This window comes from Crinia signifera, unplaced genomic scaffold (assembly GCF_055691185.1).
Source record: "Crinia signifera unplaced genomic scaffold, ASM5569118v1 HAP2_SCAFFOLD_89, whole genome shotgun sequence".
NCBI classification, from domain to species: domain Eukaryota; kingdom Metazoa; phylum Chordata; class Amphibia; order Anura; family Myobatrachidae; genus Crinia; species Crinia signifera.
The window spans coordinates 7,116-79,204 of record NW_028142806.1 but is presented as its reverse complement, the minus strand read 5'-3'; the positions used below and the strand labels follow the sequence as shown (position 1 = coordinate 79,204).

The window sequence follows — 72,089 nt, the reverse complement described above, 5'->3', positions numbered from 1 at the left end:
GGCGTTATATAAGGTGACAGCCGTTAGATGCAGCAGATGGCCACCATCCACCTCTATATACAGAGCGTGTGGTGGCGTTATATAAGGTGACAGCCGTTAGATGCAGCATATGGCCACCATCCACCTCTATATACAGAGAGCATGGTGGCGTTATATAAGGCGACAACCGTTAGATGCAGCAGATGGCCACCATCCACCTCTATATACAGAGCGTGTGGTGGTGTTATATAAGGTGACAACCGTTAGATGCAGCAGATGGCCACCATCCACCTCTATATACAGAGCGTGTGGTGGCGTTATATAAGGTGACAGCCGTTAGATGCAGCAGATGGCCACCATCCACCTCTATATACAGAGCATGTGCTGGCGTTATATAAGGTGACAGCCGTTAGATGCAGCAGATGGCCACCATCCACCTCTATATACAGAGCGTGTGGTGGTGTTATATAAGGTGACAGCCGTTAGATGCAGCAGATGGCCACCATCCACCTCTATATACAGAGCGCGTGGTGGCATTATATATAAGGTGACAGCAGTTAGATGCAGCAGATGGCCACCATCCACCTCTATATACAGAGCGTGTGGTGGCGTTATATAAGGTGACAGACGTTAGATGCAGCAGATGGCCACCATCCACCTCTATATACAGAGCGTGTGGTGGTGTTATATAAGGTGACAGCCGTTAGATGCAGCATATGGCCACCATCCACCTCTATATACAGAGCGTGTGGGGGCGTTATATAAGGTGACAGCCGTTAGATGCAGCAGATGGCCACCATCCACCTCTATATACAGAGAGTGTGGTGGCGTTATATAAGGTGACAGCCGTTAGATGCAGCAGATGGCCACCATCCACCTCTATATACAGAGAGTGTGGTGGCGTTATATAAGGTGACAGCCGTTAGATGCAGCAGATGGCCACCATCCACCTCTATATACAGAGCGTGTGGTGGCGTTATATAAGGTGACAGCCGTTAGATGCAGCAGATGGCCACCATCCACCTCTATATACAGAGCGTGTGGTGATGTTATATAAGGTGACAGCCGTTAGATGCAGCAGATGGCCACCATCCACCTCTATATACAGAGCGTGTGGTGGCGTTATATAAGGTGACAGCCGTTAGATGCAGCATATGGCCACCATCCACCTCTATATACAGAGCGTGTGGTGGCGTTATATAAGGTGACAGCCGTTAGATGCCGCAGATGGCCACCATCCACCTCTATATACAGAGAGTGTGGTGGCGTTATATGAGGTGACAGCCGTTAGATGCCACAGATGGCCACCGTCCACCTCTATATACAGAGCATGTGGTGGCGTTATATGAGGTAATAGCCGTTAGATGCAGCAGATGGCCACCATCCACCTCTATATACAGAGCGTGTGGTGGCGTTATATAAGGTGACAGCCGTTAGATGCAGCAGATGGCCACCATCCACCTCTATATACAGAGCATGTGGGCGTGTTATATAAGGTGACAGCCGTTAGATGCAGCAGATGGCCACCATCCACCTCTATATACAGAGCGTGTGGTGGCGTTATATAAGGTGACAGCCGTTAGATGCAGCAGATGGCCACCATCCACCTCTACATACAGAGCGTGTGGTGGTGTTATATAAGGTGATAGCCGTTAGATGCAGCATATGGCCACCATCCACCTCTATATATACAGAGCGCGTGGTGGTGTTATATAAGGTGACAGCCGTTAGATGCAGCAGATGGCCACCGTCTACCTCTATATACAGAGCGCGTGGTTGCGTTATATAAGGTGACAGCCGTTAGATGCAGCAGGTGGCCACCATCCACCTCTATATACAGAGCGCGTGGTGGTGTTATATAAGGTGACAGCCGTTAGATGCAGCAGATGGCCACCGTCTACCTCTATATACAGAGCGCGTGGTGGCGTTATATAAGGTGACAGCCGTTAGATGCAGCAGATGGCCACCATCCACCTCTATATACAGAGCACGTGGTGGCGTTATATAAGGTGACAGCCGTTAGATGCAGCAGATGGCCACCATCCACCTCTATATACAGAGCGTGTGGTGGCGTTATATAAGGTGACAGCAGCCGTTAGATGCAGCAGATGGCCACCATCCACCTCTATATACAGAGCGTGCGGTGGCGTTATATAAGGTGGCAGCCGTTAGATGCAGCAGATGGCCACCATCCACCTCTATATACAGAGAGTGTGGTGGCGTTATATAAGGTGACAGCCGTTAGATACAGCAGATGGCCACAATCCACCTCTATATACAGAGCATGTGGGGGTGTTATATAAGGTGACAGCCGTTAGATGCAGCAGATGGCCACCATCCACCTCTATATACAGAGCGTGTGGTGGCGTTATATAAGGTGACAGCCGTTAGATGGAGCAGATGGCCACCATCCACCTCTATATACAGAGCGTGTGGTGGTGTTATATAAGGTGACAGCCGTTAGATGCAGCAGATGGCCACCATCCACCTCTATATACAGAGCGTGTGGTGGTGTTATATAAGGTGACAGCCGTTAGATGCAGCAGATGGCCACCATCCACCTCTATATACAGAGCGTGTGGTGGCGTTATATAAGGTGACAGCCGTTAGATGCAGCAGATGGCCACCATCCACCTCTATATACAGAGCATGTGGTGGCGTTATATAAGGTGACAGCCGTTAGATGCAGCAGATGGCCACCGTCCACCTCTATATACAGAGCGTGTGGTGGCGTTATATAAGGTGACAGCCGTTAGATGCAGCAGATGGCCACCGTCCACCTCTATATACAGAGCGCGTGGTGGTGTTATATAAGGTGATAGCCGTTAGATGCAGCAGATGGCCACCGTCCACCTCTATATACAGAGCGCGTGGTGGCGTTATATAAGGTGACAGCCGTTAGATGCAGCAGATGGCCACCATCCACCTCTATATACAGAGCACGTGGTGGCGTTATATAAGGTGACAGCCGTTAGATGCAGCAGATGGCCACCATCCACCTCTATATACAGAGCGTGTGGTGGCGTTATATAAGGTGACAGCAGCCGTTAGATGCAGCAGATGGCCACCATCCACCTCTATATACAGAGCGTGCGGTGGCGTTATATAAGGTGACAGCCGTTAGATGCAGCAGATGGCCACCATCCACCTCTATATACAGAGCGTGTGGTGGTGTTATATAAGGTGACAGCCGTTAGATGCAGCAGATGGCCACCATCCACCTCTATATACAGAGCGTGTGGTGGTGTTATATAAGGTGACAGCCGTTAGATGCAGCAGATGGCCACCATCCACCTCTATATACAGAGCGTGTGGTGGCGTTATATAAGGTGACAGCCGTTAGATGCAGCAGATGGCCACCATCCACCTCTATATACAGAGCATGTGGTGGCGTTATATAAGGTGACAGCCGTTAGATGCAGCAGATGGCCACCGTCCACCTCTATATACAGAGCGTGTGGTGGCGTTATATAAGGTGACAGCCGTTAGATGCAGCAGATGGCCACCGTCCACCTCTATATACAGAGCGCGTGGTGGTGTTATATAAGGTGACAGCCGTTAGATGCAGCAGATGGCCACCGTCCACCTCTATATACAGAGCGCGTGGTGGCGTTATATAAGGTGACAGCCGTTAGATGCAGCAGATGGCCACCATCCACCTCTATATACAGAGCATGTGGTGGCGTTATATAAGGTGACAGCAGTTAGATGCAGCAGATGGCCACCATCCACCTCTATATACAGAGCGCGTGGTGGCGTTATATAAGGTGACAGCCGTTAGATGCAGCAGATGGCCACCATCCACCTCTATATACAGAGCGCGTGGTGGCGTTATATAAGGTGACAGCCGTTAGATGCAGCAGATGGACACCATCCACCTCTATATACAGAGCGCGTGGTGGCGTTATATAAGGTGACAGCCGTTAGATGCAGCAGATGGCCACCATCCACCTCTATATACAGAGCGTGTGGTGGTGTTATATAAGGTGACAGCCGTTAGATGCCGCAGATGGCCACCATCCACCTCTATATACAGAGCGAGTGGTGGCATTATATAAGGTGACAGCCGTTAGATGCAGCAGATGGCCACCATCCACCTCTATATACAGAGCGTGTGGTGGCGTTATATAAGGTGACAGCCGTTAGATGCAGCAGATGGCCACCATCCACCTCTATATACAGAGCGTGTGGTGGCGTTATATGAGGTGACAGCCGTTAGATGCAGCAGATGGCCACCATCCACCTCTATATACAGAGCGTGTGGTGGTGTTATATAAGGTGACAGCCGTTAGATGCAGCAGATGGCCACCATCCACCTCTATATACAGAGCGTGTGGTGGCGTTATATAAGGTGACAGCCGTTAGATGCAGCAGATGGCCACCGTCCACCTCTATATACAGAGCGCGTGGTGGCGTTATATAAGGTGACAGCCGTTAGATGCAGCAGATGGCCACCATCCACCTCTATATACAGAGCATGTGGTGGCGTTATATAAGGTGACAGCAGTTAGATGCAGCAGATGGCCACCATCCACCTCTATATACAGAGCGCGTGGTGGCGTTATATAAGGTGACAGCCGTTAGATGCAGCAGATGGCCACCATCCACCTCTATATACAGAGCACGTGGTGGCGTTATATAAGGTGACAGCCGTTAGATGCAGCAGATGGCCACCATCCACCTCTATATACAGAGCGCGTGGTGGCGTTATATAAGGTGACAGCCGTTAGATGCAGCAGATGGACACCATCCACCTCTATATACAGAGCGTGTGGTGGCGTTATATAAGGTGACAGCCGTTAGATGCAGCAGATGGCCACCATCCACCTCTATATACAGAGCGTGTGGTGGTGTTATATAAGGTGACAGCCGTTAGATGCCGCAGATGGCCACCATCCACCTCTATATACAGAGCGAGTGGTGGCATTATATAAGGTGACAGCCGTTAGATGCAGCAGATGGCCACCATCCACCTCTATATACAGAGCGTGTGGTGGCGTTATATAAGGTGACAGCCGTTAGATGCAGCAGATGGCCACCATCCACCTCTATATACAGAGCGTGTGGTGGCGTTATATGAGGTGACAGCCGTTAGATGCAGCAGATGGCCACCATCCACCTCTATATACAGAGCGTGTGGTGGTGTTATATAAGGTGACAGCCGTTAGATGCAGCAGATGGCCACCATCCACCTCTATATACAGAGCGTGTGGTGGCGTTATATAAGGTGACAGCCGTTAGATGCAGCAGATGGCCACCATCCACCTCTATATACAGAGAGTGTGGTGGCGTTATATAAGGTGACAGCCGTTAGATGCAGCAGATGGCCACCATCCACCTCTATATACAGAGCGTGTGGTGGCGTTATATAAGGTGACAGCCGTTAGATGCAGCAGATGGCCACCATCCACCTCTATATACAGAGCGTGTGGTGGCGTTATATAAGGTGACAGCCGTTAGATGCAGCAGATGGCCACCATCCACCTCTATATACAGAGCGTGTGGTGGCGTTATATAAGGTGACAGCCGTTAGATGCAGCAGATGGCCACCATCCACCTCTATATACAGAGCGTGTGGTGGCGTTATATAAGGTGACAGCCGTTAGATGCAGCAGATGGCCACCATCCACCTCTATATACAGAGAGTGTGGTGGCGTTATATAAGGTGACAGCCGTTAGATGCAGCAGATGGCCACCATCCACCTCCATATACAGAGCGTGTGGTGGCGTTATATAAGGTGACAGCCGTTAGATGCAGCAGATGGCCACCATCCACCTCTATATATAGAGCGTGTGGTGGCGTAATATAAGGTGACAGCCGTTAGATGCAGCAGATGGCCACCATCCACCTCTATATACAGAGCGTGTGGTGGCGTTATATAAGGTGACAGCCGTTAGATGCAGCAGATGGCCACCATCCACCTCTATATACAGAGCGCGTGGTGGCGTTATATAAGGTGACAGCCGTTAGATGCAGCATATGGCCACCATCCTCCTCTATATACAGAGAGTGTGGTGGCGTTATATAAGGTGACAGCCGTTAGATGCAGCATATGGCCACCATCCACCTCTATATACAGAGCGTGTGGTTGCGTTATATAAGGTGACAGCCGTTAGATGCAGCAGATGGCCACCATTTACCTCTATATACAGAGTGCGTGGTGGCGTTATATAAGGTGACAGCCGTTAGATGCAGCAGATGGCCACCATCCACCTCTATATACAGAGCGTGTGGTGGCGATATATAAGGTGACAGCCGTTAGATGCAGCAGATGGCCACCATCCACCTCTATATACAGAGCGTGTGGTGGTGTTATATAAGGTGACAGCCGTTAGATGCAGCAGATGGCCACCATCCACCTCTATATACAGAGCGTGTGGTGGCGTTATATAAGGTGACAGCCGTTAGATGGAGCAGATGGCCACCATCCACCTCTATATACAGAGCGTGTGGTGGCGTTATATAAGGTGACAGCCGTTAGACGCAGCAGATGGCCACCATCCACCTCTATATACAGAGCGTGTGGTGGCGATATATAAGGTGACAGCCGTTAGATGCAGCAGATGGCCACCATCCACCTCTATATACAGAGAGTGTGGTGGTGTTATATAAGGTGACAGCCGTTAGATGCAGCAGATGGCCACCATCCACCTCTATATACAGAGCGTGTGGTGGCGTTATATAAGGTGACAGCCGTTAGATGCAGCAGATGGCCACCATCCACCTCTATATACAGAGCGTGTGGTGGCGTTATATAAGGTGACAGCCGTTAGATGCAGCAGATGGCCACCATCCACCTCTATATACAGAGAGTGTGGTGGTGTTATATAAGGTGACAGCCGTTAGATGCAGCAGATGGCCACCATCCACCTCTATATACAGAGCGCGTGGTGGCGTTATATAAGGTGACAGCCGTTAGATGCAGCAGATGGCCACCATCCACCTCTATATACAGAGCGCGTGGTGGCGTTATATAAGGTGACAGCCGTTAGATGCAGCAGATGGCCACCATCCTCCTCTATATACAGAGAGTGTGGTGGCGTTATATAAGGTGACAGCCGTTAGATGCAGCATATGGCCACCATCCACCTCTATATACAGAGCGTGTGGTGGGGTTATATAAGGTGACAGCCGTTAGATGCCGCAGATGGCCACCATCCACCTCTATATACAGAGCGTGTGGTGGTGTTATATAAGGTGACAGCCGTTAGATGCCGCAGATGGCCACCATCCACCTCTATATACAGAGTGCGTGGTGGCGTTATATAAGGTGACAGCCGTTAGATGCAGCAGATGGCCACCATCCTCCTCTATATACAGAGAGTGTGGTGGCGTTATATAAGGTGACAGCCGTTAGATGCAGCATATGGCCACCATCCACCTCTATATACAGAGCGTGTGGTGGTGTTATATAAGGTGACAGCCGTTAGATGCCGCAGATGGCCACCATCCACCTCTATATACAGAGCGTGTGGTTGCGTTATATAAGGTGACAGCCGTTAGATGCAGCAGATGGCCACCATCCACCTCTATATACAGAGCGTGTGGTGGTGTTATATAAGGTGACAGCCGTTAGATGCAGCAGATGGCCACCATCCACCTCTATATACAGAGAGTGTGGTGGTGTTATATAAGGTGACAGCCGTTAGATGCAGCAGATGGCCACCATCCACCTCTATATACAGAGCGTGTGGTGGTGTTATATAAGGTGACAGCCGTTAGATGCAGCAGATGGCCACCATCCACCTCTATATACAGAGCGTGTGGTGGCGTTATATAAGGTGACAGCCGTTAGATGGAGCAGATGGCCACCATCCACCTCTATATACAGAGCGTGTGGTGGCGTTATATAAGGTGACAGCCGTTAGACGCAGCAGATGGCCACCATCCACCTCTATATACAGAGCGTGTGGTGGCGATATATAAGGTGACAGCCGTTAGATGCAGCAGATGGCCACCATCCACCTCTATATACAGAGAGTGTGGTGGTGTTATATAAGGTGACAGCCGTTAGATGCAGCAGATGGCCACCATCCACCTCTATATACAGAGCGTGTGGTGGCGTTATATAAGGTGACAGCCGTTAGATGCAGCAGATGGCCACCATCCACCTCTATATACAGAGCGTGTGGTGGCGTTATATAAGGTGACAGCCGTTAGATGCAGCAGATGGCCACCATCCACCTCTATATACAGAGAGTGTGGTGGTGTTATATAAGGTGACAGCCGTTAGATGCAGCAGATGGCCACCATCCACCTCTATATACAGAGCGCGTGGTGGCGTTATATAAGGTGACAGCCGTTAGATGCAGCAGATGGCCACCATCCACCTCTATATACAGAGCGCGTGGTGGCGTTATATAAGGTGACAGCCGTTAGATGCAGCAGATGGCCACCATCCTCCTCTATATACAGAGAGTGTGGTGGCGTTATATAAGGTGACAGCCGTTAGATGCAGCATATGGCCACCATCCACCTCTATATACAGAGCGTGTGGTGGGGTTATATAAGGTGACAGCCGTTAGATGCCGCAGATGGCCACCATCCACCTCTATATACAGAGCGTGTGGTGGTGTTATATAAGGTGACAGCCGTTAGATGCCGCAGATGGCCACCATCCACCTCTATATACAGAGTGCGTGGTGGCGTTATATAAGGTGACAGCCGTTAGATGCAGCAGATGGCCACCATCCTCCTCTATATACAGAGAGTGTGGTGGCGTTATATAAGGTGACAGCCGTTAGATGCAGCATATGGCCACCATCCACCTCTATATACAGAGCGTGTGGTGGTGTTATATAAGGTGACAGCCGTTAGATGCCGCAAATGGCCACCATCCACCTCTATATACAGAGCGTGTGGTGGCGTTATATAAGGTGACAGCCGTTAGATGCAGCAGATGGCCACCATCCACCTCTATATACAGAGCGTGTGGTGGTGTTATATAAGGTGACAGCCGTTAGATGCAGCAGATGGCCACCATCCACCTCTATATACAGAGAGTGTGGTGGTGTTATATAAGGTGACAGCCGTTAGATGCAGAAGATGGCCACCATCCACCTCTATATACAGAGAGTGTGGTGGGGTTATATAAGGTGACAGCCGTTAGATGCAGCAGATGGCCACCATCCACCTCTATATACAGAGCGTGTGGTGGCGTTATATGAGGTGACAGCCGTTAGATGCAGCAGATGGCCACCATCCACCTCTATATACAGAGCGTGTGGTGGCGTTATATAAGGTGACAGCCGTTAGATGCAGCAGATGGCCACCATCCACCTCTATATACAGAGCGTGTGGTGGCGTTATATAAGGTGACAGCCGTTAGATGCAGCAGATGGCCACCATCCACCTCTATATACAGAGCGTGTGGTGGCGTTATATAAGGTGACAGCCGTTAGATGCAGCAGATGGCCACCATCCACCTCTATATACAGAGCGTGTGGTGGCGTTATATAAGGTGACAGCCGTTAGATGCCGCAGATGGCCACCATCCACCTCTATATACAGAGCGTGTGGTGGTGTTATATAAGGTGACAGCCGTTAGATGCAGCAGATGGCCACCATCCACCTCTATATACAGAGAGTGTGGTGGTGTTATATAAGGTGACAGCCGTTAGATGCAGCAGATGGCCACCATCCACCTCTATATACAGAGCGTGTGGTGGCGTTATATAAGGTGACAGCCGTTAGATGCAGCATATGGCCACCATCCACCTCTATATACAGAGTGTGTGGTGGTGTTATTTAAGATGACAGCCGTTAGATGCAGCAGATGGCCACCATCCACCTCTATATACAGAGCGGTGGTGGTGTTATATAAGGTGACAGCCGTTAGATGCAGAAGATGGCCACCATCCACCTCTATATACAGAGAGTGTGGTGGTGTTATATAAGGTGACAGCCGTTAGATGCAGCAGATGGCCACCATCCACCTCTATATACAGAGCGTGTGGTGGCGTTATATGAGGTGACAGCCGTTAGATGCAGCAGATGGCCACCATCCACCTCTATATACAGAGCGTGTGGTGGCGTTATATAAGGTGACAGCCGTTAGATGCAGCAGATGGCCACCATCCACCTCTATATACAGAGCGTGTGGTGGCGTTATATAAGGTGACAGCCGTTAGATGCAGCAGATGGCCACCATCCACCTCTATATACAGAGCGTGTGGTGGCGTTATATAAGGTGACAGCCGTTAGATGCCGCAGATGGCCACCATCCACCTCTATATACAGAGCGTGTGGTGGTGTTATATAAGGTGACAGCCGTTAGATGCAGCAGATGGCCACCATCCACCTCTATATACAGAGAGTGTGGTGGTGTTATATAAGGTGACAGCCGTTAGATGCAGCAGATGGCCACCATCCACCTCTATATACAGAGCGTGTGGTGGCGTTATATAAGGTGACAGCCGTTAGATGCAGCATATGGCCACCATCCACCTCTATATACAGAGTGTGTGGTGGTGTTATTTAAGGTGACAGCCGTTAGATGCAGCAGATGGCCACCATCCACCTCTATATACAGAGCGGTGGTGGTGTTATATAAGGTGACAGCCGTTAGATGCAGCAGATGGCCACCATCCACCTCTATATACAGAGCGCGTGGTGGCGTTATATAAGGTGACAGCCGTTAGATGCAGCAGATGGCCACCATCCACCTCTATATACAGAGCGCGTGGTGGCGTTATATAAGGTGACAGCCGTTAGATGCAGCATATGGCCACCATCCACCTCTATATACAGAGCGTGTGGTGGGGTTATATAAGGTGACAGCCGTTAGATGCCGCAGATGGCCACCATCCACCTCTATATACAGAGCGTGTGGTGGTGTTATATAAGGTGACAGCCGTTAGATGCCGCAGATGGCCACCATCCACCTCTATATACAGAGCGCGTGGTGGCGTTATATAAGGTGACAGCCGTTAGATGCAGCAGATGGCCACCATCCTCCTCTATATACAGAGAGTGTGGTGGCGTTATATAAGGTGACAGCCGTTAGATGCAGCATATGGCCACCATCCACCTCTATATACAGAGCGTGTGGTGGTGTTATATAAGGTGACAGCCGTTAGATGCCGCAGATGGCCACCATCCACCTCTATATACAGAGCGTGTGGTGGCGTTATATAAGGTGACAGCCGTTAGATGCAGCAGATGGCCACCATCCACCTCTATATACAGAGCGTGTGGTGGTGTTATATAAGGTGACAGCCGTTAGATGCAGCAGATGGCCACCATCCACCTCTATATACAGAGAGTGTGGTGGTGTTATATAAGGTGACAGCCGTTAGATGCAGCAGATGGCCACCATCCACCTCTATATACAGAGCGTGTGGTGGCGTTATATGAGGTGACAGCCGTTAGATGCAGCATATGGCCACCATCCACCTCTATATACAGAGCATGTGGTGGCGTTATATAAGGTGACAGCCGTTAGATGCAGCAGATGGCCACCATCCACCTCTATATACAGAGCATGTGGTGGCGTTATATAAGGTGACAGCCGTTAGATGCCGCAGATGGCCACCATCCACCTCTATATACAGAGCGTGTGGTGGTGTTATATAAGGTGACAGCCGTTAGATGCAGCAGATGGCCACCATCCACCTCTATATACAGAGCGTGTGGTGGTGTTATATAAGGTGACAGCCGTTAGATGCAGCAGATGGCCACCATCCACCTCTATATACAGAGAGTGTGGTGGTGTTATATAAGGTGACAGCCGTTAGATGCAGCAGATGGCCACCATCCACCTCTATATACAGAGCGTGTGGTGGCGTTATATAAGGTGACAGCCGTTAGATGCAGCAGATGGCCACCATCCACCTCTATATACAGAGCGTGTGGTGGCGTTATATAAGGTGACAGCCGTTAGATGCAGCAGATGGCCACCATCCACCTCTATATACAGAGAGTGTGGTGGTGTTATATAAGGTGACAGCCGTTAGATGCAGCAGATGGCCACCATCCTCCTCTATATACAGAGAGTGTGGTGGCGTTATATAAGGTGACAGCCGTTAGATGCAGCATATGGCCACCATCCACCTCTATATACAGAGCGTGTGGTGGGGTTATATAAGGTGACAGCCGTTAGATGCCGCAGATGGCCACCATCCACCTCTATAAACAGAGCGTGTGGTGGTGTTATATAAGGTGACAGCCGTTAGATGCCGCAGATGGCCACCATCCACCTCTATATACAGAGTGCGTGGTGGCGTTATATAAGGTGACAGCCGTTAGATGCAGCAGATGGCCACCATCCTCCTCTATATACAGAGAGTGTGGTGGCGTTATATAAGGTGACAGCCGTTAGATGCAGCATATGGCCACCATCCACCTCTATATACAGAGCGTGTGGTGGTGTTATATAAGGTGACAGCCGTTAGATGCCGCAGATGGCCACCATCCACCTCTATATACAGAGCGTGTGGTGGCGTTATATAAGGTGACAGCCGTTAGATGCAGCAGATGGCCACCATCCACCTCTATATACAGAGCGTGTGGTGGTGTTATATAAGGTGACAGCCGTTAGATGCAGCAGATGGCCACCATCCACCTCTATATACAGAGAGTGTGGTGGTGTTATATAAGGTGACAGCCGTTAGATGCAGAAGATGGCCACCATCCACCTCTATATACAGAGCGTGTGGTGGCGTTATATGAGGTGACAGCCGTTAGATGCAGCAGATGGCCACCATCCACCTCTATATACAGAGCGTGTGGTGGCGTTATATAAGGTGACAGCCGTTAGATGCAGCAGATGGCCACCATCCACCTCTATATACAGAGCGTGTGGTGGCGTTATATAAGGTGACAGCCGTTAGATGCAGCAGATGGCCACCTTCCACCTCTATATACAGAGCGTGTGGTGGCGTTATATAAGGTGACAGCCGTTAGATGCCGCAGATGGCCACCATCCACCTCTATATACAGAGCGTGTGGTGGTGTTATATAAGGTGACAGCCGTTAGATGCAGCAGATGGCCACCATCCACCTCTATATACAGAGAGTGTGGTGGTGTTATATAAGGTGACAGCCGTTAGATGCAGCAGATGGCCACCATCCACCTCTATATACAGAGCGTGTGGTGGCGTTATATAAGGTGACAGCCGTTAGATGCAGCATATGGCCACCATCCACCTCTATATACAGAGTGTGTGGTGGTGTTATTTAAGATGACAGCCGTTAGATGCAGCAGATGGCCACCATCCACCTCTATATACAGAGCGGTGGTGGTGTTATATAAGGTGACAGCCGTTAGATGCAGAAGATGGCCACCATCCACCTCTATATACAGAGAGTGTGGTGGTGTTATATAAGGTGACAGCCGTTAGATGCAGCAGATGGCCACCATCCACCTCTATATACAGAGAGTGTGGTGGTGTTATATAAGGTGACAGCCGTTAGATGCAGCAGATGGCCACCATCCACCTCTATATACAGAGCGTGTGGTGGCGTTATATGAGGTGACAGCCGTTAGATGCAGCAGATGGCCACCATCCACCTCTATATACAGAGCGTGTGGTGGCGTTATATAAGGTGACAGCCGTTAGATGCAGCAGATGGCCACCATCCACCTCTATATACAGAGCGTGTGGTGGCGTTATATAAGGTGACAGCCGTTAGATGCAGCAGATGGCCACCATCCACCTCTATATACAGAGCGTGTGGTGGCGTTATATAAGGTGACAGCCGTTAGATGCAGCAGATGGCCACCATCCACCTCTATATACAGAGCGTGTGGTGGCGTTATATAAGGTGACAGCCGTTAGATGCCGCAGATGGCCACCATCCACCTCTATATACAGAGCGTGTGGTGGCGTTATATAAGGTGACAGCCGTTAGATGCAGCAGATGGCCACCATCCACCTCTATATACAGAGAGTGTGGTGGTGTTATATAAGGTGACAGCCGTTAGATGCAGCAGATGGCCACCATCCACCTCTATATACAGAGCGTGTGGTGGCGTTATATAAGGTGACAGCCGTTAGATGCAGCATATGGCCACCATCCACCTCTATATACAGAGTGTGTGGTGGTGTTATTTAAGGTGACAGCCGTTAGATGCAGCAGATGGCCACCATCCACCTCTATATACAGAGCGGTGGTGGTGTTATATAAGGTGACAGCCGTTAGATGCAGCAGATGGCCACCATCCACCTCTATATACAGAGCGCGTGGTGGCGTTATATAAGGTGACAGCCGTTAGATGCAGCAGATGGCCACCATCCACCTCTATATACAGAGCGCGTGGTGGCGTTATATAAGGTGACAGCCGTTAGATGCAGCATATGGCCACCATCCACCTCTATATACAGAGCGTGTGGTGGGGTTATATAAGGTGACAGCCGTTAGATGCAGCATATGGCCACCATCCACCTCTATATACAGAGCGTGTGGTGGTGTTATATAAGGTGACAGCCGTTAGATGCCGCAGATGGCCACCATCCACCTCTATATACAGAGCGCGTGGTGGCGTTATATAAGGTGACAGCCGTTAGATGCAGCAGATGGCCACCATCCTCCTCTATATACAGAGAGTGTGGTGGCGTTATATAAGGTAACAGCCGTTAGATGCAGCATATGGCCACCATCCACCTCTATATACAGAGCGTGTGGTGGTGTTATATAAGGTGACAGCCGTTAGATGCCGCAGATGGCCACCATCCACCTCTATATACAGAGCGTGTGGTGGCGTTATATAAGGTGACAGCCGTTAGATGCAGCAGATGGCCACCATCCACCTCTATATACAGAGCGTGTGGTGGCGTTATATAAGGTGACAGCCGTTAGATGCAGCAGATGGCCACCATCCACCTCTATATACAGAGCGTGTGGTGGCGTTATATAAGGTGACAGCCGTTAGATGCAGCAGATGGCCACCATCCACCTCTATATACAGAGCGTGTGGTGGCGTTATATAAGGTGACAGCCGTTAGATGCAGCAGATGGCCACCATCCACCTCTATATACAGAGCGTGTGGTGGCGTTATATAAGGTGACAGCCGTTAGATGCCGCAGATGGCCACCATCCACCTCTATATACAGAGCGTGTGGTGGCGTTATATAAGGTGACAGCCGTTAGATGCAGCAGATGGCCACCATCCACCTCTATATACAGAGAGTGTGGTGGTGTTATATAAGGTGACAGCCGTTAGATGCAGCAGATGGCCACCATCCACCTCTATATACAGAGCGTGTGGTGGCGTTATATAAGGTGACAGCCGTTAGATGCAGCATATGGCCACCATCCACCTCTATATACAGAGTGTGTGGTGGTGTTATTTAAGGTGACAGCCGTTAGATGCAGCAGATGGCCACCATCCACCTCTATATACAGAGCGGTGGTGGTGTTATATAAGGTGACAGCCGTTAGATGCAGCAGATGGCCACCATCCACCTCTATATACAGAGCGCGTGGTGGCGTTATATAAGGTGACAGCCGTTAGATGCAGCAGATGGCCACCATCCACCTCTATATACAGAGCGCGTGGTGGCGTTATATAAGGTGACAGCCGTTAGATGCAGCATATGGCCACCATCCACCTCTATATACAGAGCGTGTGGTGGGGTTATATAAGGTGACAGCCGTTAGATGCAGCATATGGCCACCATCCACCTCTATATACAGAGCGTGTGGTGGTGTTATATAAGGTGACAGCCGTTAGATGCCGCAGATGGCCACCATCCACCTCTATATACAGAGCGCGTGGTGGCGTTATATAAGGTGACAGCCGTTAGATGCAGCAGATGGCCACCATCCTCCTCTATATACAGAGAGTGTGGTGGCGTTATATAAGGTAACAGCCGTTAGATGCAGCATATGGCCACCATCCACCTCTATATACAGAGCGTGTGGTGGTGTTATATAAGGTGACAGCCGTTAGATGCCGCAGATGGCCACCATCCACCTCTATATACAGAGCGTGTGGTGGCGTTATATAAGGTGACAGCCGTTAGATGCAGCAGATGGCCACCATCCACCTCTATATACAGAGCGTGTGGTGGCGTTATATAAGGTGACAGCCGTTAGATGCAGCAGATGGCCACCATCCACCTCTATATACAGAGAGTGTGGTGGTGTTATATAAGGTGACAGCCGTTAGATGCAGCAGATGGCCACCATCCACCTCTATATACAGAGCGTGTGGTGGCGTTATATGAGGTGACAGCCGTTAGATGCAGCATATGGCCACCATCCACCTCTATATACAGAGCATGTGGTGGCGTTATATAAGGTGACAGCCGTTAGATGCAGCAGATGGCCACCATCCACCTCTATATACAGAGCATGTGGTGGCGTTATATAAGGTGACAGCCGTTAGATGCCGCAGATGGCCACCATCCACCTCTATATACAGAGCGTGTGGTGGTGTTATATAAGGTGACAGCCGTTAGATGCAGCAGATGGCCACCATCCACCTCTATATACAGAGCGTGTGGTGGCGTTATATAAGGTGACAGCCGTTAGATGCAGCAGATGGTCACCATCCACCTCTATATACAGAGCATGTGGTGGCGTTATATAAGGTGACAGCAGCCGTTAGATGCAGCAGATGGCCACCATCCACCTCTATATACAGAGCATGTGGTGGCATTATATAAGGTGACAGCCGTTAGATGCAGCAGATGGCCACCATCCACCTCTATATACAGAGCATGTGGTGGTGTTATATAAGGTGACAGCCGTTAGATGCCGCAGATGGCCACCATCCACCTCTATATACAGAGCGTGTGGTGGCGTTATATAAGGTGACAGGCGTTAGATGCACCAGATGGCCACCATCCACCTCTATATACGGAGCGCGTGGTGGCGTTATATAAGGTGACAGCCGTTAGATGCAGCAGATGGCCACCATCCACCTCTATATACAGAGCGTGTGGTGGCGTTATATAAGGTGACAGCCGTTAGATGCACCAGATGGCCACCATCCACCTCTATATACAGAGCGTGTGGTGGCGTTATATAAGGTGACAGCCGTTAGATGGAGCAGATGGCCACCATCCACCTTTATATACAGAGAGTGTGGTGGTGTTATATAAGGTGACAGCCGTTAGATGCAGCAGATGGCCACCATCCACCTCTATATACAGAGCGCGTGGTGGTGTTATATAAGGTGACAGCCGTTAGATGCAGCAGGCGGCCACCATCCACCTCTATATACAGAGCGTGTGGTGGCGTTATATAAGGTGACAGCCGTTAGATGCAGCAGGCGGCCACCATCCACCTCTATATACAGAGAGTGTGGTGGCGTTATATAAGGTGACAGCCGTTAGATGCAGCAGATGGCCACCATCCATCTCTATATACAGAGCGTGTGGTGGCGTTATTTAAGGTGACAGCCGTTAGAGGCAGCAGATGGCCACCATCCACCTCTATATACAGAGCGTGTGGTGGTGTTATATAAGGTGACAGACGTTAGATGCCGCAGATGGCCACCATCCACCTCTATATACAGAGCTTGTGGTGGCGTTATATAAGGTGACAGCCGTTAGATGCAGCAGATGGCCACCATCCACCTCTATATACAGAGCGTGTGGTGGCGTTATATAAGGTGACAGCCGTTAGATGCCGCAGATGGCCACCATCCACCTCTATATACAGAGCGTGTGGTGGTGTTATATAAGGTGACAGACTTTAGATGCAGCAGATGGCCACCATCCACCTCTATATACAGAGCGTGTGGTGGCGTTATATAAGGTGACAGCCGTTAGAGGCAGCAGATGGCCACCATCCACCTCTATATACAGAGCGTGTGGTGGTGTTATATAAGGTGACAGCCGTTAGAGGCAGCAGATGGCCGCCATCCACCTCTATATACAGAGCGTGTGGTGGTGTTATATAAGGTGACAGACGTTAGATGCAGCAGATGGCCACCATCCACCTCTATATACAGAGCGTGTGGTGGCGTTATATAAGGTGACAGCCATTAGATTCAGCAAATGGCCACCATCCACCTCTATATACAGAGCGTGTGGTGGCGTTATATAAGGTGACAGCCGTTAGATGCAGCAGATGGCCACCGTCCATCTCTATATACAGAGCGTGTGGTGGCGTTATTTAAGGTGACAGCGGTTAGAGGCAGCAGATGGCCACCATCCACCTCTATATACAGAGCGTGTGGGGGTGTTATATAAGGTGACAGCTGTTAGATGCAGCAGATGGCCACCATCCACCTCTATATACAGAGCGTGTGGTGGTGTTATATAAGGTGACAGCCGTTAGATGCAGCAGATGGCCACCATCCACCTCTATATACAGAGCGTGTGGTGGTGTTATATATGGTGACAACTGTTAGATGCAGCAGATGGCCACCATCCACCTCTATATACAGAGAGTGTGGTGGCGTTATATAAGGTGACAGCAGTTAGATGCAGCAGATGGCCACCATCCACCTCTATATACAGAGCGTGTGGTGGTGTTATATAAGGTGACAGCCGTTAGATGCAGCAGATGGCCACCATCCACCTCTATATACAGAGCGTGTGGTGGTGTTATATAAGGTGACAGCCGTTAGATGCAGCAGATGGCCACCATCCACCTCTATATACAGAGCGTGTGGTGGTGTTATATATGGTGACAACTGTTAGATGCAGCAGATGGCCACCATCCACCTCTATATACAGAGAGTGTGGTGGCGTTATATAAGGTGACAGCAGTTAGATGCAGCAGATGGCCACCATCCACCTCTATATACAGAGCGTGTGGTGGTGTTATATAAGGTGACAGCCGTTAGATGCAGCAGATGGCCACCATCCACCTCTATATACAGAGCGTGTGGTGGTGTTATATAAGGTGACAGCCGTTAGATGCAGCAGATGGCCACCATCCACCTCTATATACAGAGCGTGTGGTGGTGTTATATATGGTGACAACTGTTAGATGCAGCAGATGGCCACCATCCACCTCTATATACAGAGAGTGTGGTGGCGTTATATAAGGTGACAGCAGTTAGATGCAGCAGATGGCCACCATCCACCTCTATATACAGAGCGTGTGGTGGTGTTATATAAGGTGACAGCCGTTAGATGCAGCAGATGGCCACCATCCACCTCTATATACAGAGCGTGTGGTGGTGTTATATAAGGTGACAGCCGTTAGATGCAGCAGATGGCCACCATCCACCTTTAGTTCTGCTAGGGTTACCACCTAGTCCCTTTAATTCCGGACACATATTAATTACACAGGTTCTGTGGCTGGCTGACTTCAAGACTCCACTTCACCTGATTTTAAACTGCCACAGAACCTGTGTAATTAACATGTGTCCGGAATTAAAGGGACTAGGTGGTAACCCTAAGTTCTGCGTCACTAACTCCACTTCTTTCTTCCAATCGTTATCCTTTCCTACTGTAAACAAAGATTTAAGATATGACCTGAACTGGCGCACTGCTGCCGGGAGGTCTGTACTTTTCCCTGGTTATCACCCAATAACCCACCAATTTACCAAATACACAAGCAATGGGAATTTCCAAGTCTCTGACGCAATACTTGAATAAAGATGAATTTTGAAGAGTTGTAAAAATTCATCTTTATTCAAGTATTGCGCCAGAGACTTGTTATCCTTTCCTAGGAGTTTCTTCCTTACACATTAACCCTTTACTGCCCCTTACACGGGTTCATCCTTTATACATAGTAATCAGTGGCAAACACAGGATTTTTAAAAGGAGGGATCCAAATAATTGGTTATAGACCAATGGAATTTTTTTTCCCATTGCATCATTAATGATACAATGGAACTGGGGCTCTGTGTGATTCTTACACACAACTATATACAACTTTCACATCGCGATCCCAGGTCTGGCGCTTTTACACCCATTACGCAAGGGGCAACCTGGTTTTAACCCTTCTTATAACCCAGGTCGAATTGCCGGGTTGGTCGACACGGTTATAAGCTTTGGTTCTTTCACACCGTACCTTGACCCGGGTCCATATATCACCAACCCGGCAATAACCAGGGTCCATGGTACGGAGTGAAAGGGGTACTAGAAAGACACATGCACAGAAACCACCACTATTCCCCCCTTAGACAAAAAGCACCCCCTTAATAGACAGACTGAAAAGATACCATAATACCCCCCCCCCCCCCCCCCCATAGACAGACAGAAAAGAGACCATCTTATCCCTCCCCAGAAATCACAATCACCCACCATAGACAGACTTTGCAGGCACAAACACCCTCCACCCCCCCCCCCCCACAAACCCAAACTGGTGCTATAATGAATACTTAACTGCCACGATCACCTCCTCAGAAGGCAGCGCCGCTCAGTACCATCGCGTTTCTCTCCTCTCAGGCTCTAACAATGTGCATTTGACAGCAGGTCATTTGCATGCAATTTGGGCACATTTTTTTGCAATTGTGGTGATCACTCGCATATAAAAAGTCTGAATAACATGTACTGTGCGAATCACACCGAAGCCTGGAAGTCACACCAGCTGCAGAAGTGATCTGCTGGGTCACACACGAGCTGCGTAGGCTTTGCTGAGATCGCACGCGATATAACGTATGTGAAAAGACTGCATGCGATTCTGCCACACCGGACGGTCATGGGCAGCTCAAGTGGGGACTGCTTCTGACTTCTACACTCAGAGAAGTCGCCCTAGTGCAGTGGTTCCCAACCCTGGTCCTCAAGTACCCCCAACAGTGCACGTTTTGCAGGTCTCCACACAGAATCACAGGTGAAATAATTAGCTCCACCTGTGGATCTTTTAAAATGTGACTGAATAATGAGTGCACCTGCTGGGTGACCTGGAAAATGTGCACTGTTGGGGGTACTTGAGGACCAGGGTTGGGAACCATTGCCCTAGTGTATGGGGGAATTAAGACATAGAGCAATTTAATCATGCATGGAATAGACATATGAATGTCTTCACAAAGAACTAAGGAACAAATACAGTTGTTGTTACTAAAAGGTATAAAAATGGGCAAAGTGGTTCTTATCTGCCGTCACATTCTATGTTTCTATGTAACCAGACCTTGGAGTTGTACAAGCCTGGGACTGCATGAATGAAATGCGATACTCACGGCTGACAAAGTTGTGATGTCATTTAGTTGTGATGTCAGTCACCAGCATCCTCTACAGAACGATGCATCTATACATCTGCAGATATACCGCCTGTTGGCAGTGCAGCAGGGCCGGTGCAATGGAATCGGTACATCTGTCAGAACAGACTTAGGTCTACAGTCATTAAGTCGACCCCGGAAGGTCGACTGGCCCCAAGGTCGACATGGGTCAAGGTCGACATGGGCCAAGGTCGACATGGTTCTAGGTCGACAGTCATTAGGTCGACATGAGTTTTTCACAAATTTTTTACCCGAATGTCGACACAGTCAACATGGACACAGTTGGAGTTGAACCGCAGCCCCTCGTGTCGCTCGCAATGCTTCGGGTACACTATTTTATTCTCCCACCACGCCCTAGTGGATGGTAGGGCATGAAATACCGCCTGTCGGCACATTTCGGCTCAAAAAACAGTGAACATTGGCCCATGTCGACCTTAAGTCTTGTCGACCTTGACCCATGTCGACCTTTAACCCTGTCGACCTTGGGGCCAGTCGACCTTCCTTGGTCGACCTTATGACAGTCGACCTAAGTCTCTTCTGACAGATGACCGTTTCCCGGTGCAATATATCTGTGTAAAGCCCTGTACACACGGGGGGGATATATTGCTCAGCCATATATTGCTGAGCAATATATGGCTGAGCAATATATTGCTCAGTGTCTCCTTTTCATCAGCGACCAGAGATGGTCGCTGATGAAAAGGAAACTGCCGGGGATAGCCCGGCAGTGGTAATCAGCTGGTCGCAGGAGCATGTTCCTGCGACCAGCGATCACTACAGGGGTAGAAACGGGATCGCGCACCCGGCGATATATCGCCGGTGCACACTCCCATCGCGGGCAATATGGTCGCTTAGCGACCATATTTCCCGCGATATTACACAAAATCGCCCCCGTGTGTACGCACCTTAAGACGTTGTTTGCAGACTTATCACTAGTACACCAGCAGATCATCCCACAATGTATCGAACCAGAGGTGGTTTGGGTACTAATAGAGTCACTGGATTGCAGAGCTGCCATATACAGATGGGAATAGCAGAATGAATGGGGGCAATGCTAGTGTAACGTGTGCAGACGGCCTCATATACACGCTGGCCCACCAGGAATATTCCCTGTGTAACCTGTGGCCGATCCTCCCTGTGTTATCCAGTGTGTACCCAACTATAGTCACCTGCACCAAGGTGTTTATTGGTCGCTGATCTCAGATACAGATCTGAATCCACTGAAATAAATGATCTGATTTGCCCATTGTGAATTGAATTCTTTTCTTTTGGTGAATTGTGTATATTTAAAACATTTTCCTTTATTTGTGATTTTTGCCTTTAAATATTTGTGCATTAAAAACCGATGATCATCAACAAAATTTATTTTGACAAATATCCCATTAAAGCCAATGTTTCTGATTTTTTTAATACAGTTTAGTATAAAGTATTGCCATAGGCCTTTTTATCATATTTACAATAAAATAATTGCGCGATATACAAAATATTTACAAATAAAAATGACAGGAGTGCAAAACAGAACATGCCCACCCCAGTCAGCACCTTATAGAGGAATACACGTTCCCTACAGGTGTACATTGGGCCTTATTCTAGTTCACTCTTAGGGGCAAATTCCTTCTCAGATGGACAAAACCATGTGCACTGCAGGGGGCAGATGTAACAGGTGCAGATAGAATTAGATTTGAGTGAGTTATTTTGTTTCTGTGCAGGGAAAATACTGACTGCTTTATTTTTACACTGCAATATAGATCTCGCTTTGAATAAAATCCCCACCCAAATCTAATTCTCTCTGCACATGTTACATCTGCCCCACCTGCAGTGCACATGGTTTTGTCCATTTGAGAAGGAATTTGCCCCTAAGAGTGAACTAGAATAAGGCCCATTGTATGCTGCCATCACTTATATACAACTATGGGGGTGATTCAGGTTAGTTTGCAAAAGCAAACTCCCTTTTTGATGGACAAATCCATGCTGCACTGCAGGTGAGGAAGATGTAGCATGTGCAGAGAGAGTTAGATTTAGGTGAGTAATTTTGTTTCTGTGCAGGGTAAATATACTGGTTGCTTTATTTGTACACTGCAATTTAGATTTCTGTTTGAACACACCCCACCCAAATCTAACTCTCTCTGCACATGTTACATCTTCCCCATCTGCAGTGCAGCATGGTTTTGCCCATTAGAGAGAGATTTTGCTTTTGCGATCCAACCTGAATTATGCCCAATATTAGCCGAAGAGGTTTAACCTTTCTGGAAATTACCCCGTAACCCAATTCATTTGGCAAACGTTCCACGTGGGTAGGTGATGGGGTTGTGCGCTGGCACCTTCTCAGCACACTGAACACAGTGCAAGAAAGAGTGGCACGGTGCCATTAGATACTCGGCATGCCGGCACTTAGGCAAATGGACCATCCAAGGCTCAATATCATTTTCACTTTTTCTGTCTTGCGTTGTTGTACTGCGACAAAAATATATATATTTGTTTCCGTTACTTCCATGTAGAGCTTTCCTTTCATAAATATGTTTATTGTCACATTGGGTCCGATTCAGACCTCATCGCACTGCCTCAAATTCGAACGCCCAGAGTTCAGTGAAGATGGCGCCCTGCTAGTGTGAAATCCCACCTTGCGAATCAATGTCAATGGGTGTGTACGGCTACTCATCCATTCTTCGCAGCTGTGCGAGTATTTCGAAATCCCATCGTGACAGTCTCACCGTCGAATGATTTTTACACTGGGCACAAGTCTTCGCAGGCGCCGTGTAACCCTGGACTTAGTCGGCGGTGCGATGTAACAGACATATCCAGCCTGGAGCTGACGTCACACACCCTCCCCTAACATGCCTAGCGGTTTCCCAGACACTCGCAGCCAGTGGCGTAACAATAAATATTGCGCCCCCCCGCCGGGAAAAATTTAGCGCCCCCTTTACTCCCCCCCCCCCCAGTTAAAACACCCCCCTAGGGAGCGGGCAGGGGGACCCGTGCGGCGCAGATGTACCTGCAGCGCTGTCAAGAAGCTGCGGTGAAAAGATTCCCTTCATCGCTGTGTACGGAGTTGGCGCCGTGTGACCGGGTCCCTGCAGTGTCTTGGAAATAAGAAGTCTGCCGGGCGGCGGCGCGGGAAGGGCTTCTGACTTTGAAACCAATGTCCGCACGCTGATTGGCTGAATCTCAGCCAATCAGCGTGCGGCCAGTGTTTTCGAAATCAGAAGCGCTTCCCGCGCCGCCGCCCGGCAGACTTCTTATTTCCAAGGCACTGCAGGGACCCGGTCACACGGCGCCAACTCCGTACACAGCGATGAAGGGAATCTTTTCACCGCAGCTTCTTGACACTTAGACAGCGCCGCAAGAACACCGGCACGGCCCCCCCTGCCTGCACCCTGCTGCCCGCACCCCGCTGCACCCACAAGGTTGGGGGGAGCTGGGGGCGTAACAATAGTGCTATAGTTACGCCACAGTCCCTCCCTCCAGTATTACAGATGCAGCAGGGAGGGAGTACACACCGGAATGAGATCCTGCCTCTCCGTGCGGGAGCCGGCGCCCACGCAGCCCCCGCTCCCCCAAGCAGTGGCGGGGGCTGCCTTACACAAGCTACGCCCTGCTCGCAGCGTTTTATTTCCAGCTTTTCTTAGCACTCCCACTAAATATCCGGTTTCCACCCCCAGACGCCTACTTCCTGTCAATCACCTTAGGAACGCAGGATGGCCTTGCGCATACGCGCTGTGCGAATCCACAGCCGTGCAAAACAGGCCTAAATCGGATCTACAACTCTCGATCTGGTTTGTAATCTGACATATGGAACCGTTTCACTTGCAGATAGGCGTCAGAAAATGCATTTTTCAAGAATATGGAAGCACTCAGGGGTGGTAATCCAGGACTCCTGCACCCGCGGGTCATGTGAGATGTTCCTCGGTGCGATAATGGTGTAGCTAATGTCATGTCAAAGAGGTCACGTAGGTAATATCTTGTGCCGATGCCATAAATGTCTTCTTAAAACAGAAGGTCTTCCCAATCCTTCCAGCGCAGTTCCCCATAACCTCCGTCACTGCCTGTCTGCCTGAGTAACTGACGTATATGATGGATCCTCTTCCATGTTGTTTCCAGTGTCTTTTTCTTCAACGCTTTGATAATGGCGGAAATAGTTACAGAAGTCCATCTCATCGTAGTCCTCGTCGTCTTCAGATTCCGAATCGTCGTTATAGAAGTCAATGGTGGCTTGTACGGGGAAACTGGCGAGAACGGTCTTCCCCATCTGCTGCAAATATTTCTCCTTCTTGGATTGGGGCATGTACAGCCTGTTCAATGCAGAGAGAGAACAATTTAAAAATATATATCAATTCCATCAGTAAATTCAATTTCAATGAAATCTACATTACTGACCCAGAGAGATAAAGTACTAGCCAATCAGCTCCTGTTCAAATGCAGTATGTAATGTGGCAGTTAGGGGCTGATTGGCTAGTACTTTGGGATGTATGTGCTAACGGGTCTATGTATTGAAGAAACAAGTGCAGGGTGTGTGGTGTGGGACCCGCAGGAGTCCATACCTGCACTCATTATCTATATGCCCAACAGTGGCGTAACTAAGTTTTGGGCGCCCCCCCCCGCCGCCACCCCGCCAAGCACCCCCAATCCCCCGCCGCCCATGCAAACCCCCCCCCCCAATCCCCCGCCACCCCGCCGCCCATGCAAACCCACCTCCCCCCCCCAATCCCCTGCAGCCTTACCTATCGCGCTGGTCCCGGCGGCTCCGTTCTTCTTCTGCTGAGGACCACCACAAAATGTAAGTCTGCGGGGGATTGGGGGGCGGGGGGTATCTATAGCACCGCAGCCCCCGGCGCCCCCACATGCACAGCACCCCCCCCCCCCGCGCGGTGGCGGGGGCTGCGGTGCTATAGTTACGCCGCTGATGCCCAAGATATATCCAGAATGCAATATAGGCACAGGCCAATGGGGTGATTCAGGTTGGTTTGCAAAAGCAAACTCCTTCTTTAATATACAAATCTCTGCTGCACTGCAGGTGGGGAGATGTAAAATGTGCAGAGAGAGTTAGATGTGGGGGAGTTATTTTGTTTCTGTGCAGGGTAAATACTGACTGCTTTATTCCTACACTGTAATATAGATATCAGTTTGAACACATCCCACCCAAATCTAACTCTCTCTCTGCACATGTTACATCTGCCCCACCTGCAGTGCAGAATGGTTTTGTCCATTAAAGGAGTTTGCTTTTGCAAACCAACCCGAATCATTTATATATGACATTTATACAGTATCTGGGGGTGCTAGGCGCGACCGCTGCTCCCATCTCCCCCTCCGTACACCAAGGGCCTGATTCAGCTCTGCACATTCACATATTACATTTATACAGTATCTGGCGGTGCTACCCGCATCCCCCCTCTGTGCACCAGGTGGGACACTCAGAACTTACCGCACTGGATGCTGAAATCCCAGCGCCCCCTTTGTCCCGGCAGCGCACTTATCACTATCTGCGGGGTCTCGCTGTAAATAGAAAAAAAAAAAAACAATAAAAAAATATTCAGCTAATAACACAAGCAGACTAGCATAAATGGCCACTCTCTTGCTTTTGTGGAACTACAAGACCCAGGATGCCCCAGAGGGCTTTTGCAACCTGCCTTAACTTTGATCTAGCACAGAAATTCTTCTATTGTGGTGGTGGGATTTGGTGTAATGGCTGCCAGACGGCTCCCCTACAGTCAGGATTCCGACAGTCATTACTCCGACGTTGGAATCCCGACTGCTCCCTCGTGTGGGTCCACGACCCCCATAGAGGGAGAATAAAATAGGTGGCCAGCGCAGCTCGCCGCCATGCCCGCAGTGTGGCCAGCGCAGCGAGCCTGCAAGGGGCTTCATTGCGCTCCCCCCGCTGTGCAGTCGGGATTCCGACATCGGAGAAATGACTGGCAGAATCCCGCCGGTCGGTGTGTCGTACCACACCCGGTGTAATCCCTGCTCTGGCTGTGGCTGTGTACCCATAATACAGCAGCCCCCGAGGCCTGGCTGCAGACACTATAGGGAAATCCTATTGTCTGCCTGTGAATTACACATCCTTTCTCTGTGTAATATCAGGGTGGGATACACACTACAAGCAATGCTTGTCCTATCTCCATTCACTAACACAATGGGATATCCCTTATCCAAGCTGTAATCAGCGGCAGGGTCACTTCCAGGGGGCGAATTACACAGAGGATAGATAGATAGATAGATAGATAGATAGATAGATAGATAGATAGATAGATAGATAGATAGATAGATAGATAGATCACAAATGATAATCTGTGTACACACGCAGGGCCGTCTTTCCCATTGGGCTTAATGGGCAGTTGCCCAGGGGCCCGAGGATAGTAGGGGCCCACCACAATGGAGAAGATGGCACTGTCCTAGGGAAAGGCGGCAGGCGGTGTGTAGCGGGGATCCTGGCAGCGGCGGGTGGAGGGGACCCAGGCAGCGGGCGAAGTGTGCAGGGGACCCGGGCAGCGGGAGGCGTGTGCAGGAGACCCAGGCAGCGGGCGAAGTGTGCAGGGGACCCGGGCAGCGGGCGGCGTGTGCAGGAGACCCGGGCAGCGGGCGGCGTGTGCAGGGGACCCGGGCAGCAGCGTGTGGCAGGGTCCGTCCAGGAAGCGGAGACCTTGATGTAGTGCTGTCTGCCGCCGGCCAGGAAGCGCTGCTGTTCTGATTTTGAAAAGACTGGCCATATGCTGATTGGCCGGACGCTCAGCCAATCAGCGCAAAGCCATTCTTTCCAAAATCTGCAGCGCTTCCCGCACGGCGGCAAAAAGCACTACATCAAGGTCTGAGTTGCCGCTTCCTGGACGGACCTTTCCACCCACCGCTGCCCGGATCCCCGCCACCCGCTGCTGCTGCACATAGGTGAGGGGAGGGGGGTTGTGAAAGGAGGGGGATTTTGAGAGGGGAGGGGGGCCCTCAAATAATTTTGCCCAGGGGCCCATTATATTCTTAAAACGGCCCTGTACACACGCTTAGATTATTCCCTGTTTTTGATTCATTGTTGCTTATAGAAGCAAAATCGAATCAAAATGGAATGGTTGTTAAGATGCTTTCAATCTGCATTCGTTTCATTGCGCGCTCACGGTTTCGCTATATCGAAAAGAAAAATAGACTGTGCAGGCAAGGAAATGTCGAATGCGATCCAGTAAATCGAATGTGTACACTGTGCCTTGAATGTAAATTGAATTCGATATATCGAAATCGATATGGAATGCAAGTACAGATCTAATGCTAAATTGAATGGAAAGATCTAATGCCAAATCGAATCACACATTGAATCTAAAGCAAATCAAAGCGTGTGTACACACCAATAGATAGAGAGATAGGTACATAGATAGACAGACAGACAGACAAAAATATGTTAAATTTGCCACCAGCTTGTTTTGTTTTTCTATTCGTATATATCATGCTATGCTAACTGGCATAGCGCTCAGCACCAGTCCAATAAAGGACATACGCATACCTCCCAACTGTCACGATTTTAGAGGGACAGTCCCGATTTTCGGGTCCTGTCCCGCTGTCCCACCCGCGGCAGGCATTGTCCCGCTGCGGGGGGTGGCAGTTGGGAGACCCCCCAATCTAGTAGAACAGACGCTGTACGCATGCGCACAGCGTCTATTCTCGTATGAAAATGAGGTTGCGGCTAATTAGCATAAGCCGCGTCCTCATTTGCATACGCCCGTCCCCTTTTCGGACACTCGCGCGGCGAGTGTCCCTATTTCTTCAGGCCAAAAGTTGGGAGGTATGCATACGTTGCTATGGGAGATAGCTTCCCTGGTGGATTTATCCATGCAGTAGATCAGGGTTGCCGACTTTTTAATGCTCCTCTCCGGGAGAAGCCCGGAGAGGAGACTTTCCTTACCCGATCGGGGGCGGGGCTTGACAGTGACGTCATTAAGCCCCGCCCCCACTACGGGAAATAGTAGAAATGACTGATATCCATGGAGGGGGCGGGGCTAAAATGACGCGATTGTGCCATTTTAGCTCCGCCCCCTCCTCGGAGACCCGCGGATTGCGGCATTTACATGCCGCGATTCGGGGAGTTCAGGGGGGTCCCCCAGATTCCGGGAGGGTTGCCCACCCCTCCGGGGGGCCGGGAGGGGGACCTGATTTTCGGGAGACTCCCGGGAATTCCGGGAGGGTCGGCAACCCTGCAGTAGATGGAGAGAGACTTTAGCTGGTGCTGTCGCTACTGGTGTAAATCCACTTTAATCAGATATTTTCATACAGATCAATAACCTCTGTTTCATCTTGCAAAAAATACAAAGAATTGTTACAGTGTAGAGAGATCAGTATCACCGGTGTACACACACAGGCTGAGGCTTTCCATACTGTCTCTTTACACCGGGACACTCATGGATTACACAGGTTCTGGGGATGGCTGACTTCAAATTTACATTTCCCCGTTCCATGAGTGTCCCGGATTAAAGGCATGGTGTGGTAAGTAATATATATTACTATTGTAAAGCGCAACGGAATCTGCTGCGCTATATAAGAAACTGTAAATAAATAAATAAATAAAAAAAAAATATATATATATATCAAAAGATGGGGGGTTGTGACCTTTTCTGCGCTATAGGGTTAGCTGCACCTCTAACTACCTCGTTGTTAGTAGAGGTAAGAAATGAGTATAGAAAAAGGAAAAGTGTAGAGGTGCGCTAGTATAGGTTTCACCCAAATTTCATACACAATGGTGGAACAATATAAAATCATTTATTTTGTACAATAGTATAAAAACAATAAGTTCTCACACAAAAGATCATATCATAATAGGTACAATATTTGATACCACTTTTAACAAGTGTGTTTCCTGAAAAGACCCTACGCGTTTCGTCAGGTGGGTTAGGTGTATCTAGTCACACTCTGATTGACTAGACACACCTAACCCACCTGCAGAATTTTTATTCGGTGAAGTCATCAATCGGACTCTTTCTATCTACCCCCCAAGCTGAGGACACTCAGATAGCGAACACCCCTTCAAGGGGACTGATTCTCTTTGGTCCATCCGGGACGAAACGCGTAGGGTCTTTTCAGGAAACACACTTGTTAAAAGTGGTATCAAATATTGTACCTATTATGATATGATCTTTTGTGTGAGAACTTATTGTTTTTATACTATTGTACAAAATAAATAATTTTATATTGTTCCACCATTGTGTATGAAATTTGGGTGAAACCGATACTAGCGCACCTCTACACTTTTCCTTTTTCCATAGATATATATATATATATACATACATACATACATACTGTACATGTTGCATCTAGTAGAAGTGACGGCTACCATACGTAATTCCCATTTACTGCAGTTTAGTCTTTTATAAATGCATTTATTTCGCTACAACTGCCACAAATAGATATCGTTGTAACATTGTCAGGTGCGACGGAGCAATGGCACTTACCAGCCTCTGCTGCGCCTCCGAATCTCTGCCTCCAGACGGCGGCACCCAGGGTCTCCAGAGACTGGGGTTGCTGGTAAACAGAAGGAATGGCAATGATCAGAAATCTGCACAAATCATATTATTACCCTTTAACACTAAGTGGTATTTATCAAACTTGGAAAGAGATAAAACTGTGAGAGATAAAGTACCAGCCAATCAGCTCTGGACATTTAAAAAAAAAAAAAAAACAACTGTAAAATATGAGGTAGAAGTTCAGACCCATAGGAAAAATGATCAAATAAACATTTATATTAATATTTACACCTTCTTTTCTTATTGCCACAATACGCGTTGATAAGACATTATGGGGGGGATTCAACTAGCTGCGGGACAAATGAAATGTCACATGACGTTAGCGCCCTTTTTGGCGATCTGTGGCCAGAATTAAGGTCACTTTACACTGACTTTTATTACCAAAGGAGAGAGAAAGCCAGAGGGAGGGGGTGATTCGGCCGTCGCGTCGGACCTGCTGCACATTTGGCTCCATGTGGTGCCTAGTGGAGGCGTCGGCCCTGGCTAGGGAACACTGAGATAGGATGCGCAAAATTACTGCTTGCCCTGGCAAAAACCCGGGTTTTTGCAGCAGTGAGAACGGGGTATAAATGAAAAAATGCCGTAAAAACCCCATTATTGGGTTTTGCACTGCATTAAGTAGACTATGGGCTTCTTAACGCGATCCAGCGCCGACACCATCTCTTGCGATAAGAGCTGCCCATTGCTATACTAATCGCATATGTTAGAGCATATGCATTTAGTATCATTGGCATAGGCGACATCCCTGTGTGTGAAAAATGACAGGAACTGATTGGCTGGAACTTCCACTTTATCTCTCTCCAAGGATTAGAGAGTAGCGGCTAGACTCCAATGTCTGGCTACTACTCTCCGCCTTGTGCCCCACATAAGATTTTACCTGATTCGCTCTTTGCAGAGTTCTGTTTGTGTAAAACTCTTTCCCAAATGTAAATGGAAAATGTTTCTGTAAGGGTATGCTGTCAAGATGTCGGCATTATCAATGTCAACAGCAGGTCAACGATGATGATCTGTAAAAAAAAAAAAAATATTAACATGGTTAAAAATATCACCATCAATGTTGACACCTGCAAAATGTCAACACTGACAGAATTATGACCGCAGCAGTGTCGACATTTCCCCAGGGGGTTAGCAGCAGTGTTACATTACAGTTTTTCATTACAGACAGAAATTCTAGTGTCAACATGCTAAAAATGTTGACACATTCAATGTGGGCATTACAACCATATTGATGTGTATTAGGACTGCACGTGTTCTAAATCTGTGCTTTATTCCTAGGAGAGGATCCGTCTGCTGCTACTGTATGACGGCAAGTTCCCTGGTCGGGGCTCACTCAGGTCTGTGTAAGTGGACATTTTTGTCTTCTTTTTACCCATAAACAAGTCCTTCTTGTCCCTATCTATCGCCACTTCATCTCTCTCCAAGCTTCGGTAACTCTCCCCCAAAGACCTCACCTACAAGCTCATTGTTTATCTAGTGCAGAGATGAATGTGCAGCATCAGGCTCCTGTCAATGTGAAGAAGCCGCCACTTCAGCCAGAGCAGCCCACATCTCCAAGACCCTTGGAGTGTTGGATTTGGTGATCCAGCCCACAAAGCCACGCCCCTCCCAGCAAGCCTTACCCTGCATCGGGTGTCATTCGGGTATATGATGCCACCGCTTTATTAATACCTTAGTGATTATACCATCTCTGCACTAGCATGGATATTCTTAAAACCTGGACTGTCATACCCCTTTTACACTAGCAAGCCGGGTCACACCCAGCATTTTGTACCAGGCTTGCAAGCACTTTCACATTAACCATCCGACCAGGCATAAAGCTGGGCGTGTGATGTCATCAGGAGGCGGTGCTGGGTGATGACAGCATCTCCCAGCGGCACCTTTACAGTGTAGTGAATGGGACCCAGGTCGCGTCGACCTGTTTACACAAGCGGCCCAGGTCCAACCCTGGTAGTTACCAGGGTTGGAGTTCCGGGTCAATCAACCCGGGATTTTGCGTTGCCACTAGCAAAAAAAACACCCCCGTGCTAGTGGCAAAAGGGTATTAGATTGCCACGAGCACCGCATTTGGAAACCACTGCAATAGGTTATAGAATATGTGCTACTTGTGTTCTCAGCCGTGAGCCATGACACATCTTCTTCTGTTCCATACCAGGCTGTCTGAGGTCACAGGATGGTAGAGAACTCCCCGTCCCCGCTGCCAGAGAGAGACATATATGGATTTGTCCTCTACGTGGCGTCTCAGTGTGGATTTAGTGAGTATTGGTGACATGAGAACTATACTAATGACCAATCGGGGCTATGGGATCCGGAATGTCATTCAGGCTGCGTCATCTCTGCACGCTGTAATCAGACGCAAGAGGGAAACATTACGGGGGGGGGGGGGGGGAGTCTATACAAACTGTCATCGATTAACTTATATTACACTCTTACACTTTGCTCTTCCGATTGGTTTTATCCAACCAAGCGCAGTTACTGAAGAGCAATTAAAGTGATACCGAAGATAATGCCGCCTTGCTGAACACCCGCCCCATCGCTCTGGAAGTCCATACTTGCTTTCAGATGCCCACTATCCACCCAATTGGTGGTGGGCATGTAACGTCAGCCATCCGCTTAGAGCTGGCATCCCCACGCCTGTGTTCGCAGGGGAATGCTCAGCGGTTTTATGTGGATGCCCATATAATACTCGGTGTTCCACAGCCGCCGCCGCCGCCCAGCCCTCTCTTCCTGGGAGTGAGCAGGAGAGTTGGGTCGGGAGGGAGTTTGCCCGTGTGCTGAGGAGTTATCGGTTATCTCCACATTATACCAAGAAGTCTGCTGCATAGCCGCTTTTGAGACTCATCTTGGTCTGGGAAAGCAAGGTCTGAACATAGGGGACCCAGTAGGTGAGAAGCGTGTTCTTTGCAGCCACAGCGGCACTGGCTACGAACCGCTTGAGCCCACAGCCCAAGTGGATAGGAGAGTTAGGGGAACGTGGGGTGGAATGTGATGCTGAACGAACTATGACATTTTTGTTTAAAGGGTTGTGATTGGCATCTTGGACCGATAGCTTTACAATGGTAATAGGAATAAATGTAACCCAGGCTGGTTCTGCGTTTCTGTTGCTGGTCATTATATGGTCAAAGCCGCTGACACATCTCCCCCATTGTGGGAAATACCAGAGGGACTAATATCTTGGTGGGCCCAATTCATGGCTCTAGTCTCCTATGTCCTATGACTGGTCCAGGGCTACTTGTGTCCTTCATGCCTCTCTCTTGTTGTCTTCCAGTCCTATATCTGACGTGAGCTTTCATTCCTGAGTCGTGGTATCATGGTTGCCGACTCTCCCGGAATGTCCGTGAGACTCCCGGAATTCTGGGACATCTCACGGACTCCCGGAAGAGGCCCCCTTTCTCCCGCAGCTTCTGCTTCGCCTCCGCGAAGTGTACTGCGCATGCGCGTCGGCGCCGTCACCGCTGCCAGACTAAGTTGAACTGCGCGTATTTATTCACTGGCACCGGGGAGAGACCGCTGCCGGGTGGCCGCAGGATGGAGGAGATGCCGTGGGTTGTTGCCATGCTGCCGGCAGGGGGTGCGGCTGGGGAAACCCCTGATTAGCTGCACCTTGGAGGAGATCGAGTAGTTTTTCAGTCTGCAGAGGAGGTAATAGATGGGGAGGTATGTCATACCGGCACTTTGACTGCTGTGCCGTTTCCAAACCCCCACCAGGTCGGCTCACCCCTGCGGCTGCCTGACAAGAAAATTCACATTAACTGAAATCCCAGCAAGCAGCCGCAGCAATGGAGAGAAAGTCGTCAGCATTACCTGAGCACTACAGGCTGTCTCTCTCTTGTGTAGCTCCGCCCCCTCCCCCAGCAGGTCTCTCAATCCTGGCAGTTGCTGATGCTGTGCAAGGAGGATGGGGAAACTTCCGGCAGCTGCCGTGCCACCCGGGCCCTGATATCAAGTGGGAGGAGTTGGTATGCAGCTCGAGGCGAAGCTAGTGATGTTCTGCTTGGAGGTGGACTCAGCTCTCCCATAGCGCCGGAGCTGCAACATGCACAGTGGTCAGTAGTGCCTGGGGTGATGCTGCTGTCCATGATGGGGCACCAGGGTGTGTCCCCTCATTCTGGGGGGGGGGGGGGGGGGGGTGATTGTTCTCAGTGATGGGCATCCTTTCTTCCACCTGACAGATACCCCTACTCCTCAGAGCTCACTTAGCCTTCCTTGTGCCACCATTAGCTTTCTGTGCCCACCTCACCCCTCCCTGTGCCACCCACAACTTACCATTCCCTGTGCTGACTGTATCCCTTCCTTTCCCCTCACAATTCACCATCAACTCATCACTCAGTCATTAAAAATACAAATATATATTTTTAGAGGGTGTAGTGAGATTTATTTTGGGACTCCCGCCTCATAGCAGCTGCACACATATACTGTAGTTAGAGGTTCCGGGCCATGTCTGTCCATATGTGCCCCTTGCCATCTGTCTATATGTGCCCCCCTTCTCTCTGTCTACACCCCCATATAATGCTCTGTCTTTTTATCTGTCTGTCTATGTCTCCTACCCCTCCTGTCTGTCAGTCTATGCACCCTCCCTTCTGTCCATCAGTGCACCCTCCCATTTGTCTGTCTGTCCATCTATGCCCCCATATTATACTCCACTCATTCCATTAATCTTGAAGGTGTAGCTTCCTGCTTCACTTTGGTAATAAGGATCATAGGTCACTGATTATACTACATCGCCCCATATATATCAAAATTTTGGTCACTGTCAGCATAATGTCGGAATACCCTAAATTTCTTGGAACATTGTGAACAGTGTGGTAGATGTGGGGTACTATTGTGTGACCATTAAAAATATAGGGGGTGCCAATTTTCCTGCTGGCACAGGACACCAAAATGTCTACTTGCGGCTCTGTATTTGGAATGCTATGGGTGAGGGGTGTTATGTTTTACTGGCTGATAGGTGCTGGGTCAGAGGCAGAACTAGTGGCGGTGCTGGGGGGCACAAGCTAAAATCTTGCCTAGGGCATCAAATTGGTTAGGGCCTGCTCACTCTATACACCCACATAATGTGCCCAGGCACACTCTATACCAGGGTTGCTAACTCTCCTGGAATGTCCATGAGAATCCTGGGACATCTCAAGGACTCACGTAATAGAACCCCTTTCTCCCACAAGTGCCGATTTGCTTCCGCAATGTGAATTGCGCATGCGCTAGATAATGGCAATGACGCCGCCAACCCCCTCTGGCGATGCAAGACCCGCCACCTGGCAATGCTAGCCCCTCCCCCAAGTGATGCAAGGCCCGCCCCCTGGCTTTTACTTTTCTCCCTGAAATGATTTTTCAAAAGTAGGCAACCCTGCATTATACGTGTGTGGTATGGAAGACCTACAGCAATTATATAGACAATTATTAGGTCGACCACATATGGTGGACATGCATTCGGCCGACATTGTCAAAAGGTTGACATGTAAAAAAGGGATTTTTGTAAGAACTTACCGTTCGAATCCCTATCTCTGATATGGTCCTGGTGACACAGCTCAACATTGGGATGTAGGAGGGTCCGCAGGAGCCAGGCACCTATCCTAAAGCTTTTGGAGGGTAGGCTCCTCCCTTCTGCATCCCAGACTCTTCAGTTCAATCTTTCAAAGCCACTGGAATACATTAACTCAGTACAAACGCCTGCACATATTATATGCACAATATCAAAATTAACTTCTCAACCATATATAACATGAAACATCATGAACCTGGCATACTTACTGAGCGTAAGGGAGGGATCGCTGTGTCACCAGGACCATATCAGAGAAAGGGATTTGAACGGTAAGTTCTTCCAAAAATCCCTTTTTCTCTTTCAATGGTCCTGGTGACACAGCTCAACATTGGGACGTTCCAGAGCCGGCCCTTTGGGTGGGTACGCTCAGGTCTGCAGCTCTCATCACTGTTCGCCCGAATGATGCGTCCACCGACGCAAACTCATGGAACCTATCGAATTTGGCAAAAGTATGAACAGATGACCAAGTGGCAGCCCTGCAAACCTGCTCAGCTGTTGCCCCATGTCGAACCGCCCAAGAGGTGACGACTGACCTGGTGGTATGCGCATTAATCCTGGCCGGCACAGGCCTACCAACTTTAGTATATGCAAAAGCAATTACCGAGCGCAACCACCTAGCGATGGTCTGTTTAGAAGCAGGCCAACCAATTTTGTATACATCATACAAAACCAACAAGGTATCAGTCTTCCTGACACTCTTTACTCTGTCCACATAAATGCGCAAGGCACGCACAACATCCAAATTCCTCAATTTGTCCCTTTTCCTTGAACCCTCTGGGGGTTGAAATACAGGCAGAACTATCTCCTGATTTAAATGAAAAGCAGAGACTACTTTTGGTAAAAATTGGGGTACTGTCCGAAGGACAGCCCTATCATCATGAATTATAAGGAAGGGAGACTTGCAGGACAATGCTCCCAACTCCGATACTCTTTTTGCTGATGCCACTGCCAACAGAAATACCAGTTTCCATGTAAGGAATTTAAGGTCAGCCGAACTTAACGGCTCAAAAGGCGCCTTTTGAAGGCACTCCAGAACCAGAGATAAATCCCATGGTGCTACTGGTTGTTTGTAGGGAGGTTTCAATCGAGAAACCCCCTGTAGGAAGGTCTGTACTTCCGGTAACAATGCTATCCTTTTTTGGAAATAAATTGACAAGGCCGAGATCTGCACTTTGAGTGACTGAAGGCTTAACCCAGAGGAAAAGCCATCCTGCAAAAACTCCAACAATTTAGCCAATCTAAATCGCGATGTATGAGATTTCTGCCTCTCACACCATCGAATATAGGTCTTCCAGACCCTATAATAATTTGCAGAAGACACTGATTTTCTAGCTTTAATCATAGTGTTAACCACAGCCTCTGAGAACCCTTTGTTCTTCAAGATGGCGGTTTCAACAACCAAGCCTTCAAATTTAACCGAGCTGAATCCAGATGGTTGAACGGTCCTTGGTTTAGGAGGTCTGACCTCAGAGGTAGATGCCACGAGTCCACAGACAATCTCTGAAGCCTCGAGTACCAGGACCTCTTTGGCCAATCTGGGGCCACTAAAATCACCGGGATTGCTTGGGCCCGTATCTTTTTCAGAACTCTTGCCAGCATTGGGACTGGCGGAAAAACATAAAGAAGATTCCCCTCCCAGGGTATGGTCATAGCATCCACCGCTTCTGCCAGTGGATCCCTCGTCCTGGCATAGAACCTGGGTACCTGATGGTTGAACCTGGATGCCATCAGGTCCACCTCCGGAGTTCCCCATTTCAGTGTAATCTGATAAAATACTTGTGGGTTCAGGCTCCATTCTCCTTCCATCAGCTCCTCCCTGCTCAGGAAGTCGGCCTCTATATTCTCCACTCCTGGTATGAATATCGCTGATAACGCTGGAACATTCTGTTCCGCCCAGCTGAAAATCCGGGACACCTCCCACATAGCCAGTTTGCTGCGTGTGCCTCCCTGGTGATTCAGATATGCCACAGCTGTGGCGTTGTCGGTCTGAATCCTTAAAGGGAGCCCTTGCAATCTTTCTCCCGCCAGAGAAATCACCTTCCACACAGCTCTCAGTTCCAAGATGTTGATCGGTAAGGTAGACTCCTCCGAAGTCCACAAGCCCTGCAGACGCAGGTCCAAGACCACTGCCCCCCAGCCCCTGAGGCTGGCATCTGTAGTGACTACCAGCCAGCTCCAGGACTGCAGGGACCGGCACCACTGAAGGGAATCCACCTCCGTCCACCATTTCAGGGAAGATCGAGTTTCTGGAGACAACACCATTTGTTCTGACTTCATGGTCTGAGTATTTCCTGACCAGGCTGTCAGAATGTTCCACTGGAACACACGAGAGTGGAACCTGGCGAACTGTAACGTCTCGAAAGACGCCACCATCTTCCCCAGCAGTTTGAGGCACCTCCATACTGATGTGCTCCGAGACCCGAGGATCTCCTGTACCAAGGCAGCCAGATCCCTGGCCTTTGCCTCTGGTAGAAATACCCGATGTAGGTGGGTATCCAGCACGACTCCCAAGAATTGGAGTCTCTGTGACGGCACCAACTGAGACTTTTGTAAATTTAAAAGCCAGCCGTGAGCTTGCAAAAACCCGATGGCTTCTGCCAAGTGACTCTTCAACTTTTCTGCTGACTCTGCTTTGAACAGCAGGTCGTCCAAATATGGAATCACCGTGATTCCCCTCAGTCGAAGCGCTGCCGCCATTACTGACATTATTTTGGTGAATACCCTTGGCGCTGTGGCCAGACCGAAGGGCAACGCCTGGAATTGCAAATGCAGGTCTCCTATTGCAAACCTCAATAGAGCCTGATGTTCTGGGTGGATGGGAACATGAAGGTATGCGTCCTGGACATCCATGGACGCCAAAAATTCTCCCTGGTCCAGGCTTAGCAGCACCGACCGTAGAGACTCCATTTTGAAATGGTCTACCCACAAATGGACATTCAATGACTTTAAGTTTAGGATCGGCCTGAAAGACCCATCTGGTTTGGGCACGAAAAACAGGGTGGAATAAAAGCCTTTTTTTTCACTCCGCTCTGGGGACCGGGACTACCACGCCCTTCTCTAAGAGAGAGTGAGCCGCTCCCAAAAGAGCCGTACGGAGCCGAGCCTCCTTTGGTAGTGGTGTGGGAATGAATCTTCTCGGCGGAAGACCCTTGAAGGGAATTCTGTAACCCTGGGATACAATTTTTAACACCCAAGGATCCCGGTCTAACAATGCCCATGCGTCTCTGAACCCTGTCAGACGTCCCCCCACCTTGACCACCGCCGGGCAAAACCCTTGGTAGTCATGCGGAGGGTTTGTCCTCTCCTTTTGTGTTTGGTTTCTTATTAAAGGAACCAAATTTAGACTTTGAGGCCTTGCCCCTGGAGGACTGAAACTTTCCCCTAAAAGACTGCCCTCGAAAGGACGCACCTCCTCTAGGGGAGGGCCAAAAGGACAGCCTGAAAGCAGAAAACCTTGATGTCTGCTTGGCTGCAGGAGCTGGCAGAAAGGTACTTTTGCCACCTGTGGCCTGCTTGATAATCTCCTCCAGTTCTGAACCAAATAACAGCTTTCCTTTTTTTTTTTAACATATTTTTTATTGTTTCCGTTTTAAGACATTAGTACATACGACAGGGGTATACATTTCCCTGTAAACATTTGATACAAGACAATACACAACCTATCCACAAACAACAACAGTAACAACATCAAAAAGAAAAAAAAAAAAAATTACAAATCTCGACAGTCAAGTTTGCTTGACATATATAGTCAGCTCTATACATTTGTATTTATACTTTCGGGGTAGAGAGGGCTGGAGAGGGGAAGGTAGAAGTTAGGTATGCCTCCTCACTTTCCTGGTATCTAGGTTTCTCTCTGAGTTTCTATATTCATCTATATTTACTGGTGGTATTATGTTAAAATTTCCTTTAACCCCTTCACGACATTGCCTTTTAAGGTAATTTTTTTTTTTTTTTTCCTCCTTGCGTTCAAATAAGCGTAACTTTTTTAATTTTCCAGCTATATAGACACATGAGGGCTTTTTTTTTGCGGGACAAGTTGTACTTTGTAATGGTACCATTTACTATACCGTATAATATTCTGGGGAATCAGGAAATAATTCAATGTGGGGTAAAAAAAAAAAAAAAACGCCATTGCACAATTTTGCGCTGGTTACGGTTTTTTGGGAGTTCATAGTTCGTTTAAAATGATGGGTTATCTTTATTCTATGGGTCGTTACGATTCTGGCGATACCAAACTTATATAGTTTTCGTTATGTTTTACCACTAAAAAAAAAATCGCAACTTTTACGGTTTTTCTAATTTGCGTTGCGTCGCCATGTTCTGCGGCTTATAACTTTTTTATTTTTCCACCTACGGACCTGGGTGAGGGCTCATTTTTTGCGGGCTGAAGTGTACTTTTTAATTAATACCATTATGGGATATGGGCGACTTTCTGATCTCTTTTAGTTATTTTTTTTTGGGTACGCGATGCGACCAAAAAACGTAGTTTTGGCGTTGGGGATTATTTTCCGTTTACGCCTTTAACCGTGCGGGATAACTAATGTTATATTTTAATAGATCGGACTTTTAGGAACGCGGCGATACCAAATATGTTTATTTTTTTTATTTTTTATTTATTTTTATTTGGGAAATGGGGAAAGGGGGGTGATTTGAACTTTTAATATTTTTTTATTTTTTTTTTATTTTTAAACTTTATTTTTTTTTTTTTTTACTTTTACTACAAGGCCCCCTAGTGTACTTGACCACTAGGGGGCGCGATCGCCTGTACTAGGTTCAGCCATAGAGCTCTATGGCTGAACGTAGTGATTTTATGCACTTCCTATTACATCCTGCCTGAGGCAGGATGTAGTAGGTATGCATACACGGCCAGCACAGGGGTCTACATTAGACCCCTGGCTACCATGGCAACCGATCGGCACCCTCCGATCTCGCTGCGGGGGGCCCCGATCGGCGCCGGAGGGGGGCGCCCCCCCTCCGATCAGCTATTTAAGCACTGCGGGCGCTTTGCCCGCGGTGCTTAAAGGGTTAAACGGCCACGAACGGCGAACTCGCCGCTCGTGGCCGTGAGAGCAGGGACCTGGCTGTAATATACAGCCATTACCTGCTCTCTTTCAAGCCAGCTCACTCCGTGAGCTGGCTTGATTTCCCTGCAACGGACATATGACGTATATATACGTCATATGTCGTGAAGGGGTTAAAAGCTAATGCCTCTAAGGCCTTCTTAGACTCATTATCTGCCTCCCAAGCCTTAAGCCAGAGCACTCTCCTGGCATTTACAGACACTGTGGAAACTCTGGCAGCCATTTTGAGAGCTTCCTCCTCAGCCTCCAGTACATACATCCAGTTGCTTTAAGCTTCTCCGCAAGCAATAACACACAAGGGTCAGCATGTAAAATAGTGCACAAATCACTTGCCCACACAATCATGGCCTTAGAGACCCAGGCTGAAGCAATCAGAGGGCGTAGGGTGTATCCCACCCCTTCAAATATTGCCTTGAGGTTACCCTCCAGCTTTTTGTCTACGGGGTCCTTAAAAGCTGCTCCCCCTTGCACTGGTAGCACAGTGGCTTTTGACAAACGTGCCACAGAAGCATCTACCACTGGAACTTTCTCCCAGAGATCTGCATGAGCCTCAGGCATGGGGTATAAACTGAGGAATCTCTTTGGCATTTGCAGCCTTTTATCGGGCATTTTCCACGCTCCTTCCAATAAATCCTGTAAACCTTCATCTGCCGGGAAGGTAACAGCTTCCTTACGCTGCCGTTTAAACACACCTCTTGCAGGAGTTTTATCTTCCACAGACAAATTCAAAGCCTGTTTAACAGCAGTGATCAAATCCTCCACCCCTGCGGCTGAGGAATCCTCAAAATCATCACCCTGCTCCCAGGGAATGTCTGCATATGCTCCATCCTCATCATCAACCACTAAAGGCACTGAATAAGACCTTTTAGGGGTCCCCACAGTATCAACATCAATCTTGTCTAGCAATTCACTAAACCTGTTAATCCCCTTAGCAGTATCCTGCATGACCTGTAGAAAACCAGGATCTGCCTGGGTCAGAGGCAAGGAGCCAGAGGACAGCTGAGATGATGACATAGGTCTCTGAGAATCTACCAAGACATTACTCTGTCTGTCCAGCAATTGCACTAAAGCATTTACAGACCTGCCCAGGGCACTGGCCCACGCGGGTTCCAATTGCTCTACCCTCTGGGGCTCACTCCCCATGGGTTTCACAGCAGCGCAAGAATTACACAAGCCCCCTTTGGTCATCTGCTCAGGGACAAATTTCAGTGCACAAACACTGCAAGCGCTCAATGTATCTGGGGCTCCCTCCCCCAAAACCACAGACTGATGCACAGACATGATGTTCACAAATAACACAGTCACAGCGCAAAATGTACAGGCGTTTATCACAGAGCCAATGTACTCAGTCACTTAGCTGTCTGTAGTCTTCAGAATGGGGAAAACGATGCCAAGGAAATCCAATCACTCTGTCAGGATCTGTTAGCCAGCTCAGCTCCGCTGCAAGCGTTCCGAATGGCGCCAAAAACAGAGTGAGGGAAGAGACCAAGTCCCTGCTGCTGCGGAGTCCGTGACTTTTGGCGCCAACCACCCCCAGACAGCCGCTCCCATTGCAGGATCTCCTAGTTCCAGTATCTCCCCCTCCACTGGGGACCACTTGGAACATGCCTGTAACACACTGCTGTCCTCTCATCTAGGAGCTCAGTGTGTAAGCTCCGCAGAAAATGGCCGCCGCCATCACAGAGCGCCTGTCCCCTATGATCCCCACCTAGCGTGAAGCCGGTTTCAGAGCGCTCCGGAGCCCAGGCAGCTTCTTAAAAGAAGCTGTAAGCGCTGCACAGGGAGACCAGACAGCGTCTCCCTTGTGCACAGCGAGCTGACAGGACGCGCTTCTGTCAGCTCCTGCTGCGCAAGCAGTGTGAGGATTCACTAATGAGAATCCTCACACTGTGCCTACCTAACTAGTGTAAAAGTTAATAAAATAATAAAAAACCCTAACTAACACTAATCCTTCCGCTGCTCCCGCAGCCCTTTAGAATAGCACCCACTCCAGTGGGCACCTAACACGAACTGAAGAGTCTGGGATGCAGAAGGGAGGAGCCTACCCTCCAAAAGCTTTAGGATAGGTGCCTGGCTCCTGTGGACCCTCCTACATACCAATGTTGAGCTGTGTCACCAGGACCATTGAAAGAGAAATGTAGACAGTGGAAAGGGTGGATAGGTACAAAAAGTTGACGGAGTCAGAAGGTCTACACAATTTCGAATTAAACACTTTGTCTATTGGCCTTTTAAGCATGTTGACTTACTGCATGTTGACCACATATATATATATACTGTATTGTCTGCCTCATAACTACATACATACGTACGTGTACAGTACTTACTTCTGGGGCCAGTAAGTCAGTCCTAACAAATGTAACCACGACTCAGGAATGAAAGCCCACGTCAGATATAGGACTGGAAGACAACAAGAGAGAGGCATGAAGGACACAAGTAGCCCTGGACCAGTCATAGGACATAGGAGACTAGAGCCATGAATTGGGTCCACCAAGATATTAGTCCCTCTGGTATTTCCCACATTGGGGGAGAATTGTCAGCGGCTTCGACCATATAATGACCAGCAACAGAAACGCAGAACCAGCCTGGGTTACATTTATTCCTATTACCATTGTAAAGCTATCGGTCCAAGATGCCAATCACAACCCTTTAAACAAAAATGTCAGAGTTCGTTCAGCATCACATTCCACCCCACGTTCCTCTAACTCTCCTATCCACTTGGGCTGTGGGGTCAAGCGGTTCCTAGCCAGTGCCGCTGTGGCTGCAAAGAACACGCTTCTCACCTACTGGGTCCCCTATGTTCAGACCTTGCTTTCCCAGACCAAGATGAGTCTCAAAAGCGGCTATGCAGCAGACTTCTTGGTATAATGTGGAGATAACCGATAACTCCTCAGCACACGGGCAAACTCCCTCCCGACCCAACTCTCCTGCTCACTCCCAGGAAGAGAGGGCTGGGGGGCGGCGGCGGCTGTGGAACACCGAGTATTATATGGGCATCCACATAAAACCGCTGAGCATTCCCCTGCGAACACAGGCGTGGGGATGCCAGCTCTAAGCGGACGGCTGACATTACATGCCCACCCCCAATTCGGTGGATAGTGGGCATCTGAAAGCAAGTATGGACTTCCAGAGCGATGGGGCGGGTGTTCAGCAAGGCGGCATTATCTTCGGTATCACTTTAATTGCTCTTCAGTAACTGCGCTTGGTTGGATAAAACCAATCGGAAGAGCAAAGTGTAATATAAGTTAATTGATGACAGTTTGTATAGACGCCCCCCCCCCCCGTAACGTTCCAGTCTTGCGTCTGATTGCAGCGTGCAGAGATGACGCAGCCTGAATGACATTCCGGATCCCATAGCCCCGATTGGTCATTAGTATAGTTCTCATGTCACCAATACTCACTAAATCCACACTGAGACGCCACGTAGAGGACAAATCCATATATGGCTCTCTCCGGCAGCGGGGACGGGGAGTTCTCTACCATCCTGTGACCTCAGACAGCCTGGTATGGAACAGAAGAAGATGTGTCATGGCTCACGGCTGAGAACACAAGTAGCACATATTCTATAACCTATTGCAGTGGTTTCCAAATGCGGTCCTCGTGGCAATCTTATACCCTTTTGCCACTAGCACGGGGGTGTTTTTTTGCTAGTGGCAACGCAAAATCCCGGGTTGATTGACCCGGAACTCCAACCCTGGTAACTACCAGGGTTGGACCTGGGCCGCTTGTGTAAACAGGTCGACGCGACCTGGGTCCCATTCACTACACTGTAAAGGTGCCGCTGGGAGATGCTGTCATCACCCAGCACCGCCTCCTGATGACATCACACGCCCAGCTTTATGCCTGGTCGGATGGTTAATGTGAAAGTGCTTGCAAGCCTGATACAAAATGCTGGGTGTGACCCGGCTTGCTAGTGTAAAAGGGGTATGACAGTCCAGGTTTTAAGAATATCCTTGCTAGTGCAGAGATGGTATAATCACTAAGGTATTAATAAAGCGGTGGCATCATATACCCGAATGACACCCGATGCAGGGTAAGGCTTGCTGGGAGGGGCGTGGCTTTGTGGGCTGGACCACCAAATTCAACACTCCAAGGGTCTTGGAGATGTGGGCTGCTCTGGCTGAAGTGGCGGCTTCTTCACATTGACAGGAGCCTGATGCTGCACATTCATCTCTGCACTAGATAAACAATGAGCTTGTAGGTGAGGTCTTTGGGGGAGAGTTACCGAAGCTTGGAGAGAGATGAAGTGGCGATAGATAGGGACAAGAAGGACTTGTTTATGGGTAAAAAGAAGACAAAAATGTCCACTTACACAGACCTGAGTGAGCCCCGACCAGGGAATTTGCTGTCATACAGTAGCAGCAGATGGATCCTCTCCTAGGAATAAAGCACAGATTTAGAACACGTGCCGTCCTAATACACATCAATATGGTTGTAATGCCCACATTGAATGTGTCAACATTTTTAGCATGTTGACTTTAGAATTTCTGTCTGTAATGAAAAACTGTAATGTAACACTGCTGCTAACCCCCCGGGGAAATGTCGACACTGCTGCGGTCATAATTCTGTCAGTGTTGACATTTTGCAGGTGTCAACATTGATGGTGATATTTTTAGCCATGTTAATATTTTTTTTTTTCCAGATCATCACCGTTGACCTGCTGTTGACATTGATAATGCCGACATCTTGACAGCATACCCTTACAGAAACATTTTCCATTTACATTTGGGAAAGAGTTTTACACAAACAGAACTCTGCAAAGAGCGAATCAGGTAAAATCTTATGTGGGGCACAAGGCGGAGAGTAGCAGCCAGACATGGAGTCTAGCCACTACTCTCTAATCCTTGGAGAGAGATAAAGTGGAAGTTCCAGCCAATCAGCTCCTGTCATTTTTCACACACAGGGATGTCGCCTATGCCAATGATACTAAATGCATATGCTCTAACATATGCGATTAGTATAGCAATGGGTAGCTCTTATCGCAAGAGATGGTGTCGGCGCTGGATCGCGTTAAGAAGCCCATAGTCTACTTAATGCAGTGCAAAACCCAATAATGGGGTTTTTACGGCATTTTTTCATTTATACCCCGTTCTCACTGCTGCAAAAACCCGGGTTTTTGCCAGGGCAAGCAGTAATTTTGCGCATCCTATCTCAGTGTTCCCTAGCCAGGGCCGACGCCTCCACTAGGCACCACATGGAGCCAAATGTGCAGCAGGTCCGACGCGACGGCCGAATCACCCCCTCCCCCTGGCTTTCTCTCTCCTTTGGTAATAAAAGTCAGTGTAAAGTGACCTTAATTCTGGCCACAGATCGCCAAAAAGGGCGCTAACGTCATGTGACATTTCATTTGTCCCGCAGCTAGTTGAATCCCCCCCATAATGTCTTATCATCGCGTATTGTGGCAATAAGAAAAGAAGGTGTAAATATTAATATAAATGTTTATTTGATCATTTTTCCTATGGGTCTGAACTTCTACCTCATATTTTACAGTTGTTGTTTTTTTTTTTAAATGTCCAGAGCTGATTGGCTGGTACTTTATCTCTCACAGTTTTATCTCTTTCCAAGTTTGATAAATACCACTTAGTGTTAAAGGGTAATAATATGATTTGTGCAGATTTCTGATCATTGCCATTCCTTCTGTTTACCAGCAACCCCAGTCTCTGGAGACCCTGGGTGCCGCCGTCTGGAGGCAGAGATTCGGAGGCGCAGCAGAGGCTGGTAAGTGCCATTGCTCCGTCACATCTGACAATGTTACAACGATATCTATTTGTGGCAGTTGTAGCGAAATAAATGCATTTATAAAAAACTAAACTGCAGTAAATGGGAATTACGTATGGTAGCCGTCACTTCTACTAGATGCAACATGTACAGTATGTATGTATGTATATATATATATATATATATATATATATATATATATATATATATATATATGGAAAAAGGAAAAGTGTAGAGGTGCGCTAGTATCGGTTTCACCCAAATTTCATACACAATGGTGGAACAATATAAAATTATTTATTTTGTACAATAGTATAAAAACAATAAGTTCTCACACAAAAGATCATATCATAATAGGTACAATATTTGATACCACTTTTAACAAGTGTGTTTCCTGAAAAGACCCTACGCGTTTCGTCCCGGATGGACCAAAGAGAATCAGTCCCCTTGAAGGGGTGTTCGCTATCTGAGTGTCCTCAGCTTGGGGGGTAGATAGAAAGAGTCCGATTGATGACTTCACGGAATAAAAATTCTGCAGGTGGGTTAGGTGTGTCTAGTCAATCAGAGTGTGACTAGATACACCTAACCCACCTGACGAAACGCGTAGGGTCTTTTCAGGAAACACACTTGTTAAAAGTGGTATCAAATATTGTACCTATTATGATATGATCTTTTGTGTGAGAACTTATTGTTTTTATACTATTGTACAAAATAAATGATTTTATATTGTTCCACCATTGTGTATGAAATTTGGGTGAAACCTATACTAGCGCACCTCTACACTTTTCCTTTTTCTATACTCATTTCTTACCTCTACTAACAACGAGGTAGTTAGAGGTGCAGCTAACCCTATAGCGCAGAAAAGGTCACAACCCCCCATCTTTTGATATATATATATATATATATATATTTTTTTTATTTATTTATTTATTTACAGTTTCTTATATAGCGCAGCAGATTCCGTTGCGCTTTACAATAGTAATATATATTACTTACCACACCATGCCTTTAATCCGGGACACTCATGGAACGGGGAAATGTAAATTTGAAGTCAGCCATCCCCAGAACCTGTGTAATCCATGAGTGTCCCGGTTTAAAGAGATAAGAAAGCCTCAGCCTGTGTGTGTGCACCGGTGATACTGATCTCTCTACACTGTAACAATTCTTTGTATTTTTTGCAAGATGAAACAGAGGTTATTGATCTGTATGAAAATATCTGATTATAGCGGATTTACACCAGTAGCGACAGCACCAGCTAAAGTCTCTCTCCATCTACTGCAGGGTTGCCGACCCTCCCGGAATTCCCGGGAGTCTCCCGAAAATCGGGTTCCCCTCCCGGCCCCCCGGAAGGGTGGGCAACCCTCCCGGAATCTGGGGGACCCCCCCTGAACTCCCCAAATCGCGGCATGTAAATGCCGCAATCCGCGGGTCTCAGAGGAGTGGGCGGAGCTAAAATGGCACAATCACGTCATTTTAGCCCCGCCCCCTCCATGGATATCAGTCATTTCTACTATTTCCCGTAGCGGGGGTGGAGCTTAATGACGTCACCATCAAGCCCCGCCCCCGATCGGGTAAGGAAAGTCTCCTCTCCGGGCTTCTCCCGCAGAGGAGCATTAAAAAGTCGGCAATCCTCATCTACTGCATGGATAAATCCACCAGGGAAGCTATCTCCCATAGCAACGTATGTCCTTTATTGGACTGGTGCTGAGCGCTATGCCAGTTAGCATAGCATGATATATACGAATAAAAAAAACAAAACAAGCTGGTGGCAAATTTAACATATTTTTGTCTGTCTATCTATGTACCTATCTTTCTATCTATTGGTGTGTACACACGCTTTGATTTGCTTTAGATTCAATGTGTGATTCGATTTGGCATTAGATCTTTCCATTCAATTTAGCATTCGATCTGTACTTGCATTCCATATCGATTTCGATATATCGAATTCAATTTACATTCAAGGCACAGTGTACACATTCGATTTACTGGATCGCATTCGACATTTCCTTGCCTGCACAGTCTATTTTTCTTTTCGATATAGCGAAACCGTGAGCGCGCAACGAATCGAATGCAGATTGAAAGCATCTTAACAACCATTCCATTTCGATTCGATTTTGCTTCTATAAGCAACAATGAATCAAAAACAGGGAATAATCTAAGCGTGTGTACACAGATTATCATTTGTGATCTATCTATCTATCTATCTATCTATCTATCTATCTATCTATCTATCTATCTATCTATCTATCTATCTATCTATCTATCTATCTATCTATCTATCCTCTGTGTAATTCGCCCCCTGGAAGTAACCCTGCCGCTGATTACAGCTTGGATAAGGGATATCCCATTGTGTTAGTGAATGGAGATAGGACAAGCATTGCTTGTGTAGTGTGTATCCCACCCTGATATTACACAGAGAAAGGATGTGTAATTCACAGGCAGACAATAGGATTTCCCTATAGTGTCTGCAGCCAGGCCTCTGGGGCTGCTGTAATATGGGTACACAGCCAGAGCCAGAGCAGGGATTACACCGGGTGTGGTATGACACACCGACAGTCGGGATTCTGACAGTCATTTCTCCGACGTCGGAATCCCGACTGCACAGCGGGGGGAGCGCAATGAAGCGCTCGCCACGCTGCGGGCACGGCGGCGAGCTGCGCTGGCCACCTATTTTATTCTCCCTCTATGGGGGTCGTGGACCCACACGAGGGAGCAGTCGGGATTCCGACGTCGGAGTACTGACTCTCGGAATCCCGACTGTAGGGGAGCCGTCTGGCAACAATTACACCAAATCCCACCACCACAATAGAAGAATTTCTGTGCTTCTCTAGATCTCGGGCATCCTGGGTCTTGTAGTTCCACAAAAGCAAGAGAGCGGCCATTTATGCTAGTCTGCTTGTGTTATTAGCTGAATATTTTTTTTTTCTATTTACAGCGAGACCCCGCAGATAGTGATAAGTGCGCTGCCGGGACAAAGGGGGCGCTGGGATTTCAGCATCCAGTGCGGTAAGTTCTGAGTGTCACACCTGGTGCACAGAGGGGGGGTGCGGGTAGCACCGCCAGATACTGTATAAATGTAATATGTGAATGTGCAGAGCTGAATCAGGCCCTTGGTGTACAGAGGGGGAGATGGGAGCAGCGGTCGCGCCTAGCACCCCCAGATACTGTATAAATGTCATATATAAATGATTCGGGTTGGTTTGCAAAAGCAAACTCCTTTAATGGACAAAACCATGCTGCACTGCAGGTGGGGAAGATGTAACATGTGCAGAGAGAGAGTTAGATTTGGGTGGGGTGTGTTCAAACTGATATCTATATTACAGTGTAAGAATAAAGCAGTCAGTATTTACCCTGCACAGAAACAAAATAACCCCCCCACATCTAACTCTCTCTGCACATTTTACATCTCCCCACCTGCAGTGCAGCAGAGTTTTGTATATTAAAGAAGGAGTTTGCTTTTGCAAACCAACCTGAATCACCCCATCAGCGGCGTAACTATAGCACCGCAGCCCCCGCCACCGCGGGGGGGTGCTGTGCATGTGGGGGCGCCAGGGGCTGCGGTGCTATAGATACTCCCCCCCCCCCCCAATCCCCCGCAGACTTACCTATCTTGCTGGTCCCGGCGGCTCCGTTCTTCATCTGCTGAGGACCACCACAAAATGGCCGCCCCCATATAGCACACAGTTCTCTGAAACTGTCTGCTGTATGGGGGCGGCCATTTTGTGGTGGTCCTCAGCAGAAGAAGAACGGAGCCGCCGGGACCAGCGTGATAGGTAAGGCTGCAGGGGATTGGGGGGGGGGGGTTTGCATGGGCGGTGGGGGATTGGGGGGGGGGTTGCATGGGCGGCGGGGGATTGGGGGTGCTTGGCGGGGCGGCGGCGGGGGGGGGGCGCCCAAAACTTAGTTACGCCTCTGTTGGGCATATAGATAATGAGTGCAGGTATGGACTCCTGCGGGTCCCACACCACACACCCTGCACTTGTTTCTTCAACACATAGACCCGTTAGCACATACATCCCAAAGTACCAGCCAATCAGCCCCTAACTGCCACATTACAGGCTGCATTTGAAAAATGACAGCCAGGAGCTGATTGGCTAGTACTTTATCTCTCTGGGTCAGTAATGTAGATTTCATTGAAATTTAATTTACTGATGGAATTGATATATATTTTTAAATTGTTCTCTCTCTGCATTGAGCAGGCTGTACATGCCCCAATCCAAGAAGGAGAAATATTTGCAGCAGATGGGGAAGACCGTTCTCGCCAGTTTCCCCGTACAAGCCACCATTGACTTCTATAACGACGATTCGGAATCTGAAGACGACGAGGACTACGATGAGATGGACTTCTGTAACTATTTCCGCCATTATCAAAGCGTTGAAGAAAAAGACACTGGAAACAACATGGAAGAGGATCCATCCTATACGTCAGCTACTCAGGCAGACAGGCAGTGACGGAGGTTATGGGGAACTGCGCTGGAAGGATTGGGAAGACCTTCTGTTTTAAGAAGACATTTATGGCATCGGCACAAGATATTACCTACGTGACCTCTTTGACATGACATTAGCTGCACCATTATCGCACTGAGGAACATCTCACGTGACCCGTGGGTGCAGGAGTCCTGGATTATCACCCCAGAGTGCTTCCGTATTCTTGAAACGGTTCCATATGTCAGATTACAAACCAGATCGATAGAGTTGTAGATCCGATTTAGGCCTGTTTTGCACGGCGGTGGATTCGCACAGCGCGTGCCTATGGTTCACAGTACGCATGCGCAAGGCCATCCTGCATTCGTAAGGTGATCGACAGGAAGTAGGCGTCTGGGGGTGGAAACCGGACATTTAGTGGGAGTGCTAAGAAAAGCCGGAAATAAAACGCTGCGAGTGTCTGGGAAACCGCTAGGCATGTTGGGGGAGGGTGTGTGACGTCAGCTCCAGGCTGGATATGTCTGTTTCATCGCACCGCCGACTAAGTCCAGGGTTACACGGCGCCTGCGAAGACTTGTGCCCAGTGTAAAAATCATTCGACGGTGAGACTGTTACGATGGGATTTCAAAATACTCGCACAGCTGCGAAGAACGGATGAGTAGCCGTACACATCCATTGACATTGATTCGCAAGGTGGGATTTCACACTCGCAGAGCGCCATCTTCACGGAACTCTGGGCGTTCGAATTTGAGGCAGTGCGATGAGGTCTGAATCGGACCCAATGTGACAATAAACATATTTATGAAAGAAAAGCTCTACATGGAAGTAACGGAAACAAATATATATATTTTTGTGGCAGTACAACAACGCAAGACAGAAAAAGTGAAAATGATATTGAACCTTGGATGGTCCATTTGCCTAAGTGCCGGCATGCCGAGTATCTAATGGCACCGTGCCACTCTTTCTTGCACTGTGTTCAGTGTGCTGAGAAGGTGCCAGCGCACAACCCCATCACCTACCCACGTGGAACGTTTGCCATATGAATTGGGTTACGGGGTAATTTCCAGAAAGGTTAAACCTCTTCGGCTAATATTGGGCATAATTCAGGTTGGATCGCAAAAGCAAAATCTCTCTCTAATGGGCAAAACCATGCTGCACTGCAGGTGGGGAAGATGTAACATGTGCAGAGAGAGTTAGATTTGGGTGGGGTGTGTTCAAACAGAAATCTAAATTGCAGTGTACAAATAAAGCAACCAGTATATTTACCCTGCACAGAAACAAAATTACTCACCTAAATCTAACTCTCTCTGCACTTGTTACATCTTCCTCACCTGCAGTGCAGCATGGATTTGTCCATTAAAAAGGGAGTTTGCTTTTGCAAACTAACCTGAATCATCCCCATATGTGTAGATAAGTGATGGCAGCATACAATGGGCCTTATTCTAGTTCACTCTTAGGGTCAAATTCCTTCTCAAATGGACAAAACCATGTGCACTGCAGGTGGGGCAGATGTAACATGTGCAGAGAGAATTAGATTTGGGTGGGGATTTTATTCAAAGTGAGATCTATATTGCAGTGTAAAAATAAAGCAGTCAGTATTTTCCCTGCACAGAAACAAAATAACTCACTCAAATCTAATTCTATCTGCACCTGTTACATCTGCCCCCTGCAGTGCACATGGTTTTGTCCATCTGAGAAGGAATTTGCCCCTAAGAGTGAACTGGAATAAGGCCCAATGTACACCTATAGGGAACGTGTATTCCTCTATAAGGTGCTGACTGGGGTGGGCATGTTCTGTTTTGCACTCCTGTCATTTTTATTTGTAAATATTTTGTATATCGCGCAATTATTTTATTGTAAATATGATAAAAAGGCCTATGGCAATACTTTATACTAAACTGTATTAAACAAATCAGAAACATTGGCTTTAATGGGATATTTGTCAAAATAAATTTTGTTGATGATGAACGTTTTTTAAGGCACAAATATTTAAAGGCAAAAATCACAAATAAAGGAAAATGTTTTAAATATACACAATTCACCAAAAGAAAAGAATTCAATTCACAATGGGCAAATCAGATCATTTATATCAGTGGATTCAGATCTGTATCTGAGATCAGCGACCAATAAACACCTTGGTGCAGGTGACTATAGTTGGGTACACACTGGATAACACAGGGAGGATCGGCCACAGGTTACACAGGGAATATTCCTGGTGGGCCAGCGAGTATATGAGGCCGTCTGCACACGTTACACTGCACTGTCCCCATTCACTCTGCTATTCCCATCTGCAGTATGGCAGCTCTGCAATCCAGTGACTCTATTAGTACCCAAACCACCTCTGGTTCGATACATTGTGGGATGATCTGCTGGTGTACCAGTGATGTCTGCAAACAACGTCTTAAGGTGCGTACACACGGGGGCGATTTTGTGTAATATCGCGGGAAATATGGTCGCTAAGCGACCATATTGCCAGCGATGGGAGTGTGCACCGGCGATATAACGCCGGGTGCGCGATCCCGTTTCTACCCCTGTAGTGATCGCTGGTCGCAGGCACATGCTCCTGCGACCAGCTGATTACCACCGCCGGGCTCCCCCGGCAGTTTCCTTTTCATCAGCGACCATCTCTGGTCGCTGATGAAAAGGAGAAAGTGAGCAATATATTGCTCAGCCATATATTGCTCAGCGATATATGGCTGAGCAATATATCTCCCCCGTGTGTACGGAGCTTTACACAGATATATTGCACCAGGAAACGGTCATCTGTCAGAAGAGACTTAGGTCGACTGTCATAAGGTCGACCTCGGAAGGTCGACTGGCCCCAAGGTCGACAGGGTTAAAGGTCGACATGGGTCAAGGTCGACATGACTTAAGGTCGAAATGGGCCAAGGTCGACATGGTATTAGGTTGACATGAGTTTTTCACTTTTTTTTTAGGGCGTTTTACTAGGGCGTGGTGGGAGAATAAAATAGTGTGCCTGAAGCATCGCGAGCGAAGCGAGCGATGCGAGGGGCTGCGGTTCAACTCCAACTGTGTCCATGTCCAACTCCAACTGTGTCGACATTCGGGTAAAAAACTAGTGAAAAACTCATGTCGACCTTGGCCCATGTCGACCTTAAGCCATGTCGACCTTGACCCATGTCGACATTTAACCCTGTCGAACTTGGGGCCAGTCGACCTTCCGGGGTCGACTTAATGACTGTAGACCTAAGTCTGTTCTGACAGATGTACCGATTCCATTGCACCGGCCCTGCTGCACTGCCAACAGGCGGTATATCTGCAGATGTATAGATGCATCGTTCTGTAGAGGATGCTGGTGACTGACATCACAACTGAATGACATCACAACTTTGTCAGCCGTGAGTATCGCATTTCATTCATGCAGTCCCAGGCTTGTACAACTCCAAGGTCTGGTTACATAGGAACATAGAATGTGACGGCAGATAAGAACCACTTTGCCCATTTTTATACCTTTTAGTAACAACAACTGCATTTGTTCCTTAGTTCTCTGTGAAGACATTCATATGTCTATCCCATGCATGATTAAATTGCTCTATGTCTTAATTCCCCCATACACTAGGGCAATGGTTCCCAACCCTGGTCCTCAAGTACCCCCAACAGTGCACATTTTCCAGGTCACCCGGCAGGTGCACTCATTATTCAGACACATTTTAAAAGATCCACAGGTGGAGCTAATTATTTCACCTGTGATTCTGTGTGGAGACCTGCAAAACGTGCACTGTTGGGGGTACTTGAGGACCAGGGTTGGGAACCACTGCACTAGGGCGACTTCTCTGAGTGTAGAAGTCAGAAGCAGTCCCCACTTGAGCTGCCCATGACCGTCCGGTGTGGCAGAATCGCATGCAGTCTTTTCACATACGTTATATCGCGTGCGATCTCAGCAAAGCCTACGCAGCTCGTGTGTGATCCAGCAGATCACTTCTGCAGCTGGTGTGACTTCCAGGCTTTGGTGTGATTCGCACAGTACATGTTATTCAGACTTTTTATATGCGAGTGATCACCACAATTGCAAAAAAAAGTGCCCAAATTGCATGCAAATGACCTGCTGTCAAATGCACATTGTTAGAGCCTGAGAGGAGAGAAACGCAATGGTACTGAGCGGCGCTGCCTTCTGAGGAGGTGATCGTGGCAGTTAAGTATTCATTATAGCACCAGTTTGGGTTTGTGGGGGGGGGGGGGGGGGGGTGGAGGGTGTTTGTGCCTGCAAAGTCTGTCTATGGTGGGTGATTGTGATTTCTGGGGAGGGATAAGATGGTCTCTTTTCTGTCTGTCTATGGGGGGGAGGGGGGGGGGGTATTATGGTATCTTTTCAGTCTGTCTATTAAGGGGGTGCTTTTTGTCTAAGGGGGGAATGATGGTGGTTTCTGTGCATGAGTCTTTCTAGTACCCCTTTCACACCGTACCATGGACCCTGGTTATTGCCGGGTTGGTGATGTATGGACCAGGGTCAAGGTATGGTGTGAAAGAACCAAAGCTTATAACCGTGTCGACCAACCCGGCAATTCGACCTGGGTTATAAGAAGGGTTAAAACCAGGTTGCCCCTTGTGTAATGGGTATAAAAGCGCCAGACCTGGGATCGCGATGTGAAAGTTGTATATAGTTGTGTGTAAGAATCACACAGAGCCCCAGTTCCATTGTATCATTAATGATGCAATGGGAAAAAAAATTCCATTGGTCTATAACCAATTATTTGGATCCCCCCCTTTAAAAATCCTGTGTTTGCCACTGATTACTATGTATAAAGGATGAACCCGTGTAAGGGGCAGTAAAGGGTTAATGTGTAAGGAAGAAACTCCTAGGAAAGGATAACGAATAGAACTAAAGGTGGATGGTGGCCATCTGCTGCATCTAACGGCTGTCACCTTATATAACGCCACCACACGCTCTGTATATAGAGGTGGATGGTGGCCATCTGCTGCATCTAACGGCTGTCACCTTATATAACGCCACCACACTCTCTGTATATAGAGGTGGATGGTGGCCATCTGCTGCATCTAACGGCTGTCACCTTATATAACGCCACCACACGCTCTGTATATAGAGGTGGATGGTGGCCATCTGCTGCATCTAACGGCTGTCACCTTATATAACGCCACCACACGCTCTGTATATAGAGGTGGATGGTGGCCATCTGCTGCATCTAACGGCTGTCACCTTATATAACACCACCACACGCTCTGTATATAGAGGTGGATGGTGGCCATCTGCTGCATCTAACGGCTGTCACCTCATATAACGCCACCACACGCTCTGTATATAGAGGTGGATGGTGGCCATCTGCTGCATCTAACGGCTGTCACCTTATATAACACCACCACACGCTCTGTATATAGAGGTGGATGGTGGCCATCTGCGGCATCTAACGGCTGTCACCTTATATAACGCCACCACACGCTCTGTATATAGAGGTGGATGGTGGCCATCTGCGGCATCTAACGGCTGTCACCTTATATAACGCCACCACACGCTCTGTATATAGAGGTGGATGGTGGCCATCTGCTGCATCTAACGGCTGTCACCTTATATAACGCCACCACACGCTCTGTATATAGAGGTGGATGGTGGCCATCTGCTGCATCTAACGGCTGTCACCTTATATAACACCACCACACGCTCTGTATATAGAGGTGGATGGTGGCCATCTGCTGCATCTAACGGCTGTCACCTTATATAACACCACCACGCGCTCTGTATATAGAGGTGGATGGTGGCCATCTGCTGCATCTAACGGCTGTCACCTTATATAACGCCACCACACGCTCTGTATATAGAGGTGGATGGTGGCCATCTGCTGCATCTAACGGCTGTCACCTTATATAACACCACCACGCGCTCTGTATATAGAGGTGGATGGTGGCCATCTGCTGCATCTAACGGCTGTCACCTTATATAACACCACCACGCGCTCTGTATATAGAGGTGGATGGTGGCCATCTGCTGCATCTAACGGCTGTCACCTTATATAACACCACCACACGCTCTGTATATAGAGGTGGATGGTGGCCATCTGCTGCATCTAACGGCTGTCACCTTATATAACGCCACCACGCGCTCTGTATATAGAGGTGGATGGTGGCCATCTGCTGCATCTAACGGCTGTCACCTTATATAACGCCACCACATGCTCTGTATATAGAGGTGGATGGTGGCCATCTGCTGCATCTAACGGCTGTCACCTTATATAACGCCACCACACGCTCTGTATATAGAGGTGGATGGTTGCCATCTGCTGCATCTAACGGCTGTCACCTTATATAACGCCACCACACGCTCTGTATATAGAGGTGGATGGTGGCCATCTGCTGCATCTAACGGCTGTCACCTTATATAACGCCACCACGCGCTCTGTATATAGAGGTGGATGGTGGCCATCTGCTGCATCTAACGGCTGTCACCTTATATAACGCCACCACATGCTCTGTATATAGAGGTGGATGGTGGCCATCTGCTGCATCTAACGGCTGTCACCTCATATAACGCCACCACACTCTCTGTATATAGAGGTGGATGGTGGCCATCTGCTGCATCTAACGGCTGTCACCTTATATAACGTCACCACATGCTCTGTATATAGAGGTGGACGGTGGCCATCTGCTGCATCTAACGGCTGTCGCCTTATATAACACCACCACGCGCTCTGTATATAGAGGTGGATGGTGGCCATCTGCTGCATCTAACGGCTGTCACCTTATATAACACCACCACACGCTCTGTATATAGAGGTGGATGGTGACCGTCTGCTGCATCTAACGGCTGTCACCTTATATATCGCCACCACATGCTCTGTATATAGAGGTGGATGGTGGCCATCTGCTGCATCTAACGGCTGTCACCTTATATAACGCCACCACGCGCTCTGTATATAGAGGTGGATGGTGGCCATGTGCTGCATCTAACGGCTGTCACCTTATATAACGCCACCACGCGCTCTGTATATAGAGGTGGATGGTGGCCATCTGCTGCATCTAACGGCTGTCACCTTATATAACGCCACCACACGCTCTGTATATAGAGGTGGATGGTGGCCATCCGGTGCATCTAACGGCTGTCACCTTATATAACGCCACCACATGCTCTGTATATAGAGGTGGATGGTGGCCATCTGCTGCATCTAACGGCTGTCACCTTATATAACGCCACCACGCGCTCTGTATATAGAGGTGGATGGTGGCCATCTGCTGCATCTAACGGCTGTCACCTTATATAACGCCACCACACGCTCTGTATATAGAGGTGGATGGTGGCCATCCGGTGCATCTAACGGCTGTCACCTTATATAACGCCACCACACGCACTGTATATAGAGGTGGATGGTGGCCATCTGCGGCATCTAACGGCTGTCACCTTATATAACGCCACCACACGCTCTGTATATAGAGGTGGATGGTGGCCATCTGCTGCATCTAACGGCTGTCACCTTATATAACGCCACCACACGCACTGTATATAGAGGTGGATGGTGGCCATCTGCGGCATCTAACGGCTGTCACCTTATATAAAGCCACCACACGCACTGTATATAGAGGTGGATGGTGGCCATCTGCTGCATCTAACGGCTGTCACCTTATATAACGCCACCACGTGCTCTGTATATAGAGGTGGATGGTGGCCATCTGCGGCATCTAACGGCTGTCACCTTATATAACACCCCCACACGCTCTGTATATAGAGGTGGATGGTGGCCATCTGCTGCATCTAACGGCTGTCACCTTATATAACGCCACCACGTGCTCTGTATATAGAGGTGGATGGTGGCCATCTGCGGCATCTAACGGCTGTCACCTTATATAACACCCCCACACGCTCTGTATATAGAGGTGGATGGTGGCCATCTGCTGCATCTAACGGCTGTCACCTTATATAACGCCACCACATGCTCTGTATATAGAGGTGGATGGTGGCCATCTGCGGCATCTAACGGCTGTCACCTTATATAACGCCACCACGCGCTCTGTATATAGAGGTGGATGGTGGCCATCTGCTGCATCTAACGGCTGCCACCTTATATAACGCCACCACACGCTCTGTATATAGAGGTGGATGGTGGCCATCTGCTGCATCTAACGGCTGTCACCTTATATAACGCCACCACATGCTCTGTATATAGAGGTGGATGGTGGCCATCTGCGGCATCTAACGGCTGTCACCTTATATAACGCCACCACGCGCTCTGTATATAGAGGTGGATGGTGGCCATCTGCTGCATCTAACGGCTGTCACCTTATATAACGCCACCACATGCTCTGTATATAGAGGTGGATGGTGGCCATCTGCTGCATCTAACGGCTGTCACCTCATATAACGCCACCACACGCTCTGTATATAGAGGTGGATGGTGGCCATCTGCTCCATCTAACGGCTGTCACCTTATATAACGCCACCACACGCTCTGTATATAGAGGTGGATGGTGGCCATCTGCTGCATCTAACGGCTGTCACCTTATATAACACCACCACACGCTCTGTATATAGAGGTGGATGGTGGCCATATGCTGCATCTAACGGCTGTCACCTTATATAACGCCACCACGCGCTCTGTATATAGAGGTGGATGGTGGCCGTCTGCTGCATCTAACGGCTGTCACCTTATATAACGCCACCACACTCACTGTATATAGAGGTGGATGGTGGCCATCTGCTGCATCTAACGGCTGTCACCTTATATATCACCACCACGCGCTCTGTATATAGAGGTGGATGGTGGCCGTCTGCTGCATCTAACGGCTGTCACCTTATATAACGCCACCACACGCTCTGTATATAGAGGTGGATGGTGGCCATCTGCGGCATCTAACGGCTGTCACCTTATATAACGCCACCACACGCTCTGTATATAGAGGTGGATGGTGGCCATCTGCTGCATCTAACGGCTGTCACCTTATATAACGCCACCACACGCTCTGTATATAGAGGTGGATGGTGGCCATCTGCTGCATCTAACGGCTGTCACCTTATATAACACCACCACATGCTCTGTATATAGAGGTGGATTGTGGCCATCTGCTGCATCTAACGGCTGTCACCTTATATAACGCCACCACACGCTCTGTATATAGAGGTGGATGGTGGCCATCTGCTGCATCTAACGGCTGTCACCTTATATAACGCCACCACACGCTCTGTATATAGAGGTGGATGGTGGCCATCTGCTGCATCTAACGGCTGTCACCTTATATAACGCCACCACACGCTCTGTATATAGAGGTGGATGGTGGCCATCTGCTGCATCTAACGGCTGTCACCTTATATAACGCCACCACACGCTCTGTATATAGAGGTGGATGGTGGCCATCTGCTGCATCTAACGGCTGTCACCTTATATAACGCCACCACACGCTCTGTATATAGAGGTGGATGGTGGCCATCTGCTGCATCTAACGGCTGTCACCTTATATAACGCCACCACACTCTCTGTATATAGAGGTGGATGGTGGCCATCTGCTGCATCTAACGGCTGTCACTTTATATAACGCCACCACACGCTCTGTATATAGAGGTGGATGGTGGCCATCTGCGGCATCTAACGGCTGTCACCTTATATAACACCACCACACGCTCTGTATATAGAGGTGGATGGTGGCCATCTGCGGCATCTAACGGCTGTCACCTTATATAACGCCACCACACGCTCTGTATATAGAGGTGGATGGTGGCCATCTGCAGCATCTAACGGCTGTCACCTTATATAACGCCACCACACGCTCTGTATATAGAGGTGGATGGTGGCCATCTGCTGCATCTAACGGCTGTCACCTTATATAACGCCACCACACGCTCTGTATATAGAGGTGGATGGTGGCCATCTGCTGCATCTAACGGCTGTCACCTTATATAACGCCACCACACGCTCTGTATATAGAGGTGGATGGTGGCCATATGCTGCATCTAACGGCTGTCACCTTATATATCGCCACCACACGCTCTGTATATAGAGGTGGATGGTGGCCATCTGCTGCATCTAACGGCTGTCACCTTATATAACACCACCACAGGCTCTGTATATAGAGGTGGATGGTGGCCATCTGCTGCATCTAACGGCTGTCACCTTATATAACGCCACCACACGCTCTGTATATAGAGGTGGATGGTGGCCATCTGCTGCATCTAACGGCTGTCACCTTATATAACACCACCACACGCTCTGTATATAGAGGTGGATGGTGGCCATATGCTGCATCTAACGGCTGTCACCTTATATATCGCCACCACACGCTCTGTATATAGAGGTGGATGGTGGCCATCTGCTGCATCTAACGGCTGCTGTCACCTTATATAACACCACCACATGCTCTGTATATAGAGGTGGATGGTGGCCATATGCTGCATCTAACGGCTGTCACCTTATATAACGCCACCACACGCACTGTATATAGAGGTGGATGGTGGCCATCTGCTGCATCTAACGGCTGTCACCTTATATAACACCCCCACACGCTCTGTATATAGAGGTGGATGGTGGCCATCTGCTGCATCTAACGGCTGTCACCTTATATAACGCCACCACATGCTCTGTATATAGAGGTGGATGGTGGCCATCTGCGGCATCTAACGGCTGTCACCTTATATAACGCCACCACGCGCTCTGTATATAGAGGTGGATGGTGGCCATCTGCTGCATCTAACGGCTGCCACCTTATATAACGCCACCACACGCTCTGTATATAGAGGTGGATGGTGGCCATCTGCTGCATCTAACGGCTGTCACCTTATATAACGCCACCACATGCTCTGTATATAGAGGTGGATGGTGGCCATCTGCGGCATCTAACGGCTGTCACCTTATATAACGCCACCACGCGCTCTGTATATAGAGGTGGATGGTGGCCATCTGCTGCATCTAACGGCTGTCACCTTATATAACGCCACCACATGCTCTGTATATAGAGGTGGATGGTGGCCATCTGCTGCATCTAACGGCTGTCACCTCATATAACGCCACCACACGCTCTGTATATAGAGGTGGATGGTGGCCATCTGCTCCATCTAACGGCTGTCACCTTATATAACGCCACCACACGCTCTGTATATAGAGGTGGATGGTGGCCATCTGCTGCATCTAACGGCTGTCACCTTATATAACACCACCACACGCTCTGTATATAGAGGTGGATGGTGGCCATATGCTGCATCTAACGGCTGTCACCTTATATAACGCCACCACGCGCTCTGTATATAGAGGTGGATGGTGGCCGTCTGCTGCATCTAACGGCTGTCACCTTATATAACGCCACCACACTCACTGTATATAGAGGTGGATGGTGGCCATCTGCTGCATCTAACGGCTGTCACCTTATATATCACCACCACGCGCTCTGTATATAGAGGTGGATGGTGGCCGTCTGCTGCATCTAACGGCTGTCACCTTATATAACGCCACCACACGCTCTGTATATAGAGGTGGATGGTGGCCATCTGCGGCATCTAACGGCTGTCACCTTATATAACGCCACCACACGCTCTGTATATAGAGGTGGATGGTGGCCATCTGCTGCATCTAACGGCTGTCACCTTATATAACGCCACCACACGCTCTGTATATAGAGGTGGATGGTGGCCATCTGCTGCATCTAACGGCTGTCACCTTATATAACACCACCACATGCTCTGTATATAGAGGTGGATGGTGGCCATCTGCTGCATCTAACGGCTGTCACCTTATATAACGCCACCACACGCTCTGTATATAGAGGTGGATGGTGGCCATCTGCTGCATCTAACGGCTGTCACCTTATATAACGCCACCACACGCTCTGTATATAGAGGTGGATGGTGGCCATCTGCTGCATCTAACGGCTGTCACCTTATATAACGCCACCACACGCTCTGTATATAGAGGTGGATGGTGGCCATCTGCTGCATCTAACGGCTGTCACCTTATATAACGCCACCACACGCTCTGTATATAGAGGTGGATGGTGGCCATCTGCTGCATCTAACGGCTGTCACCTTATATAACGCCACCACACGCTCTGTATATAGAGGTGGATGGTGGCCATCTGCTGCATCTAACGGCTGTCACCTTATATAACGCCACCACACTCTCTGTATATAGAGGTGGATGGTGGCCATCTGCTGCATCTAACGGCTGTCACTTTATATAACGCCACCACACGCTCTGTATATAGAGGTGGATGGTGGCCATCTGCGGCATCTAACGGCTGTCACCTTATATAACACCACCACACGCTCTGTATATAGAGGTGGATGGTGGCCATCTGCGGCATCTAACGGCTGTCACCTTATATAACGCCACCACACGCTCTGTATATAGAGGTGGATGGTGGCCATCTGCAGCATCTAACGGCTGTCACCTTATATAACGCCACCACACGCTCTGTATATAGAGGTGGATGGTGGCCATCTGCTGCATCTAACGGCTGTCACCTTATATAACGCCACCACACGCTCTGTATATAGAGGTGGATGGTGGCCATCTGCTGCATCTAACGGCTGTCACCTTATATAACGCCACCACACGCTCTGTATATAGAGGTGGATGGTGGCCATATGCTGCATCTAACGGCTGTCACCTTATATATCGCCACCACACGCTCTGTATATAGAGGTGGATGGTGGCCATCTGCTGCATCTAACGGCTGTCACCTTATATAACACCACCACAGGCTCTGTATATAGAGGTGGATGGTGGCCATCTGCTGCATCTAACGGCTGTCACCTTATATAACGCCACCACACGCTCTGTATATAGAGGTGGATGGTGGCCATCTGCTGCATCTAACGGCTGTCACCTTATATAACACCACCACACGCTCTGTATATAGAGGTGGATGGTGGCCATATGCTGCATCTAACGGCTGTCACCTTATATATCGCCACCACACGCTCTGTATATAGAGGTGGATGGTGGCCATCTGCTGCATCTAACGGCTGCTGTCACCTTATATAACACCACCACATGCTCTGTATATAGAGGTGGATGGTGGCCATATGCTGCATCTAACGGCTGTCACCTTATATAACGCCACCACACGCACTGTATATAGAGGTGGATGGTGGCCATCTGCTGCATCTAACGGCTGTCACCTTATATAACGCCACCACACGCTCTGTATATAGAGGTGGATGGTGGCCATCTGCTTCATCTAACGGCTGTCACCTTATATAACGCCACCACACGCTCTGTATATAGAGGTGGATGGTGGCCATCTGCTGCATCTAACGGCTGTCACCTTATATAACACCACCACACGCTCTGTATATAGAGGTGGATGGTGGCCATCTGCTGCCTCTAACGGCTGTCACCTTATATATCGCCACCACACGCTCTGTATATAGAGGTGGATGGTGGCCATCTGCTGCATCTAACGGCTGTCACCTTATATAACGCCACCACACGCTCTGTATATAGAGGTGGATGGTGGCCATCTGCTGCATCTAACGGCTGTCACCTTATATAACACCACCACACGCTCTGTATATAGAGGTGGATGGGGCCATCTGCTGCATCTAACGGCTGTCACCTTATATAACACCACCACACGCTCTGTATATAGAGGTGGATGGTGGCCATATGCTGCATCTAACGGCTGTCATCTTATATAACGCCACCACACGCTCTGTATATAGAGGTGGATGGTGGCCATCTGCTGCATCTAACTGCTGTCACCTTATATAACGCCACCACGCGCTCTGTATATAGAGGTGGATGGTGGCCATCTGCTGCATCTAACGGCTGTCACCTTATATAACACCACCACACGCTCTGTATATAGAGGTGGATGGGGCCATCTGCTGCATCTAACGGCTGTCACCTTATATAACACCACCACACGCTCTGTATATAGAGGTGGATGGTGGCCATATGCTGCATCTAACGGCTGTCACCTTATATAACGCCACCACACGCTCTGTATATAGAGGTGGATGGTGGCCATCTGCTGCATCTAACTGCTGTCACCTTATATAACGCCACCACGCGCTCTGTATATAGAGGTGGATGGTGGCCATCTGCTGCATCTAACGGCTGTCACCTTATATAACACCACCACACGCTCTGTATATAGAGGTGGATGGTGGCCATCTGCTGCATCTAACGGCTGTCACCTTATATAACACCACCACACGCTCTGTATATAGAGGTGGATGGTGGCCATCTGCTGCATCTAACGGCTGTCACCTTATATATCGCCACCACACGCTCTGTATATAGAGGTGGATGGTGGCCATCTGCTGCATCTAACGGCTGCTGTCACCTTATATAACGCCACCACACGCTCTGTATATAGAGGTGGATGGTGGCCATCTGCTGCATGTAACGGCTGTCACCTTATATAACGCCACCACACTCTCTGTATATAGAGGTGGATGGTGGCCATCTGCTGCATCTAACGGCTGTCACCTTATATAACACCACCACACGCTCTGTATATAGAGGTGGATGGTGGCCATCTGCTCCATCTAACGGCTGTCACCTTATATAACACCACCACACGCTCTGTATATAGAGGTGGATGGTGGCCATATGCTGCATCTAACGGCTGTCACCTTATATAACGCCACCACACGCTCTGTATATAGAGGTGGATGGTGGCCATCTGCTGCATCTAACGGCTGTCACCTTATATAACACCACCACACGCTCTGTATATAGAGGTGGATGGTGGCCATCTGCTGCATGTAACGGCTGTCACCTTATATAACGCCACCACACGCTCTGTATATAGAGGTGGATGGTGGCCATCTGCTGCATCTAACGACTGTCACCTTATATAACGCCACCACACGCTCTGTATATAGAGGTGAATGGATCATTAGGTCGACCAAACTAAAGTCCATATGCATTGGATCGACCACTGATGGTCGACAGGGTCAAAAGGTCGGCTCAAGCATTAGGTCGACAGTGAAAAGGCCGACATGAGTTTTTCCACTCTCTTTGTCCCGAATGTCGGTGCCTTGCTTCGCTCGGCGCACTATTATATTCTCCCTCCACGCCCTAGTGGATGGAAGGCCAGCTAACAGAGCTGCATCTGGCCCATTTGACGACATATCGGGAAAATCAGGAGCAGGAATAATCTTGGTTACTTTTGATTTTATGCAGGAAAGAAATCATTTCCCATTGGTTAAGTGTTTATTCTATAAAATACAATACAAACAGGATAAACCGAAAAAGAAATACATATAAAAAAGGTTTATTATATTATTATTATTATTATCCTTTATTTATATGGCGCCACAAGGGTTCCGCAGCGCCCAATTACAGAGTACATAGAGAAGTAAGCAAACAGGAAACAGGTGAATACGATAGAAGACAAGCACAGGGGACATAACCACAGCTGCATCAGCAGACGGCACTGACAGAAGTAGCAGGGTGGCAGAAATCTGCAGCATTCCATACATATATATCCTTTAGCATACAATATATCACATGTAATCCCAGCCAAGATGGCCCGGCTCAGAAGCAAACCCAGAGGTGGCGGGCAGTACGGACGGTGTTATGGTTAGCATTACTGCCTCACAGTGCTGAGGACATGGGTTCCATTCCCATCATGGCCCTAACTGTGCAGAGTTTGTATGTTCTCCCAGTGCTTGCGTGGGTTTACACCGGGTACTCCGGTTTCCTCCCACAATCCAAAAATATACTGGTAGGCTAATTGGCTCCGAACAAATTAACCCTAGAATGTCTGTGTGTGCGTGTACATGTGGAAGGGGACATAGATTGTAAACTCCGCTGGGGCAGGGACTGATGTGAATGTTCAAATATTCTCTGTACAGCGCTGCGGAACATGTATGCGATATATAAGAAACTGGTAATAAATAAATAATACACCTGTGTCTTATATTTGACATCATCAGAAAGTGACAAACCACACAGTCTGATTAGTGTTACTAATGGCAATTTAAAGATACCACAATAGAAATTAGGTTTATTTGCATCTGAAAATGATCCACATTGATGGCAAATAGAAGAGTTAATAGTAAATTCATTTCTAAAGCCCCGTACACACGGGGGGAGATATATTGCTAGCAGATGGTCGCTGATGAGAAGGAACCTCAGCCGGCGGTGCCGCAGAGGTAATCAGCTGGCGATTAGAATGGGGCAGAAAACGGGAGCGCGCACCCGGCGATTTATCGCGATTTATCGTTGGGGCACACTTCCATCACTGGCAATATGGTCACCTGCGACCATATTTCCAGCGATTTCAGCCCCTATCGCCCCCGTGTGTACACAGCTTAAATCTCACTATCCATATTCCACTGTACGTCAGACTAATACTTTGCTAATTTGCTATTAGGCCCCCCTCATCTAGGAGGGGCAGAGCTAAAATGATGCAACTGGTACCATCCCCTCCCCTAAGAGCCGTGAATAGCGGCATTTACTGAAATGGGGGCAGGGCTTAATGATGGCAAGCTCCACCCCCCGAAAACTGCAGAGAGAGTCTCCTCTCTGGGTTTCTCATGGAGAGGAGACTATAAAGGTGGGCAAGTATGTGTAAAGGCCAAAAAGTGATAAAATGGAGAGTGATAAACCACCAGCCAATCAGCTCCTACCTGCCAGGCTGGGTTTTAAAAATGAAAGGTAGGAGCTGATTGGCTGCTTGTTGATCACTCTCCACTTAATGACTTTTTGAAGCTTGATACATCTGGCCCTATGTGGGGTAAGATCTATAGGAATGTTAATGCATAGCTAGGGGTACATATGTGTGAGGTTACACTTATATGAATGTAAATGCATAGCTATAATCTGAGTAAATGACATTTTTTGCCCTTGAACTGATTTTCCACCACCCTTAAGGTGCCCATACACGCTCCGTTCCTGCTCCGTCCATTTTGTACTCTGAGATGCGCGCTCCCGCACAGCTCATCGTACAGTACATGTGCTGCACATACTTTTTGTACTATCTTTACATCGTATCGCATTGCATGCACAAGGCATTCGATGCGATACGATGTGTACTTTAAAAGTACAAAACGGACGCCCAGAACGGAGCGTGTATGGGCTCCTTTATAGTAACTTAGAACTGCACACAAAGGTAGCGCTAGGAACTAGATCTTTGCGCTAGGAACTAGGACAGGTACATTTAAGGTGCCCATACACTAGTAAGATTTATCTTCAGATCTGGTTGGTTGGAACAAAAACATGGTTATGGATGAGTGACAGTTTGACAGTTTTCCAGCATTTCCAAGCAAATGGTCAACTGTCATTTGCTCTCATCCATAACCAGGTTTTTGTTCCAACCAGACAGATCTGCAGATAAATCTGCGTGTGTATGGCCACCTTAAGCCTGATGAAGTGACCAAGTGGAAGGTGACATTACAGAAGCCAGTCAGCCCCTAACTGTCATCTGTGAAACCCAGACGGTAACGTGACAGTTGGGATTGGACTGGCTTTTATAAGATCATGGTTGATGTGATAAGATTAGTAGTTCTACCAGTACACTAGTCCCTTTCCTAACCACAGGTCCTGACACCTTTGCTTACTGCCCTCTACATGCCTGTGATGTCACAATCACACAGGCTGTCCTACATAAAGCGATGCTGGGCAACTGCCAGCCACTTTGTGGTGACAGCTCTACAGTTAGAACCGCATTGCTTCTCTCTGAGTGATTTCTTCTCAATTTATTTGAGTCCGAAAACCCCATTGGAAAAAATATTTAATACTGACTACTGGATTACAGAGGACTGGATTCCAATAAGAAAACATCTTTGGATAAAGAACCAGCTTTGGGTAAGGCCGGAATAATACTTGGCCTAGATTACTACCCCTCTAGTCACCTCTGCATTATATCCAGCTTTCACATTTATATTGTGTGAAGGAATACATAGTAAAGAATGAAAAAATTCGCTGGAGGAGGGTCTGATAGTTGTCCGAAATGTGGAGAAGGGGATGCCACCCTTGACCACTTGTTGTGGAGCTGCAAGATGGTTAGTAGGTTTTGGGATGAAATAATTAAAACTTTGGTCCTGATTGGTGTCCCACGAAATACCTTAAATAAACTAAATCTGGTCCTTGGGATTTGGGCGGAAGGGACAATTAATCGGGAAATGAAGCAGTTGGCAAAGAACCTAGCGGCCCTAGCGAAGGTAATAATAGCACGTAGGTGGATGTCCCCTTTGGGACCGCTCCATGGAGAATGGGTCAATCTAGTGAACCAGACCAGTGAACATGAGAAATTTGTGCATGCATCCAGGGGTTCGAGTTCTAAATACCAGGGCATTTGGGGATATTGGAATAGGTCAGCAGACCATAGAGTCAATAACTGTGAGAGGTTGAATGTATAAGCACTTGTTTTTTGATCATAGTCAAATAACCAGATAATATAGATTTAGTTGCACGTATGAGGAGCTCTCCTCTCTTACACAGAACGAGGCTTAGTAATTGTACCACAGTAGATAACCCTTTATTTATTTTTTTAGACACAAAAAAAAAAAAAAAAAAAAAAAAAGAATTTACTATGAACCTAAACTCCAGTAAGAAGATCCTGGATGAACTGAAACCCATCTACTCTCATGTGATGAAGAGATGTCTGCCTGATATCATTGCCTGCATGCCATTGGAGGGCCTTGTGCAGAAGATCCGCACGATAAATCATGTCATCAGGAAGGAGATGCACTGGATGGCCCTTACAGACAGACACGTGATCTTTGACTTTCTGAGCCACGTCTTACGGCTAAGAACGGATGTGAGCAGCTTATTCAGCAACATCATACCGGCCGTTGTAAAGACAATGCTAGGGGCAGAGTGTGTCAACAGTGAGGGCCTTTGGCTTTCAGCCAGCAAAGTCCTTTATTACTTAGCCCGGGACTACATGGAGGCCACTATTGAGGAGCTTGTGACTACCGTTCAAAGCATCGGGTACTCCTCGTGTCTGTCTATATTTACCACCCTAACTGCTATAATGTCTTATCCCACCGTTCCCTTCAATCGGAAGGTGTATTTATTAGCGGAAATATGTGACAACATGGTAGCCGCAACTCATCCTGGCACCCAAAAGGTATTTGCCATGTTCATCAATAATGCCTCTGTGGCCTTCGGAGGTAATGGCATGAAAGAGCCAAATATTGTCCTATTGTTCACAAAAGCCCGCACTGTGCTAGCTAACTGGGAAGTGCAAAACGTGGATTGTGCTGAGGTCCAAGAGATCATAACAGCCACTATACACCAAGTGTCTACCTTACTGGCCGACCACCAGCAGAGACCAACAACACCCAGCACCGATGCCAGCCACGTAGACCAGCACCCCAAGGCCAAGCTCATTGTCTATGGTCCCGAAGCAGTGTACCGGAAAGATCTATCTGGCAGTCTGTATAACGAGTCTGAACTTCTGGATGACTTTGTTATGGAAATGATCAAAACTGGGAAATGCACAGAGATGTTGGGACTTCTTAGGCCACTATGGGACTCGAAGGATGTAGACACCAAACAAACAAGTGTCACAATTTGCGCATCTCTCCTGTCATTTCCATTGAGTCTGCCAAGAGACCTACATAAAGGACTCCTCAATGATCTATTGCGCATAATGGACGGCGTTAATATCTATACGCGCCAAAAGATTTTAGACTGCATTAAATACACCACAAAGACCTTTATAAATCTGACTATAAAATTCAGAAAAGCCCTTACAGGGGCACTCGTGCGCGAGTTAAAGAAAGAAGAAAATCAGAACTCGGTCTACATGATCCTAGAACCATTGCTGGCCATTCTGGAGTTGCATAAGGAGAAAGCTTGGTACAAATACGATGATGACATACTCAGCCACATCGCACAGTATCTCAATGATAAACAACCAAGCACCCGACTATGTGCAACTAAGCTGTTTGGTGAGCTAGTCCAGCAATCCAGAAGGCTTCCATTCAGTTCCATCACCAGATTGATTGATGAACATTGCAGCACATTATTGGTCAATCTGCACAGCTATAACCCAGAAATCGTATCAGCTGCAGCAGTCTGCCTCGGCCACTGCCTTCCCCACCTGGGCTGCAGGGCCATTGTCCTGGAAGGTGCCACCGAGTGGTGGGACACAAGGGACATAACGGCCATTTATCGCAAACTGGCTAAGAAACGCCATCTGAAGTCCTTGCTACTTGAAGCAATAAAAGCGTTTCCTGCATCTGCAGAAGCTTGGGCAGTTGTGAGGCATATAACAGCAATAAAGGACTTCATATCTTATGAGGAACTAAATTCAGTTGACTTGGAAATCCTATGGAAGGCTCTGCACACGGCAAAGACTGAAGGTGTTTCAAAAGTTGTACAAAGAGCATCCCAGGCGCTTGGTGAAAAGTGGAAATGTCTCAGTACAGTAACGGTAATGCCCTGTAACAGTCCAATGCGCCTGCGTGGTTGTATTCCACAAACTAAAAGGTACTAGGACCTGAGGACCTTACTGCCACCCCTTCCCAAACCGTCTATAGGGAGCCCGATGCTGGCTAGACGTTACAGGCAAAAGAAAACGATGAAAACAAAGATTTCAAGCAGCGCTTGTGCAGAATAAATTGTATATTTATTTTAAAATTTCATAAAAATTGTGTTGTGGCCAGCAACATGGACAGGACATACATACATAAATGACAAACAATTCCCCTTGGATACTAGTATTTAGCAGGTTAGTTTATGCATGCAATCATCCAGATGGTTAGTCTTAGGGCTTGATAAGTTGTTATTAACGTTTGTTAGTATAGATACAGTCCCCACTTTAAGTGCACATAGTGGTTAGATGCTGCTTTGCAAAACAGAATTTACTTGCTGTTTGGAATGAGGGGACAGGCTCCTGATCCACAGAGGTGAGCTCCCACCGCTGGTGCAGTCCAAATTTAAT

At 48.3% G+C, this 72,089-nt stretch overlaps 3 long non-coding RNA genes across 3 annotated transcripts; 1 reads left to right on the top strand and 2 right to left on the bottom strand.

Annotated features, from left to right (window-relative positions):
* Positions 1 to 24,543: 24,543 nt before the first annotated feature.
* Positions 24,544 to 31,639, bottom strand: LOC146056755 (uncharacterized). The gene is made up of 4 exons (XR_014469395.1): positions 31,414 to 31,639; positions 30,465 to 30,534; positions 26,465 to 26,535; positions 24,544 to 25,334 (listed from the first exon to the last, which is right to left on the bottom strand). It is a non-coding gene; the product is annotated as an uncharacterized LOC146056755 (long non-coding RNA).
* Positions 31,640 to 34,336: 2,697 nt separating this feature from the next.
* Positions 34,337 to 49,875, top strand: LOC146056772 (uncharacterized). The gene is made up of 4 exons (XR_014469405.1): positions 34,337 to 34,579; positions 45,793 to 45,922; positions 46,799 to 46,868; positions 49,804 to 49,875. It is a non-coding gene; the product is annotated as an uncharacterized LOC146056772 (long non-coding RNA).
* LOC146056769 (uncharacterized) lies at positions 43,475 to 45,528 on the bottom strand. Its single transcript, XR_014469402.1, has 3 exons — positions 45,463 to 45,528; positions 44,552 to 44,651; positions 43,475 to 43,550 (listed from the first exon to the last, which is right to left on the bottom strand). It is a non-coding gene; the product is annotated as an uncharacterized LOC146056769 (long non-coding RNA).
* Positions 49,876 to 72,089: the final 22,214 nt, after the last annotated feature.